Below are 71251 nucleotides of genomic sequence, written 5' to 3' on the forward strand. Positions count from 1 at the left end.
AATCCAAATAAACACAATATTTTTTAAAATTATAAATTTAAAATTCTCGACCTCAAATTCTCCAATCCAAATATTTGTCAATTGGTACCATACTATTTCCAAATGGAGTATGTCTATTGTGAGACGGTTTCACGAATATTTATCTGTGAGACGGATCAACCTTACCGATATTCACAATAAAAAATAATACTTTTTCATGAATGACCCAAATAAGAGATCCGTCTCACAAAATACGACCCTGTAAGACCGTCTCACACAAGTTTTTTCTTTCCAAACGTCGGTTATGGGAATATTATTAATTAGGAAATCTTGGGATTAAAGAAGATTAGTTAAAATAGTGGGCACGTGGACGTAGATGGTAGAACATTATAAAAAGCTAGTGTTGTTTGTCTCGTGATCGACTCTCCTTTAATCTTACCTAATGACAACGTGACAGAGCGAGCATATTCACAAACTTGCATAATCCATTCCCGTTCCCATTTCAATTTCCAATTGCCATACCACAAAATAGTCTTACCATGAAAACTTAACGTACTCGATTTGATTTTTTTAGAGAAAACAACAAAAAAAATTAGGTTTATAACATATAAATGCAATTAACTCCTCTTACAAATAAAGATTTATGTGACTTACTGTGTTATAAGAGAAATATTACATTTGTCATAGTGATGGTAAATACAACATTTGAGTTAATATGGGTAAAAACCATTTCTCTTGATACAATAATTAGAGTTAATTTATTCGACTTTAACATCTCATTAAAGTGCTATACTTAATAGGCCGGATTTATTGGATTCCCCTGGCATGCTTGCTTACAATCCTCGGCCAAATGGCGTTCAGATTCATGCTTTGTTCAAATATTATGTCACAGATATTATAATATTTGTTTTGGAATTATTTTAATCTGGAAAGTATTATATTATAAACTATATTTTACATGTCAAAGTATTTTTAAATTTGGAAACGTCAATTTGATTATACCGAAGCAATCGATCGAGTAAGAAATGTGTATTTATATATTATTGACAGAATGTGTAAGTATATACGCACTGTTTATGTCTATATGTTATTAATATTATTATTTTGAAAAATAATATAAAGTAATTATTATTTGGTATATTGGTTGTTTTTTCATATTAAAAATATAATTCTTTATATACGTGAGCTTAGAAGGCTTTTCTTAACAATTTAGGTTAGTAAATCATCGACGAATTACTTAAAAAAAAAACTAATATTTCCTGTTTCCCAATTACAATATATAGAAATTTCAAACATATTAAATTTCTAAAAAATATGTATTTAGATCAAGGAAAAAGAGAATTCCTCCTAACTTATTTTATTAAAAACATTTATTTCTTTTTTTATTATTAAAAACATTTATGTACTACATATATATTGCATGTGACAAGATTATTAGTTTAAATCCCTATTAAATTTTCTTTCCAATTTTTATTTTATTTTATTTTATTTTATTTTATTTTATATTATATATAAATCTTTACCTTTCCACCTTCCTCCCTGGTTATGTTGACTGTCCGTGTTCAACTCGCGTTTTATTTTTTTATTCAGACAATGGGAGACGAATCAAAACAAAATTAGTACAAATTTAGTGAGTGTGAGAGAGAAGCAAAAACACAATAAAATATATATTATGAGCGGAAAAATAGAGGAAAAAAAACGAACAACTCTATAACCCAGTTTGAAGAGAGAGTAAAGGGTCTTCTGTTGTGATTTTGATTTCAAACATTCGAAATTTCTTTTCGCATATATCGGCCGTTATATTCAAAGATCCTCGTTTTGGCAGCTGGGTTTTGTGTGTTTCTTATATTGGAGCGGAATTTTCGGTTTTCTCTGTGGATTCTTGATCGAATATTGAAAAAAGTTGAATTTTTGTGAGGGATGAAGGATGCTGATTTCCAGAAGAGTTTTTCTCTGACGTAGTATGGCATTGCTGTCGTCTGAAACTCACAGAGAAGATGTCGTTTTATTACATAGGTCGCGAGGCTTCAAAGGTTGGACCTTTTTTCCTTGCACTTTTGGTTAATATATGCTCTTTCTGTTTCAGTTGAATGATTTCTGATTTTCCTTTTTCTTCTTTTTTACTTTAATTTTCATGCTAGTCTTAGAGACTCTTCTTATTGATTTGTGTTTTTGTATTTCTGATGTGAAGTTATGGAAAAGAATTTGTGCCGAAACCACAACAGAAATCAAGCTTCTTGCAGAAAATTGGAAGTACATTTTAGGGGGCATCATCTGCCAGGTTTGTGCTTCTTTAAATTTCGACGGATCAGTCTCTGCTTGATTCTGGTGTTGGGTATTTGCTGGTGAGATAGAATCAGAGCCATATTCCGAGAAAGATACCGATTTTAATGGACAACATGTATTGTAAAAATCTGAGAACTCGATGTTTAATCCTTTCTGATTTTTTAGCTATTCTCGAATTAATCAACAACTATTGTGTAGATGATAGAAATTTTTGTTATGATATCTGTGGCTACAACTTTTGGGTGGTCAATGGTCAATGCATAGAAGCTTACTTCTGTAGGATTTTTTATAGAAGTCAACAAAAGCATGAAACAGGCATGTTTTGAAGATGGGATTGAAGAAACAAACGTGTTTAAAAAATGGATGCCAAAGAAGAACCCATGTTTCAAATTACTTTTTACTTCTAATGGCTACCTTTTGATGAAACTTTTTTGGGTTATTTAGAGGCATACTCGGATAAACTGATTGGTAGGAGAAATGAATATCAGATGTGTGTGTTGAAATGGTGAATTTGTAAATTTACTGGGAGCCTAGGTATAACTTATAAGACAAACCTGCCACTTATAGTAAGTTTTTTCTCTAGAACTAGTACGAGTTTCTTGTTATTCATTCCAATATTTTGGCCAATGGTTCAAGTTTTTTGGGAAGTTTGTTTTTATAAACGTGATATTTACAAGATATTTGTCATTCTTTGGGCATTAAATTCGTTTTTCGGAAGGATGGTTGCTTCTCTCTAGCACCTTTAATTGTCATTAGGTTTCCTTGGATGGAAATTGGCTATGTGCTCTCCTGTTTGTAATTTATGATCTTTGTCTTTGTCGACTTTTACCAGTACATCCATGGGCTGGCAGCTCGAGGAGTCCATTACTTTCATCGACCAGGACCAATACTTCAGGATGTTGGCTTCTATCTTCTTCCAGTAAGCTTAAAATATTCTTCTAATGCTGTTGCTTAACACTATTGGTGCCATTTTTTTCAGTTCTGGAGATTTTCACTCGTGGTTTCATTTTCCTGTACTGTAGGAGCTCGGGCAAGACAGAGCTTACATTAGTGAATTTGTTTTTACATTTGTTTTTTTCTCTTTTGTGTTGGTGAGTTTTCCTTCTATGCTTCAGTCTTTTCAATGTCTCTGGGAAGACCAATGCACTAAATATCCACGATGCTTCCTGCAGTGGACTTTCCATCCTTTCATTACAAAAAGCAAGAAGATCTACACTGTCTTAATATGGTGCAGGGTATTGGCATGCTTAATTGTAAGTGAGAGTTTTGACGGTCTTTTAATAAAGTCTTCGTGCACTAAGTTTGTAATTACGTTGTTTTATAACAACCAATGAATGAACCTTGTCAATTGTCAAATCTCAATAGAAAATGTATCTTTGGCCGTGGACACTATGGTCTATTTTATAGCATTCCCGAAGAATCGATGATAATGATTTTGTAGCTAATTCCCTTTGTTGCAGGCTTCTCAAATTCTTCGAATCGTAACTTTCTACTCTACACAACTACCCGGTCCAAACTATCATTGTCGGGAGGTAAAAATGGCACGAATTATTTTTTCCACAATGGATATCTTGAGCTTTCACTTTCGGCTGAAGATGTTTGCCATCGTTTCATGTTTCCTTCACAATTTATAAATGGATATATTATAATTTATTGAAAATTTTTATGAATGATTTAGGGATCAAAATTTGCCACGCTGCCTCGTCCTGATAATATTTTGGAAGTTCTATTAATAGGTAACAATCGCCATGATTTATTTCTGCTGTTCTGAATAGTTTTTTAAAAATCCTTTTGTTCATTGGAATAGTTATGGTTGTGCAGTTCCTAGCGGAGTGCTTTTTGGTTGTGGTGATTTGATATTTTCATCTCACATGATATTCTCCCTAGTCTTTGTTCGGACATATCATAAGTACGGTACTCGAAGGTAAATATCATAGGCTATCTCATGATATACTTTTTAATTGAACAGATACATGTATTAAATATTTGATAAGCGGTCTTTGTTTGTAACATAAGGAAAAAAGGGTCCATTATGAGAGGGAGGGATTTTATTTATTTTTAAACCCCAAAAATGCCCTCATTTAACCTCGGTTCTCTAAAGTTTTTGTTTATTGGTGAGGTGTTCCAGGTTTCTGAAGCAGTGTGCTTGGTTAACCGTCGTAATCCAGAGCTTGTTGATTATTGCAGCGCGTAAACATTATACAGTCGATATAGTTGTTGCATGGTAAATATATGCTTACTTAAAGATTCCTTCTTTAAATTCAAAATTATGATGTAATAGATTTTCAACGCCTGATTTTGTTCCAGGTACACTGTTAATCTAGTCGTGTTCTTTATCGACAAAAAAATGCCAGGTTGGTGTTTATTTTTCTTCAAAGCACTTATCTGTTTTATAATCTATTTATCTTATCAGAACCCCATTTTTTCTAAATCTTGAGCCTTAACTTGAAAATTGTTTCCGCAGAACTTCCAGATCGTTCTGGAGCCGCAGGGCTCTTGATCCCGTTGAGCAAGGATAGCAAGACTAAGGAAGAGATTAATCACAAATTCTTGAATGGAAGCACTGGAGATTCTGTTGACTGGGTACAAAAATTATATTTTACCTTTCTTTTACCTGCTTGACGAATTTGACGAGTTGCATTTAAAATTGCTTGTTTTATCTTCAGAGGTCAAGAACTCAAATTAATGGCAAGATTATTGAAGAAGGAAATATTGTACATGTTGAGGCAATTATCAATGGTTTATGATGAAGAAACTAAACACGCGTGCTGTTGCTGAAACTAATACATTGTTGTTGGTCATTTGACTTCATGATTCTCCGCACAATCAGTATACATCAATTGTATTCAATATCATGCAAGTCGGGTGATTTCTTTCAAACTTTTGTATGTGTCATAAAAAAATATTCCATAATGTATCTTGGAATTCCATATTTTCTTATTCCTTGAATCATTATTTATCTTCATCCTTAATCTATTTTCCATTCTTAAAAATATCTGGGAATCTTTAAATGGTACCAAGAAAACAATCTTCTCTTCTGGTAGATCATATAAGGCAATACAGATGGATATTGAAACTCAATGTATTTGGTTGTGGTGGGAGGAAACACTCGGTTTTCTAATAGATATAATTTAACATGAATTTTTCTTTTTATGTTGGATAAATGCCCATACACCCAGCTCTTTTGGTCAGTCCTGAGTAGAGGTACAAGTCGAGCTAAGCCGGTTCGTGACTCTATTGAGTTTGAGCTATTTCGAACTCGTAACAAGTTCGAACGGATGGAATTTCTTAAGCTCGTATACAAGGCTCATGAGCAAACGTTCCTTGTGGTCTGCCCTAAGAACTGTCAGCCGCTAAAACGTAATGAGCTTTTCTCAGTCCATTTTCGTTTATCCTACTTTCCCAGTTATCATGATCGCCATACCCGTATGTTTGGATAGTTTTTTGGTGGTGAAATGGATATATCTGTGGGGAAACACATACTTGCCCTAAATCTCGACAGAGGAGAAAATTTTCCCTGCTACTCAAGAACCTTTCAATATTGGAAACATGTCCTTGTCTTATATCCAATTGAATCTTGAATCACATGTCTTGCAGAGGCTACCCCCCACTATGTCTACCCTTGAAAGGATACATTTCTTGATTTAGAGATGAAAAATTGGCCTAATTCCATGTGCTAGTAGGATCCCATCTGTTGAATTTTTCCTCTCTGTCGAAAATTTCTAGGACCATGTCCAAACTTGGAATATACTACACTTTGTTGTGTTTGGGCCCCCATGAATTTCCCTTTTATCTGCAATACAATGGTTACAAAATTTATGCTGTGTCCTTGTCTGGATCTATCTTTAGTTCTGCGTCACGCGTACATTTCCATAAGCAAATTAAAGTTTGTAGAGTAAATGAAGCAAACATAAAATAAGGTGTTGTAGCTGGCATGTTATAAAATTACATGTTTTGTGTGTATTAATGTTCTTTCCCACACCAATAAGTTAAGTACGAGGTTTTATGTAGGTTGAGCTGAAGTTGATTTGGGTCCAAATTTGTATGAGGCTTAGATTGGTCCATTTTGATTGTAAAATGAGTCCATGTCACTGCACGACAATCTCTCCTAATTCTTGATTTGGATTTGATCCAAAAAGTGTCGTGCCTTTGCTCTTTGGGAAATTCTTTATAAAATTTAGTTCCAAATGGAAACGACATATGATCGAAAATTCGAAATGATAACTTTTTCGAACATGTTCCTTTTAAGCACACATGAGTGTTGGATGAACACTGACATCACATGTAAGCCATTAATTGAAATCTTTAAGAATTAATATTAAATCATCAAGATGTTTAAAATTATCCGTAGTCGAAAGAAAACATTGATGTATATTGTGTCAAATTCTCATGTTATGTGTATAAAAATTTGGGCAATTACCATTTAGCGCCTATGTGAAAACGCAAAAAACTCATAATATATTATAAGAATTAATGAATTTTAAAAACAATGAAATTTCTTGTGGTAAGATCTTTTCTTCTGGAAATGTTAAAATAATTATTTTAAGAATATTAACCCAAGTGGTGTCAATATCGATGATCTACAAGAAAAATGAGATATTAAGGAAATTTTCTTCGAATAATCCAAAATCATAGTCAAGTCGAAATCCAAATCCAATTTCTTTTCGATTAATGTAAATTATCCGTAAGATTAAAAATAAAATAAAAAATGTTGGAGTAGACTCTTGACTCGTTCATGATACAAGAATCGTCTATTTAAATTTGGAATTGAGACCGAGTCCAAATTCTAACCATTTGAACCGCGTTTTTAGCCTCTTGTAGATTCCAACAAAATAAGTCATTCCCCTGTGGATGTGGTATACATAGTGCTCTAAAAGGTGTTGTTATATGGACGTCGGATGATCGTCCACCACCTCGATTTTTAGAAAGTTGATGTCACTAGGGTTGTTAAAAAAATCGAACACCCAGACTATCTAGTCATTGTCTAAGTGATCGTCTAATTTAATATATAATTTTTTTTATTTTACTTTTTTTAAAAAATATTGTTAGACATATTTTTCAATAACTTTGTATCAGATAAAGATGAAAAATTTTCCATTGATTTTGAGTTTCAATCCGATATAAAAGAATTATTGGAGAAATATAAAATTGAACTAGAAAAATTAAATATTTAGGTATAAAAGAAAAATAATCTAGATGCTACCTAGGAAGTGGTATGCTACCCGTCGACGGTTTTTTAAACATTGGATATACACATGTTGATTGCAATTTCACCAAATTATTCTATCACCCATAATTATCGAGTATTATATTATTAAGACAATATTCTTTATTAGGGTTAACACATCATGATCACCTGTTTGCATTTAGAATACACTTTTCTTATATGGTAACTTTTTATGTAAAATAAGTATATTTTAAATTAGTTTTCTCTGTTTTTTATTTAGTTGAGTGTAATGGTTTTTATTATAACTTTAATTTTTTGATAAATTTTATTTTATTCTTGTTTTGTATTTCTAATTTTTTTGTTAAGATAAAATTTTTGGTTTGACAAGGACAATTTTTTAAAAATTAGTAAATCCTAAACGGACCTCACAATTTTTTTAATCTTGAAAACTCGTAGCTGTTATTTTTGGTGTATTTTGGGTAAACTCAGTAATCTGTAAACCACGTTAACCAGATAAATAACACTTGATAAGCCTTGTATTGTAACCTCACAGTTGGGATGACAGAGGCAGAGAAGATTAAACCTCTGACTTTTTTGTAGATGTTCGTCATACCCTACCATCTAAGATACCCCTCGAGAACTATATGAACCTCACGCTTGTTCATCATGGGTATGGGATTTATTATTATTTGTTTTTCAGTCAGTGAAAGGAAAGATTATTATAATTATAATTGAGTCTCGAACTTGAGACATCATCTTATATGTAAATTGTACTATATGAGGTACGAGTCATCGGTGGTATGAGAGTTATTGTTACGAGCATGAGATAACAACTTTTATATGAAATATAAACATGGATAAAAACAAATACGCTAGTACAAAATATGCATATTATCGAAAATATTGTTAATATTTTCCTACGAATCAAGTTGAAATGTAATAACTTGTTCATGTTTAAAGTTCCAACCTTCTCAAATAATTCATTTTATACTTCAAATTAACATTTTACAATAGAAGAATTACCATCCAAAACAAAACTAGTGATCATATACTAAAATCGTATCAATTTTATGATATTGCAAAAACTGCCTTGGAATTGGTCTCCTTCGTTTAATGAACAAGAACTGCGTAACAAGCAATCTGCTATTAGAATACCCAGAAAAAGACAGGACATAAATTAAAAATTATTATATCGTTCTTTAGCAATTAACGAGTCTTATGTATAATCATAGAATTAATTATCAAAGCATTTTAAAAATAAAATAATAATTAATTTGTGAGAGAAGTTTGCATAACTGAGGATTTGGTCGACGTCACAGGATATTTTGACTCTGACTTCTATTTTTCTATTCAAACCATTCTTATTCTCTCTTGCCGGCTATCCACGTACCAAATTTTTTTTTTTTTTTTTTTGAAAATCAATTATTATTATAGAAACTTTTTAAATTGTAATTATAAGACATTTACATTTTTAAGGCTCATTGTGGCTGCGTGTACATCTCTGGCAGCCTTTGAGCGAGTGCCCAGTTAAAATACACAAAATATCAATTTTAATGTGAGAACCCGAATAAATAATTTCAGCATATAGTAAATTCAGCCGACAAAATTCTATAGTAGCAACAATTTCAGTTGATAGTAAGTTCAACAGTCATCAGGCGAAAATTCAGTTGTCGAAATCCAGCATATTATATCAATAGTCAGCTGCTGATTCTGATCCAAATTATCATGCCAAATAATGACATTGATTGGGAGGCTAACAATAAGATTTTTGCCTATATATAGCACACGAATTTCTGAATTGGTTTACACAAATTCTGAGTAAATTACTCGAAACTTAAAAGCAATATTTTGAGCTAAGATAGGGCATTTTCAAGCGGTAGTACATTAGCATTTTCGAGCAGCAATACATAGCAAGAAAATAAACCACGTCCAAGTGTCGGACGAAATTATTTTAGCAAATTAATGTAAGTGTGCTTTATGTTTTAACTCTTGATAATCGTTTTAAAACCAACCAGCATATATGTATGTATGAGTTTTGAAATATGTATTTCTGAAGCACTGAAAATTGTGAATTAATGGTAAAATGTATATTCCGAACATGTGTGATTCATGTTATTCCTGATTTCTGTCTCACCTTTTAGATGCTTAAAATATAAGAAACTGATATAAGTTAGTGCATACAATGATACATGTTATTCCGAATATATGTTGTTTTTGTTTTGAATATATGTATACAAGTTTTATGTTGAAATTATCTAAAAGGATATAAGGATTCACACAATTTTCTGAGTGACAATCATATAATTCATCCTCGCAAAGCCCTCTCAGATAAGAATTTAGAAGAGATGTCAACTTCTGGGGCTGGTGAAGATGATTCAATAACGACTGCTTTTTAGTTTCTGATTTTGTTTATTTGCTACATTTGTTAAACATTAAGTTATTTTGATGTATATGTTGTTTTACATTTCCGTCGTTGTAAAACAATATTTGAAATTATATAAAATGAATGTTCAGTATTATTAATATATATACTGGTTTTGAAGTTCTCAAAACCATATTTGTAAAACAATATTTGAAGTTATATCTTCTGAGACTTGTTGTTCTCAAATATACGTTTGAGAACAACGCCAGTGTCAGCTGCCGCTCGATTCTTGGGAGTGACATTAACCATATATTTATAAAGTTGTAACATTTTTATTATTATATTTTTTTGTTGAATTACTAATAGCCTACTAATTATGTTTTAACCATCAGTCTTGGTCATCCTTACGAAATCACTTAATTAAATGACTAATATCATTGTCATGTTTTAATAATTACGTAGTTGAAATTTTTTATGGTGGCATGCACATATGCTTAACAATGTAATTATAAAAATTTAACAATGATATTAACAATTTAATTATATATTTTTCAAGAAAGAAACCAAAAATGGTAATGGAAACATAATTGCACGACTAAAAATGTCACACATCAACACATTTCATATTAAAATAGACATTTTGCTTTACAAGAATCAAATTTTCAAACCTATCAGTTTGTTTCATTTTTTGAATATTTTATTTTCAAAAATTACATCGTATTTTTTTGAATAACTTTAAGTGTGATTGTGCTAATGTGCTTCGTTTACGTGTGTGTATAACAAGAGATTTGAACTGAATTTTAATTATACAAAATGACAAACTTACTAAATAAATTTCATTTGAATTGTAGTGAGATATTAAAATAGACGGCATAAAGTGATAGGCGTACAAAAACAATTCCTCACGTATCCGTTCTATCCATGTTGATTCGAGGCTAGTAACTTTTTGAGAACCCGTATTCTAACTAAGGGGAAGTTGGGAGAATGATGAACGAAGATGGGATCGGGGATCATGTTGAAGAAGTCGAAAAATCAAGAAAGGCAGCAGAAAGCACAAACCAGGAAAAAAAGGATTTTTTGTTTTTATTTATTTGTAATTTTTTCAAACACAAACGTATTGATATACAACTGTTCAGAATGACACAGTAATCCCATTATTTGCATATATATAACGCATGCTATTCAAACATAAAAAAGTTCATAGCTGATTTGAGCACAGAACCTATTTAATATCTCAACAGAGGTGACCATTGAATGGGTGCACGCTGCTCAAAGTTTCCCTTCTGCTACCGGTATTCTCGCCGCAAGCTCTATGTTCTTCAATCCTCCGATCAGAGTTAGTTTATTCACGCCTTAATCACAGTCTTGACCAGTTTTTTGTTCGTGGGTTTGTGTAAAAATTGTCTTTTTGGCTTTATATTATGGGTTTCAGAGAACGGGGAGAAAAATTTGGTGCCACGCTTCAGAGAGTTCAGTTGGGAGGAGCTGAAAGCTGCAACAAACGGGTTTTCTCTAGAAAACATTGTTTCGGAGCCTGGAGAGAAGGCTCCTAATGTAGTTTACAAAGGCTTGCTCGAAAATAAACGCTGGATTGCTGTTAAGCGCTTTAACAAGTCTGCTTGGCCTGATTCTCGCCAATTCCTTGTCAGTTCACTGTTTTGTGTCTGAATTAAGTTCATTTTAATGCATGTAATTTGTATGCATAACAACTTTTGTCTAGTTATAAGACCAGCGTAAATGAATTCTCAATCTATTTCCAACATCCAGTCGATTTCATGTTGCTTAAACGGTCCGGAGAAAAGGCAGTGTTTGTACTCTTGCTGTGTTCTAATCAAGAATCAAACTAAGATTTCTGAGTTTGAGAAATAGGATAAATAGTGTTGTTTCCTTATTTTTTTGTTGGATTATTGAAGGATGAAGCTAAAGCAGTTGGAAATCTAAGAAGTGGGAGATTGGCAAATCTGATTGGATGTTGCATCGAAGGTGAGGAGAGACTGCTGGTGGCTGAGTTCATGCTCAATGACACTCTTGCTAAGCACTTATTTCACTGTGAGTTTCCTAATCTAATTCTCGTGAGTCTCGGAATTGAAGATTTGATTGTAGTCTTCTCTAGCCGTAATCTCTGTATTTAAAATGTTTCAACTTCTTGTGGATTAGTATTTTAACGTATGAGAGCGGCTGAACTGTCATAGGGGAGAACCAGCCGATGAAATGGGTAATGAGATTGAGGGTGGCCTTTTACTTGGCACAAGCTATAGAGTACTGCAGTAGCAGAGGAAGAGCGTTGTATCACGATCTAAATGCTTATAGAGTCTTGTTTGATCAGGTGAACTGTGTTTTGCTAAGATCACCTCATCGGTTTCAAGGATTTAAGTGTTGGCTCGTCTTATGTTTGGCTGCGTGGTGGTGTAGGAAGGGAATCCCAGGCTATCTTGCTTTGGCCTAATGAGGAACAGTAAAGATGGCCAAAGTTACAGTACAAACTTAGCTTTCACTCCGCCCGAATACTTGAGAATCGGTAAGCATGCAGACTTCAACTGTCCGTATGGCACAATGACAGAAACATATATAGCTTGTGGGTTTAGTTTCCAGTAAAACTGAATGGCTCTTACTCCTACAATGAGTTATACTTTTGGTCATAAAATCTATGCAGGGAAAGTGACTCCAGAGAGTGCGGTTTTCAGCTTTGGAACCATGCTGATTGATCTTCTAAGTGGGAAGCACATACCTCCAATCCATGTATTTTTTTTGCTGATTTAGGATAAATAGAATGCAGTATGTCCTAGGTTCAACGAGTCCTGACGTTATTTTTCGACTATTGTCCTCTTAAAGGCTCTGGACCTCATCCGGACAAAAAACTTTCCGATGCTCATGGATTCGTGTTTGGAGGGTCATATTTCTACTCACGAGGGAATTGAGTTGGTACGGTTGGCCACCCGATGTTTGCAGTATGAAGCACAAGAAAGGCCGAGTGCTAAGTCTCTCGTCACTTCCCTCTCGTCTCTTCAGAAAGAAACTGAGGTATGATAAAAACATGTTTGCCACTTTCTCCAGCAGTTGCAAATTTTCCCGAATTCGGACAGTTTTCATCACTCTGTTATATCTAGTGAAGTTTCAAGATTTTGGTGAATTACATAATTGTGGTAGCTTAATGATGATACCAGTAAGTTTCTCCAAGAGTACCAGTTGCAACGTTTACAATCCATTTTCATTTTGCTAAACAGTACAAGTGGCATATCGATCACCACGTGATCTTATAATTGCAGTAAAATTTTAAGATTCGAGTGATGTCATTGCTATTAGCTCCGACTCTAATAAATTTATGACCATACAAATCTGTAATGGTGGATTGACATAGATCTTGTCCATTATACCGCTATATAATTTTTATTTTTTTAAAGTATGAAGCTTTGTATGAAGGATATTGTTTATGTGGGCTTCCTTTCTGGCTTACTCTGTACACCTGATGGAAGAATTTCAAAAGTATTTGAACTGACAACATAAATTTTCCTGTAAATGATTCAAGTGTCACGACCATGTATCAGGTTCCTTCTTATGTCTTACTCGGTGTTCGGCAAGGAAACACCTTATCTACTCAACCATCGCTGTTGACACCCATGGGTGAAGCATGTCTGAGAATGGATCTCACAGCCATACATGAAATATTGGATAAAGCTGGAGACAAAAATGACGAGGGAGTTGCAGACGAGGTCTCCATTTTCGACCTCCCAAATCATATCACAATTTCTATTCATCAAAATCTGATCTGGGTTATTTCTTTCGCAGTTATCTTTCCAAATGTGGACAATTCAAATGCAGGAGACGTTGGATGCCAAGCAGCAGGGAGATTCTGCTTTTAGAGCCAAGGATTTCACTACTGCAATCGATTGCTACACACAAGTAAGTCTATGAGACTATTTGTCGTAGGGAATAATGGATTTCATAAGAATTCGATATGATGTCATATATCCACGAGGTGACACCAAATTAAAGTAATTGGTTGGGTGGAAGAGTCTCTTAACATTATAAACGACTATGTAATCTCTCGTGCCATGGCAATGTGGGACAGCAGTATCACCTATAGTTTGAGAAGCTGACACCAACAACAATCAATTTGTATGATTTCCACTCAAATATCCTTAATTCAGCTTATGATAAAAACATGAATCACGATATCTATATTGGTTCGTTAGTAGCTCTTCCCAACATCGTCCCTTAATGTTAATGAAGTCTAAGATGAGAGCCTAAAGCCGAAAAACTAGTCTATTAGGTGGCGAAATATGTCAATCTTATCAGACTCCACAATTTTTTGTAGGGGTAACGTGTGATCGCCTAATTTTAGGGTTGGTGAAAGTTAACAGGGGTGTTTCATAAGCTGCAACAAAGATTTTTCAGTTACACCTAAAGATAACCCTTGATTTCTACAACTGCTTCATAAAAGGCCTGAAACGATTTATTTGTATTTCTTTGAGTAGTTCATCGATGGTGGGACGATGCTATTTCCAACTGTCTATTCACGACGCTGCTTATCTTATTTGATGTCTGAGATGCCAAATGAAGCTCTAGGAGATGCCATGCAAGCTTTGGTTCTATCTCCAGACTGGCCAACTGCACTTTACCTTCAGGCAATTTCACTTTTCAAGCTCAAAATGGACAACGATGCACAGGAATCACTGAACGAAGCAACATATATGGAAGCCAAAAGAAACAGAAACTAAAATCTTGTACAGTTTTCTCCCTTTTCATGGATTTGGTTCTCACTTTTCTTGGTTCCTTTGTCAAACACCAGATTAGTATTTGAAATTGATAGCTAATTTACATTTTCTGGGTTTCTGGACAACCCACCAAGAAAACGACAATCTTTATCCAAAGCAACGCAATGCATGGATGAGATGCTACCAATTCAAAATTCGTCTTTAGGGCATTTTGACGAATACGAATGTAAGAGAGAAATAGAGCGCGCGTACCTGATAGCAGATGGATTGTTATTTTCCAAAACACAGACGTTATTTTGGAACTAACAATTAAAAAAAAAATTCTGAGATTCTGGAAAATTCAATTAACACCAAATGTAACTAACTGGTCGATTCTTAAGCAAAAAATATCGATCCACAAATTTAATCGAGAGAGAGCGATAATATATTTCTAAACAAACTCTAAAAAATTCAAAAATTACACGTAAAATATGAAAAATGTTCATTCAGGTGGCTGGCTGATCTTCATCACTCCAATTGGGCTCGCCCCGGTCGACAACAATGGGAACGAGCAACTCGCATTTCCAAGTTTGGTAAAATCCTCGTCAAGAGTTAATACTATACAAGACTTATGATGGGATATTGAAGTGGAAAAGCCAAGATATGACAAAAGCAAATACCATACAAGCAAGAAGAAGATTCAAAAACCGGTGACTGTTCAGGCAGCTTCTAGTTTCTGAGGCGGAAGGCGACACAGCTGAGGTAGTAGCTGTCACTGCGGCGCTATTGTCGCTTGTTTGTTGTTGCAAAGCCTCGAGATCATTAGGCCCGACTATGTTTCGCGCTATCGAATTACAAATCTCACAAGTCCTGACAATGAGAGTCGCGGTGAGAGATCAGATCGAAGATAAAACGATAATGGTTCAAACATTTCGAAATGCAATTGGGAAACTAAAAACTATTTTCATCTTATACTAGTTTGTTGGGTTCAGACTCATTGAGTAGATGAAGCAAGGCTTCAACTTTTCCAAGGCTTTTGTAGCAGAAAATTTTCAAAAATCGAATGAGTTCAAGAATTCCCACATACGGAGAGCTCGTGATCATTGGATCACTAAATCGACGAAACCGATGGAATCCGAAGATGGGTAACAAAATAAGCAAACAATCATGGAAAAAAATTAGGCTATCAAACAGGGATCAAACCTCCACTTTAGAAAAGAAGAGAATCTGGGCAAAAAATTTTAGCAACCACTCCAATTTTTTCTCTTTTGCTTTACTTTTCGCCCTTATCATGTCGCTGATAATCACATTCTTCTTTATTGATTTCACAATACTAAATCAGCGTAGTCTGTCAGCTAAGCGTACAAAACGTAATTTACCAAATTCTCACAAATTGTACTCGGAGACTGAGCAAAACAAGGCCAAATTTCATGTGTTATCTAAAACCCTCTCCCGATGTACATCATAAATTGTCCTAGGCACGCAAAAAAAACGACGAAAAGGACAAAATTTGTCGGCGGCAAATTATAACTCACAGTAAAAACGAGTAATTTGTCGATTATCGAATGCATTTACGAAAAATTATTTCTACAAAAATCACATTCCAATGGCAATTAAAATGTATTTTGATTTTGGGTTAGAAAAAATTCAGAATTGTTCATCCCTTCCAAGAGGAACATTGTAGAGAATCAGCAAAATTCACAAAATTCGAGAAAGATGAGCAACAATAAACTAACAAAAACACAGAAAAAAGGATAAGTTAAAATGGTTTAAAGTCACCAACTTGTTTCCTTTGATCTTGAACCAAGTTTCGGCACAATGCTTATGAGCAGCAGCCAGATCATCCTTACAAGAACACCCCAACTCGATAGCCACACCAAGACCAGGGCTTCTGCTCACCAAACTCAGATGACAAATCCTGCAATCCTTCTCAATTCTACTTATGTCCACCCTCTTTTCACCACTTTCTACATCAATGTCAACTGAACAATCAGAAGAATCCGCCATTGATGAAGCTTTCCTAGATTCCAAAGCCCCGGCTTCCAAAATCTCATCATAAGAGGTCTCACCATCATCCGTGGAGTAGGCGTCTGAGAAGCAAACGCTGCCCTCTTCCTCCTCCTCCTCCTCCTCCTCACTGGCGACGCCTCCCCCACATTCTAAATCTACGTGGGACATTTTTACAGTAACCGTGTTGAAGGACTAGAAGTTAAGAACCTTTAAATGCATAAAATATTACACAGTAACCCTCAAGATTGGATTTTTAAAGAACCCATTAATGGAATTCAGCAAGCTAACGCCTCTGTCTCTACGCAGAACTGCTCATTAAGGCATTCAAAGACAAATCTTTAAAGACCCATGTGTTGAATTCATATTATTACAACATTTTGGGACGAAAAAAAAAGTGAGGATTGAGAAAGAGGATATTGGATTAGGTGACCCTTCCAAGTTTCCATTACTGTACTTTAACTGCAGTTGATTATTGCTTATACCCCACATAAATTTCAACAAAGAGCAAGCAATTAAAATGTTTAGCATGTACGTAATGTGATTTGGAAATGGCGAGATATGAGGTGGATTAGGAACCAAAGAAACAAAGATTTGAGAAGGTAAAGACACTGATATATGTACAAATAACAAATGGGCAGGCTGATTTGACAAAGTTTAAGTGAGAAGTATTTAATTCAGAGTTTTGATGACTATTTTTTTTAATGAATTTGATAGATTTTTATTGACTTTTACAGAATCTCACATAATTATAAACAGATTTACGTGGATTCATGTAGAATTTTTTGCAAGATTTTTATAGAGTTTTGTTAATTTTTTTTATATAATTTTATAAAATTTGTACTTAATTATAACATATTATTTTTTTATTAATTTCTTTGAACCAATAATTAATTGACAAACATAACATTTTCAGTTTGAAATAGTTTTTCAATATTTATATTAATAAATAAATTTACGTATTTAAAAGTTAAATTTTTTAATCCTTACATGTGTATATATGTAGGTTTGTATGCATGTTTGTAAATTTTTTAAAATACATCAATTAATTAATCTGTAACTTTGTTTTTGAATTGATAATATAAATGTGAAAAGAATATTATTTAGTATTGTGTGGATATAATTTTGTATAAAAATATCATAGCTTACATATTAATTGAAAATACTAAAAAGAATTTAAAAAATCATGGTTGTTGCTATGCTATTCAAATAAAAAATTTGAAAAATAAAGATGAAAATATATATAGAGATACATTTCGAAAATTTGAGAGAGTGATAGAGATAGATGAGAGGAGAGAAGATAAGAAGAGATGTGACGTGAAGCGACATAGAGAGAAATAAATAGCTTGTATATGAGTTAGAAGTTTTAAAAATCAATCCAAATCTTTGGGTTGAACCAAATACAATTTTTGACAATTTATAGTTGTACCTTAGGATTTAATGTTTGTATGTTAATAAATTTCATGAAGTTATTAAAAGTCTATTGAAAATTTGAATACCTCTAGACTTTTATAGAGTTTTTAAAAGTCAATGTTGAATACTATTTGACTTTTTAAAACTCTATGAAAATCTATTTTGAATATCACTAAACTTTTATAGAGTATGTAAAAGTCTTAATTGAATACATCTAGACTTTTAAAATCTACAAAAGTCAATAAATCTCTTACATCAAATACACCCCGTAAGAGCATTAAGTAATAGAATAACTTTATAAAATTATACTGAGATTAATATTTTTTTCTTGTTAGAGTTGCTTTGTTATTCTATTTTCTAATTGCTATTTATTAGATTTTTAATAATTAACAGAATAATCATACACGAATTTTTTTTTTGTTTTATATTGTTACAATACATGATCATATACATTTAACAAACCAAAATAGATAATAATTAGATTCAACACCCATATGTGAAAAAGCATATGGAAGAGAGTTTAAAGAAAGTTGTAAGTTGTAAGTTGTAAGTTGTCATAGTATTTTGCCTGACGCCAATTTAACAATCTTAGAAAGTAATTTTAAATAGAGAACACTATACAAATTGTGTAAAAACATCAAATAATATATAATTATTTGAACCCAAAAAAAAAATCGTAATCAACACTTAAAAAAGGTGCCACCATTATGGTCTACCCTAGGAATATATATATATATATATATATATATATATGATAAATATATGATAAATATAACAAAAAGTATACTACGTGAGGTGACGTGACATGATGGCAATAATTTTCTGGATAAAATTTTAAAAAGTATATATATATATATATATATATATATTATGAAAATAGTATGTAACATCTACTACGAAAATAATACTAAATTTTTTGTTTGAAACTAATTTCGAAAATACTTATACATATGCATGCGAATAAAAACAATCCACAGTGCGTATTAAAAATTTATTCGATCACTGAATAAAAATAACTGAAGTTAAAAAATTCCAAATTAATATCAACTCTTAGCCTATTGTTTTGAAAGGAATTCAAAGCCATGCACAAAAGTCTGTCAAATCCACAACGTATAAAAAGATGCAAAACGCGTAAAAACAATGTTCGTCCATGACCCATAAACATAATATACGGAAAAACGTAAAGTTCTCGGGTTATCGTACGCACTCCCAGTTCCGCCTACTCAGTTTTCGGCGCCTCCAATTTCTACCTCATCATGCTCATCTGCATCAATCACACCAAGTGAGTTTAAAGACTCAACACACTTGTACCGATATAACAATTACATATACACAACATGCAACAATGAAAAGTATTGTAATTAAAATAAACTTCATGATCTTAAAAGTATGAATTTAAATATATCGTAACATAAACATATTCAAATGTATCTCATCATTTAATCATATATGTGTTCATTTTCTTTTATTGAATTCAGATCATTAGTGGTGACTTTCGTATCAGCTCTAATTCGATGGATCCGTCCACGTATAACTGCGGTGCACCGCGACAAGGATGTCAGCGACAATTTTACCCATCCACTAAGCCTTGGCCTTACATGTTCGTGTTCGTGTTCGTCACAACCGACTCACCTCCTTCAAAAACATGTCATCGTATTCACCATTGTAAAATTAATGCATATACGTACATTTTCTTAAAACCAAGCATGCAACGTATTTTATCATATTTTCATAAAGTTCACATTAAAAAATAAACATATACATTTTAAACATGCAATCTGGTGATTAGGGCACTGCCAGGACTGCTAACTCGACCTGGGTGCAAAATGACTATTTTGCCCCCTGTAAACTCTAATCAAACATTTTACTCTTGGACCTCAAAATTTCGACCCGAAGCCAACAAAACTTATTAAAACACCTCAAAACATAGACATAAACTCAAGCTCATTCAGTAACTTTTACGATTCGTTTTAAAACTTGGACCGATATCCCGATTTTAACCCGAATCAACACGAAACTTAACCAAATTTTTTCAAATTTAAACCATGACTTATTCATACCCTACCAGCCCCTAAACAACAAAATCCCAGCCATTTAGAACCCTCTAAACTTGGCTGCACCTTGCTGGAATTTAGTGCACCCCTAAACCCTAACCCTAGTTGCGCTCTTGGTACCATAATCGGTCCTAGTCCAAAAACCAACATGACCAGCCCTTAACCAACTATCCTAAAACCAATACCAAGCCGTGGACTCACTCCTGGACCAAGCATACCCATGCCTACATCCCCATGCACGCGGATCACTCGGTTCCTCAAGGAAGTGCCCTAAGCCTCACTACCAACCGACCAAAGACCATCCCAAGCCCTAAGACGGACCACTCATGACCTAAACCAGCGCCTGAAACGAGCCATGCATGGCTGCTCTTCCCTTTTTACCCGATCTAGCCGATATGTACACCACACAACCCAAACGATCGTCCCCATCACCTAGACGTGATCCGATTTGATCTACCCCTTAGAGATCCTCGAAAATTGCTGTAAAATGATTCTTAAATGTCAAGGATCCAACAGCCCTTCAACCATAAAAAAATTCGTGAGGTTACAAAAAGAACAGTGGAGTGTTTTTCATGAAATTTCGGTCCATATGCACATAAAATGGTAGATCTAATATTTTTCATGTATAAACACACAAATAGACATATAATGATGTGAATGATGAGAAAAACGAAGTATAGGGCATGCCTTTGAATATTTACGCTCAAAAACCTTGATACGATCGCGTAGAACGAGTACCGAAGGGATGGAGAAGAGTTCCTTTGAAAAAATTGAGAAAAGTTCGAGTATGGAGCTGCTGAAACTTTTGAAAATTTGTTGTTGGAGGTGGAGAGGGGCGGCCGAGAATGAGGTAAGGTGATTAGGGTTTTGGGAGGTAGGGTTAGATATAATACTTAATATGTAATGAGCCCTTAATTAAAAATAACGAGGTTGTAAAGGATTTTAGGCCAATTATATATTAAAGTAGTCCCATTTTCGAAAATTCCTACTAATTACATCATATATTAAATAATTAAAAATAATTATTTAATAAAAACATTTTTCCTTAACTGTCTCCGATCTCCGTTCCTCGTTCGAACGTGAAATACTGTTAAAAGCCCTATATCATGCAATATTAATGAAACAAGAATTAAAAACACATATTCATGTTAAAATCATGCATTTGATGCATTAAAAATAATAAACACTCNAAAACAAGCTTAAGTTTCGTTATAACTTTTGCGTCGTATCAAATCAAACTTATCAAAAGATTTATCTTTTGTGGCGTTTGTCAATCGAATATCACGAGGGTTGCCAAGGACGCNATAAGTTTGATTTGATACGACGCAAAAGTTATAACGAAACTTAAGCTTGTTTTGAGAGAATTCTCAAAGAAAAGTTTTATAAACTCAATAATAATCTGAATTAATGTTTTACAATCCCAAAATTCGTCCATATATTGATTACAAATCAAAAAGATACTCAAAATCAAGTTACCAAGATAATTAAAACTCTAAAATAGGAACTAAAGATTTTCTCGCGATCGGCCGGCGCTCGGGCGCAAGTTTCTACCGCTCGAGCGCGAGCTCTTCTGGACAGGTCGCGCTCGGGCGGTAAAATGTTACCGCTCGGGCGCCGATGCTTCTGGAGTTCACGTTCTGGACAGTGAGTGTGGCGCTCGGGCGGTAATGTCTGGCCGCTCGGGCGCCGAAGCTGCTGGCCTCCTCTTCATTTATCACTTGAATAATGTTCCTTTGGCTCCCAAACTTATTCCCATGCATCATGAACCTTTCAGCACTTTGCACCTTGCTTGTAAGTCCTTCTTCCTTGCTCATAAGCCCATGTAACGCCTCTTTAAACTTCGTCAGTCGTCCCCTCGTGATTGGTCCCGCTGGTAACTCTAAGGGATCTCATGCTTTCCTTAGGACGTCCGCATCCGTGTTCGCATCATCCTCCCCTTCTTGAAAAGGATTTGTCCTCAAATCCAGCTCGTAGCCTACATCAAACAACGACAAGTCACTAACATTGAAAGTAGAACTCACGTGATACTCACCTGGTAGATCGAGTTTGTAGGCATTGTCATTGATCATTTCAAGTACTTGGAATGGTCCCTCACCCCTAGGTAATAGTTTAGAACGTCTCTTCTCGGGCAACCTTTCCTTCCTCAAGTGTAGCCACACTCAATCACCTTTCTCACATATCACCTTCTTCTTTCCCTTGTTGGCTTGCTTTGTGTATCGTTCATTCTTCTTTTCAATATTAGCTTTGACCTTCTCATGCAAACTCCTAACAAATTCCGCATTCTTTTTCCCATCCATGTTTAACCTTTCACTCGCAGGTAAAGATATCAAATCTAACGGAGTCAAAGGGTTAAAACCATAAACAATTTCAAATGGCGAATAGTTCTTAGTAAAATGCACGCAACGATTATAAGCAAACTCAACAAATGGCAAACAATTTTCCCAATTCTTTAAGTTCTTTTTAAGAATAGCACGCAAAAGTGTTCCTAATGTCCTATTAACAACTTCAGTTTGCCCATCCGTTTGAGGATGCCAAGTAGTAGAAAACAACAATTTTGTGCCAAGTTTAGCCCATAAAGTCTTCCAAAAGTAACTCAAGAATTTAACATCACGGTCAGAAACAATAGTCCTAGGCATGCCATGCAACCTAACGACTTCTCTAAAGAACAAATCCGCAATGTGAGACGCATCATCAGTTCTGTGACAAGCAATGAAATGTGCCATATTAGAGAATCTATCAACAACAACAAATATTGAATCCCTCCCCTTCTTAGTCCTAGGCAACCCCAAAACAAAGTCCATAGAAATGTCAACCTAAGGCTCACTAGGAACAGAAAGTGGTGTATACAATCCATGTGGTTGTGTCCTAGACTTAGCTTGTCTACAAGTTATGCACTTATCGCAAACACGCTCAACGTCACGCTTCATGTGTGGCCAATAGAAATGTTCATGCAATGCACTTAAAGTTTTTGACACACCAAAGTGTTATCGCAAACACGCTCAACGTCACGCTTCAACAAGTAATTCACGAACGGATGATCTAGGGATGCACAACCTATCTTTTCTAAACAAGAAACCATTATGCAAATAGAATTTATCATGTGGACCATGCATACAAGTTTCAAACACATTCTTAAAATCGTCAACTAGCACATACAACTCCTTGACATGCTCAAACCCCAATATTTTAGACTCCAAGGTAGAGAAAAGTAAGTACATTCGTGATAGTGCGTCAGCCACTATATTTTTCTTACCTTGTTTGTACTTTATTATGTAGGGGAATGTCTCTATGAATGCCACCCACTTGGCATGCCGCTTGTTCAGCTTTGTTGCCCCTTAAGGTGCTTTAGAGACTCATGATCCGTATGAATCACAAACTCCTTAGGCCTCAAGTAGTGCTGCCACGTCTCTAGAGTCCTCACAAGTGCGTAGAACTCCTTATCATACGTGGGATAGTTCAGGACGGCTCCATTGAGTTTCTCGCTAAAGTACGCCACGGGCCGTCCCCCTTGCATTAAAACTCCGCCGATACCTACGCCTGAAGCATCACATTCAATTTCAAACGTATTAGCAAAGTCAGGCAAAACAAGTAAAGGAGCATTAATTAATTTTTGCTTAATAGTATTAAAAGACTTCTCTTGCTCCTCGCCCCAATGGAATGGAACGTTCTTCTTGATCACCGCTGTCATGGGTGCTGCCAATGTGCTAAAATCCTTTACAAACCTCCTATAGAAGCTTGCAAGTCCATGAAAACTTCGGACTTGACCAACAGTAGTAGGCGATGGCCAATCTCGAATAGCACTTACCTTGTCCTCATCCACTTGTATCCCCTGTGAGCTTACCACAAAACCAAGGAAGACAAGTTTGCTTGTACAAAAATCACATTTCTTTAGGTTAGCATATAGATTTTCAGCCCTTAGTGTGATTAGCACAAGTTTCAAGTGATCAACATGCTCATCCAAGTCTTTGCTATATACTAGGATATCATCAAAGTAAACAACAACAAATTTCCCTATGTATGCACGCAAGACATGGTTCATTAACCTCATAAAGGTGCTAGGAGCGTTAGTTAAGCCAAATGGCATCACCATCCACTCATACAACCCGTACTTGGTTTTAAAAGCAGTTTTCCACTCATCACCTTCCCTCATCCTAATTTGGTGATAACCACTTTTCAAATCAATTTTGCTAAAGATACAAGCACCATGCAATTCATCTAACATATCATCTAGTCTAGGTATGGGATGCCTATACTTAATGGTGATGTTATTGATTGCCCTACAATCCACACACATACGCCATGAACCATCTTTCTTAGGAACTAACAAAACAGGCACAACACAAGGGGACATGGATTCACGCACAAAACCCATATCTAACAACTCACTTACCTGTCGTTGAAGCTCCTTAGCCTCCTCTGGATTGCTCCTATAAGCCGGACGATTTGGTAATGCACTCCCGGGCACCAAATCAATTTGGTGCTCAATCCCCCTCAATGGTGGTAGCCCTTGAGGTAGCTCCTCCGGAAATATATCATCAAATTCCTGCAAAAGTGAAACAACAATGCTCGGAAGGGACCCGGCTATATCACTTGTGGTAAAGAGGATCTCTTTATAAAGAATCAACACAAGTGGTTCACGTGTGTGCATCAATTGCTTCAACTGACTCTTTCGGGCCATGTATGTCTTCTTTTTGGCCTCTTTCCTCTCATCTTCTTTTCTCTCATTTTCTTTCCCCTCCTTTTTCTTTTGTATGGCTATCTCACTTTTTTTGTCACTCTTTTTTTCAGCCATTTCATTTTTATCTTCAAAGGCTATCTCACTTTTTAATTCACTCTTTTTTTTGGCCTCATCTCTCCTCTTTTTTTTTTCAATTGGTCCTCCAACACTTGCTTTGGGGACGAATGAAGTAAAACAATGGACTCCTTTTTCAACACAAATGAGTACTTGTTCTTGAACCCATCATGTGTCACTCGCCTATCATATTGCCAAGGTCTCCCCAACAAGATATGGCAAGCATGCATAGGTACCACATCACACAAGACCTCATCCACATACTTCCCAATAGAAAAAGGCACTAGCACTTGCTTGTTAACTTTCACTTCCGCACAATCATTCAACCATTGAAGCCTATATGGTTGAGGGTGCTTTAGTGTAGGCAAACCCAATTTCTCTACCATCTCACAACTAGCCACATTAGTACAACTCCCCCCATCTATGATTAAATTGCAAACCTTTTGATTTACAAAACATCTAGTATGGAATAAGTTTTCCCTTTGGTTAGTCTCCTCCTCCTTGACTTGGGCACTCATGATACGCCTAGTCACTAGTGCTTCTCCAACAACCGCCTCATAACCCTCGTCAGGATCCTCTAATGCAGGCATCTCATCATCATCATCACCCTCACTATGAGATTCATACTCACCATAGTCATTCAAGATCATCACCCTCTTATTAGGACATTCACTAGAAATATGACCCAACCCTTGACACCTAAAACATTTAGTATCTCTAGATCGATTAGAAGGAGTTTCAGATTTACCTTGCACTCCTTGCTTAGGTGCTTCCTGTTTGGTCTCAAATTTGGGCTTGCTCACCACCTTGTTCTCCTCACGCTTCACCACATTTGATCGCCATGAAGATGATGAACCTCCGGTTTGATTGGTGCGGCCAACTCCACGCCTTTTGAGTTGTTGCTCCACTTTATGGCCATTTGCACCATTTCGTCTAGATCCAAGTAGTGTCTGAGCTCTACTTGGTCTTGAATTTCCCTGTTCAAACCACACAAAAATCGAGCCATAGTAGCCTCACAATCCTCCTCAATGTTTGCTCTAATCATGACTACTTCCAACTCTTTAAAGTAGTCCTCTACACTCTTCACCCCTTGCCTTAAAGTTTGTAGCCTCTTAAACATCTCCCTATAGTAGTGGTTGGGCACAAACCTTTTTCTCATCACTCTCTTCATCTCATCCCAAGTTTCTATGGGCCTCTCATTGTACCTCCTCCTAGTGGTCACTAATTGATCCCACCAAATGAGAGCATAGTCTAAAAATTCAACCACCGCCAACCTCACCTTCTTTTGTTCGGAATAGTGGTGACACTCAAACACAAACTCTACCCTCTTTTCCCACTCTAAATATGCCTCCGGATCAGATTTACCATGGAACGAAGGGATTTTCATCTTAATACTACCCATATTACCATCTTCCCTATTCCCATCATATCTACCCCGAACGGCTTCTCTTCTACCTCTACCAATTCCTTTACCTCTTCCATTCCTACCCCAATTATCATTTTGGCTCTCCTCTTCTCCTCCAAAATCAAACTCTTCCTCTTCTTCTTCTCTACCCATATTTTTAGGATTTGATTTTTTTCCACCCGTACTAACCTCAAGCCTATCCAACCGCTCATGTAATGGCTCCATCTCAACCTTCAACATCCTACTAAAATGCCCAAATAACGCCTCCATTTGTACTTTAGATAACCCCGGGTTCGAACTATCTCCTACCTCCCTTTCCATTTAATTTCAGTTTGTACCTGCAACAAAACGTTAGTAGAAAACAATATGTTCCTCACCCAAATGCTCACGGTCACTCCAAAGAAATTCACTCGCACTCGTCTTTTTTCCTCACCTCAAAACCTCACAAATCACTCCAATGAAAATTCGCTCCACTCAAATATTTTCACTCTAAGTGAGAATTCTCAAGGGGCACTTAAGTCTAGTGGCTTCCACGTATCAAACTTAAGAGATCAATCCTGTGACGCTTGAAATTCGACTCACTTAGATCACACAAGAAGAAACAACTTTGGAAATTGACTAAAATACGACTAAATGACAAGGACAAACTTAACGCTGAAATATAAGCGTTAAAATTCAACAAACACCCTATTCATTTTTTTTCGAATGAACAGTAACTCCGGCGAATGAACAGNTCCCGATCTTTGAAACAAGTAATTGATAGGTGTGATAATCGCCTCTAGATCACGCGGCCTAGCAACAATTAATCAACGATAGGAACAATCGCGTTCAAGAGAACCTCCAAAGAACTCGTCCTTGGCAACCCTCGTGATATTCGATTGACAAACGCCACAAAAGATAAATCTTTTGATAAGTTTGATTTGATACGACGCAAAAGTTATAACGAAACTTAAGCTTGTTTTGAGAGAATTCTCAAACAAAAGTTTTATAAACTCAATAATAATCTGAATTAATGTTTTACAATCCCAAAATTCGTCCATATATTGATTACAAATCAAAAAGATACTCAAAATCAAGTTACCAAGATAATTAAAACTCTAAAATAGGAACTAAAGATTTTCTCGCGATCGGCCGGCGCTCGGGCGCAAGTTTCTACCGCTCGAGCGCGAGCTCTTCTGGACAGGTCGCGCTCGGGCGGTAAAATGTTACCGCTCGGGCGCCGATGCTTCTGGAGTTCACGTTCTGGACAGGGAGTGTGGCGCTCGGGCGGTAATGTCTGGCCGCCCGGGCGCCGAAGCTGCTGGCCTCCTCTTCATTTATCACTTGAATAATGTTCCTTTGGCTCCCAAACTTATTCACATGCATTATGAACCCTTCATCACTTTGCACCTTGCTTGTAAGTCCTTCTTCCTTGCTCATAAGCCCATGTAACGCCTCTTTAAACTTCGTCAGTCGTCCCCTCGTGATTGGTCCCGCTGGTAACTCTAAAGGATCCAATGCTTTCCTTGGGACGTGCACATCCGTGTTCGCATCATATGTCTCACCAAAATTTTTATATAACGAGAAAATGAATGTCCCCTTCATCTCCAAAGGGTATACCGTATACGTGCTCCGTTGCCTGAAACAAAAAACTTGCAGTTTTCTACCCAATTGAATAACCGATTTCATTATTCTAATTTACAAGATTAATCGGCTTCGAGTAAAAAAAAAACATAAAACCAAAAAAACCCGACCCGAAAAACCTTACATGTATCCACCACTACCCTGAAATACTTGTCGTTTTGCAGCCACACACACTTTATATTATAAAATGAATAATTTTTTAATTTGCCTGTTGTATTAATTTTGTGTTTTATGTATTGCAATTGATGGCGTCATTCACCGTCGGAACCAGTAAACCTAGTGGCCGTGACATAATCGACTATCCTTGGTCGGACCACTTAAAATTTGATGACAAAATCATTAGGTTTTATTAGAAAAAAATAAAATAAAATAAATCATGTTAAATAGTATTTTATTGGATAGGATTCCATTCAAAAAAGGGTTTCAACATTAATTTCATTTTATCATATTAATAATATATTAAAAACAATATAAAGTTAACATGCGATTATAATAAAGTAGCAACCATGAAACATGGGATTAGGGAACATTTTCCGACCTCTTTTACACGTCAAAAGTTTTAACGATGACTAAGAAAGAACCGATAATTATGCTTTTTCAAACTTTAATTTTAAGTCATATAATTACAATAATAAAAAAAAAACTCAAAATGTCATACCATATGTTATTAAAAATCTAGAGATAATAATAATTTTATAAGAATTGACTACAAGATAATTTTATATAGTCTTGTTTAATTTGATTATTATATGATATCAAATAACTTTCCAATAAAATTACACCATTTATAGATGTAGTGTGGACTTTATTGAATAATATTTAATATATGACGACAAATACTAGAGATCTAATTTAATTGGCAAGTCTAGTTGGGGCAGTTGGCCAAACAAATCCCCCACAACCATCAAGCCCCGTTCCCAAAAATGTGGGTTTGGTATATAGTATTTGACTAAAATCCCAACAACTTGGCTTGAATGATCTACTACTTCTGAAGGCCTAGTAACCTAAACTTCATCTATGTTTGAATCTTTCTGGGTGCAATCAAATCGAGATCTATTTAACTTATCGAATTCGACCCCAAATCACAAGTGTTCGAAGCCAAACTTTTGCTTCATTAATATTGTTAGATATTTTGTTAATATAATATTATTTTTCAAGCAATAATTTGAATACTCACAAACATTTTCTAATATTTCGAGCAGAAATTGAATTTGACCTGTAATTTAAGAGAAAATTTCGTAGATTCAATTATATATGCTATTTACATTTAATATTCCATGTTTTTTTTATAAAAAATTTAACACTAGAAATTTTGAAATTTGTTCCAAGTAAAAAAGCGATGACTCCTTTCCATCCCAGGTTGGTTCGGTACGTGGGATGTAGCCGCCTTAGTTCACCTTGTATAAACACCAATCGAGTCTTAAAAATTATTCATAGATGTCAAACGGACTGGCCCGACCATATTCACCTTGCATAACCACATCATTCGAGTCTTAGGATTATTCAAAGCTGTCAAAAGGTGTTGGGCCGGCCCGTCAAAAACCCGCTTTCTGACGGGCTGAGAATTCTTCAATCCAACTCAACCTAAAAGAGGATTATTGGTTAAGTGGGTCATCCCACTGTGGGTTGGCCCGCCTAGGCCGACGACCCGCACGGGCTTGCCTCTTGACACCTGACATTAAATGGTTTGAGATTTCTCCAACCCAACCCAACCCACTTAATTTTTTGGCGAGGTTAAACCAGCATATCCAACCCGTATTGACAGCTCTAAGAATTAACATGGAGTTATTCTCAGTCCGAGTCGATGGAATAAGAAATATTTCACAGCTACAGATGTCAATAGGGTGACTTCGGAGCGGGTTTGGCCAAACACGAGACCCGACCTGCCTATCATTGGATTCGTCTCGTGAACTCGATGCCAATCTAGATTGGACCCGTTAAATTTATTTATTTTATATTTTTTCAAATACAAAATTAAAATTTTAAGTATTAACTAATCATTAAAGTTTTTTTTGAAATTTATATTAATAATATATAGTTGCAAAAAAATATTATCACAAGTTAAAATCTATCAATTTTGATTAATTAAAAATTAATTATCAATTTTTATTCAATTAATAATTAACTAAAATTGTGTAATTATAGTTTCCTATTAGATATATTTATTTCAATTTTAAAATATTATAAAATAAAATAATGATTACAAAATTTACATATATATCAGTTTTGATATCCTACACACCCATGTGAGCACCGATGAGGTGNTATATACGGGTCGGGTCGGCTTGAGGCCTGGTTAAGCATGGTCTAAACCCACCCCAACAGAGGCGGGCTTATTACGAGATACCCGAAAATTTATCCGGCCCATTGCCATAACTATTCACAGCATGCTGATCTAGGTTAATGGCATGCTTTATTGCATTCTCAAAATAATTGGGATCCCACAAGACTGAGTGGGCACTCGAATGTCTGATAAAAAAATGAAAACAAAAACAAATTAAAGGCGGTTCGATCAATATGTTTCAAATGACTACAAGTTAAGGGAAAAGAGACGACCTTCGCAGTAGAAAGGTGACCGCATATTGCAGCTGAACCAATACTCAAAGCCATGTCTCGGTTTCATCAGATGATATCCTACGGTGTTCGCACAAGCAACAGCCCATTTGTTTCTGATCTTACTTGTTGGGAGTGTCGCAATTCAACTATTTTGACTTGAAATTTTTCATTCGAAACAAAAACAAATCTTGATATTAAAATAAGCAAAGTTCTTATTCTGTTCTGAATTCAAGATTTTTTTATAAATTAAGTTTGGTCTAATTTGTCAATAGTCTAGTGACCCAACTTTAAAAATAAAACTCACTCCAACCCAACCCATTAAAAAGGAAATGACTTAAACATTGAACAAACAACAAAATAAAATCTGAAGCAAAAAACCAGCAACAAATCTATCAAAGATGGGATATGGGTGAAAGGTATTGGCAAATTCGAATACAACGAGAAGAGTCGATCCACAATAGGTTTTTTCCTTTCATTTTTCCACTATTATTTCATGTCTCTGTTGCTAAATTTTAGTTGTAAATTGTTACGGATTTTTACCCTTTTTCTTTCTTGTTTTGTTTCTGTTCTAAATTTCAATATGTAAATTGTTATGAGTTTTTTTCCCACTTTAGTTATGGTTTTTTTTTTTGTTTCGTTTCCGTTTTTGTTGCTTCACAATTTTGTGAGATTTTTATATCAATTTATATTTGGTTTTCCACGCCTTTAATACAAAAAATTGACAAAAAGATACCCAAAAAAAAGGTACGTAAATCATCAACGAGCTGTAATATGTCTTGATATTTATCAAATCAAATCTTATTTGATGGAATATCGCAAAAATTTGATAATCAAAAGCCAATACAAGGCAAATATTTTAAAATTATCCTTCGTTCCTCCAAAGAATATGGATACTGGCCTTTAAAACTCCACTCCATTGAATCCTTGGAATTACTTAAAAAATGAAGGGGCGGGAGCACCCGCCACGGGGCCCGCAGCCACCACCGCTGCTCATAAGCTCCAGCATGGCACGGTGAGGACTGAACTTCTGTTTCTCATATAGAGATGGCAGAAACACCCATGCACAATATTAATTAACATGCACGTTAAATATTATCACCTAAGTTTCCTAGAAATATAATATCAAAATTGGTTACCTTCACCAGCTGCAAGATTAAAATAAAGGTCCACAATATTAGGACAGTTCTGGTAACAAGCCGGAGAGCGAAGGTTGGCAGCGAATTCCGGCATGAAGAAGGCGTCAGAGGATATTCCTACGAATCCACGGTCAACACCACAGGCACTCACGCACTGATCAGTTTCGATATATCCGGCCAGTCTCTTTACCACCACATCTGATGTCTTACATGTGTAATCAGGATTCCCTTCTCCATTCACGTAGTTCTCTAACACGCACCTCTTCCCCGACGATGCAATGGCGAAGGAACAAAGGTTCGCCGGCAAATTCTCGCAGGTAACCTCCGGTATAACATATATATCGAGAAAATGTAAATGGGTTTACAACATAATTATTCAAATCAGAATTATTACTTACTAATTTCAATATATCAATATTATTTCCTTTCAAAAACGTTTTACATGTTAAATATGACTAAATTAAATTCTTGAGAATTTTCAGTTGTATATATTAACTTTGACCCTTGAGTTAGGGTTTTAAAGTTGAACATTGACATTATGCATAGAGATGTCAATGAGGTGGGTATGGCTAAACCCAAGACCCGTCCCATGAAGAAAACTTTGACCCATTACCCGTCTCACCTCGGTTAAATATTCTTTGGACCCAGCTCACCCCAAATACGAAATGGGGCCGGGTAGACCCACGAGACCCATGAGACCCAAATTTTTTTAAATGAAAACAGTAATCTTCTTATCACATGACTGAATTATGAAACAAACAAACCTCTAAATACAACACAATAGAAAACTAATTCATGTATTCAACCACACTTAATAATAACAAACAAAGTATTTTCACGACGTAATGAATTACATAAAAAAAAAAGAGTTACTAGCTCTCCAAAAAAAAGTCTTGACATCACCAAAAATAACTCATCAGAAATTAAACAAATCAATGTAAAATCAGCGAGTAAGTAATATTTCAGACACATTCTTCAGGATCATCTTCCTCTTCATCAAGAATGGTGGGACAAGTTGGTATATTATTTGAAAAATTACCTACAAAATTAAATAGAGAAAATACATTGAAAAAATAAAACTGTAATTTAAAACCGTAAAAAAATGTAATTTAAAGAGAGAAAATACAGTAACAAAATTAAAACGAAAGTACAATAACAAAATAAAACTGTGATTTATTTACCTTCCACCTCACCCCGCAACCATCTTCGCGAGCACATCAATTTATATCCACATATATGGGGCGGGTATGGTACATGTATTATATGACCCATGACCCGCTCCATACCCATATGGGTCTGAAAAATTAGACCCGAGACCCACCCCATGACCCATTTAATATGTCCAAACTCGTCCCAGACGGGACAGGTCCATTGTTTACCCAGACCCATTGACATCCCTAATTATATGTAACAAAACGACAAGCCATTGTTAAAGGTTTGGCCGGATCCATCTATCGAATAAACTGGGCTTAGTCATAGTCCGTTTATATGGGCCAAGATTCATTCGGCCCACCAAGATTCGCATTTTCATCTTTAAAACCAATGCATGCGCAGAAAATATAGTCTGGAGATAAGAAGTCCTTGCCAACCTTACAAATTACAATCCAATCATCTTCCTAAATCCCACATAAATGAAGGAAAATTTCTGAAAATGCAGTCAAATCTTTTCATATTCAACAAGAAAATATAAAATAAGGAGCAGCCATGGCCGTCACAGCGTCATCCCATCTTCTCTTCTCCAGTACCTCACAGTCAATCACTCGTCTCTCATCTTTCCGAACGCTCTCGACATGCTCAAACAACGGCGGCAGCTTTTTTTGGCGGACGCCTCCGAGCGTCGGCGTTGGAGTGAAGTGTATGGCGGTGACGGCGGAGAAGGAGACGAAGAAGAAGAGTGGTTACGAGCTTTACACGCTGACTAACTGGTTGTTGAAGCAAGAGCAGGTGGGGGCTATTGATGCGGAGCTTACCATAGTTCTTTCGAGCATTTCAATGGCTTGCAAGCAAATAGCTTCACTGGTTCAGAGGGCCAGCATTTCTAATCTGACTGGTGTTCAGGGCGCCGTTAATGTTCAGGGGGAGGATCAGAAGAAGCTTGACGTTGTCTCCAATGAGGTTCACCTTTTTTTTTTGGCCCTTCTAAAAGGAAAATTAATTAAGCGTACATTCATTATTTTAAAAGATTTTAGTTGAACACGAGAGACCCTTTTACGATAAGAAAATGTTCGCTAGCATCATTAAGATTATTTGAATTTTGCGTGCATTCGTATACTTTTTCCATTGGAAGCGCAATTTACAGCTTTTGTAGGGATCTGTGCGTTCTTGTTTAAGGGACGTTCTGATATGACAGCTCCAACTCTTTGTTGTTAAGAAGAAGAGTGTACGGCGTACAGTTAGGTGATAAAGATTCTGATTTGTGTTGAAACAGGTGTTTTCTAATTGTTTGAGGTCAAGTGGGAGAACCGGGATAATTGCATCGGAGGAAGAGGACGTTCCAGTGGCTGTGGAGGAGAGTTATTCCGGCAACTACATTGTCGTGTTCGACCCTCTTGATGGATCTTCCAACATTGATGCAGCTGTGTCCACGGGATCCATTTTCGGGATCTACAGCCCGAATGATGAGTGCCTTGCAGATATCGAAGATGATGCCACGGTAAATTGCAATGAACTTCTTGCAGGCCTATATTTAGTTTGATTTAATCCATTTCCACTGGTCGAGTATAGGATTTAAAGATGGAAAGCAAATGAAAAGTGAAGGAAAAATAGATACTAACTCCGGTTTTGAACTCTAGCATAAAGGCTTTGGTTCGTATTGCAAGTTACAAGTAATCTGACGGTAGAATGGTACCAAAACATTCCACACGATTCAGATGCTACAAGAATATGTAGGGTAGAGCATTTTGGGGTGGAAAAATGTGAAACTTGTTCTTATTTTCTGAAAATGTTGTATACAAATTCGATGTCCGTTCCTTATTAGATATAAACTCCCACTCTTCTATAAGAGCCATGTGTCGTATCAAATATGGATGGGGGTCATAAGCCAGACCCATATAGTCCAACATATATAGATTAATGACTGGTTCACTTCTTAAGTATTGTTGTCTTTTTATTCAGATACTGCAAACATAGATTATCAAACCAACCGATTAGTTGTCACTTATGAGCATTCTCATAACGTCTTGCTGAATCCAAGCTTGTCAAAAATCACTTATTGCTTGGGAAATGTATTTTTCGCAGCTTGACAACGTGGAACAAAGATGTGTCGTGAACGTCTGCCAACCTGGAAACAACCTTCTTGCAGCAGGATACTGCATGTACTCAAGCTCGATAATATTTGTGATCACCTTAGGCAATGGAGTGTTTGCCTTCACCTTGGATCCCATGTTTGGCGAATTCGTTCTCACCCAAGAAAACATCCAAATTCCAAAAAAGGGGAAGATTTACGCCTTCAACGAAGGGAACTACCTATTGTGGGACGATAAGTTGAAGAAATACATAGATGATCTGAAGGATCCTGGCCCGAGTGGTAAGCCTTATTCGGCTCGATATATCGGTAGTTTGGTTGGTGATTTCCATAGAACTCTTCTGTATGGTGGGATTTATGGTTATCCTAGAGATAAGAAGAGCAAAAATGGGAAGCTGAGGCTTTTGTATGAGTGTGCACCAATGAGCTTTATAGTGGAACAAGCTGGTGGGAAAGGTTCTGATGGACAGCAGAGAGTTCTTGATATACAGCCAACAGAGGTGAGTAATGATATGATCTAACTAATTAAGTATAATGAATTTGTATGTTTAAAATGTTTCTTCCCCTAAAAACTCACCAAATCCTGTCATGCATCGAATTTGAGCTCGAAATAGGGATCAAGCTTAGTTTAAATTGAAATTTATGTATAGAATTTCATAAATATACTAAACTTTGCGTGTCATCAAACAAATATATAAAACTTAGAACTTGAAATAATACTCGTTGGGTTGATCCGATTCGGCTGTATGGCTAGCATGAAGCATGCTCCCTACATCATGTTTTAAGGTTTTGGATAGGATTCTAATCTGTGCTGTTATTTCTTGTGCAGATTCATCAGAGAATTCCATTGTACATTGGAAGTGTGGAAGAGGTCGACAAATTAGAGAAATATTTAGCTTAAAAAGAAGTGTTATTGTGGAAGAAGTTTACCATTTTACATGAAAGTATACAATTGTTGTGCTTTGCTAAAGAAGTGAATTTTAGTAGAATATGCGTAAAAAGAATTTGAGATNACAGTGTACGACATTTGATTTACAGTTTATCTAACGAACTGCATGTTTTCAAAATGATACATGCAAATTATCAATTATTATTATTATTGCAAAACAATAAGCGAGAGGAACTATATTAATAAAAAAATTATCCATTATCATTATGTAATAATAACTGAGATGAACTATAATAATCATAATGACTATGAATAATTTGAAATGAATTTACTATAATTTATTAAATAATTTTATAATAAAAATATCATAAAAAATACTTTATTTAACGTAGATATATTGTATTTGTTCTCTATTTATTTTAATTAAAAAATTGTCCCCTTATTAAAATTTTCTAACTCCGTCCTTGCTGATACTGAGAGATCAATATCTCAATATTGTTTCCTTTTATATAAAAAAAAAATTCAATTTTGTTAGGGTTAGTTAAATTTAACTTATTCTCTACATAACGAGGAGCTTAACTTGAAATCAATTGAGCAAAATCATTCAGGCACTGTTTAGTAAAGAATTAAATATTAGTTAATTTCAAACTTTTATTTTTAAATGAACAAGTTGATAAATCTCTACTTCTGAGTCTTATCCAACAAACTAAATACTGCGTTAACAATATTGTAAGCCCTTGTCCAAGAGGTAGGCTGGATCCAAGAAACTGGGCTGTCGTAGCGTTGATCTTGAGCCTAGAATATTCATTTGGCCTGCTAACACTAAGATCCTCATTTTCATCTTTAATGAGTGCATGGATACAAGAAAACAAGTATTTTTTCGTTATCCATTCAGTACATAACACATATAATAATCGAACAAATAATGACCACTCATCAACGTCGAGGTTAGATGAACGAAACTATAGCGAGTCTTTTATGTGGTCTGAAGATAAGAAATCCTCGTCAACCTCGTATTCCAATCATCTTCTCAAATCCCAAATTGATGAAGGGATGTGATCAAATCTTTCTATATTTATCGACACAAAAAAAAAAGAGCAAAGCAGAGCAGACATGGCCGCGCCTGTATCCCATGATCCCATCTTCTCTTCTCCAGTACCTCACATCAATTACTCGTCTCTACTCTTTCAGAATGCTCTCGACATGCTCAAACAACGGCGACAGCTTCTTCCGGCAGACTCCTCCGCCGCCTCCGAGCGTCGTTGGAGACGTGAAGTGCTTGGCGGTGACGGCGGAGAAAGAGACGAAGAAGAAGAAGAGTGTTCACGAGATTTACACGCTAACTAACTGGTTGTTCAAGCATGAACAGTTGGGGGCAGTTGATGCTGGCTCACTGTAGTTCTTTCGAGCATTTCAATGGCTTGCAAGCAAATAGCTTCACTTGCTTAGGGAGAGGATCAAAAGAAGCTTGACGCTGTCCCCAACGAGGTTCAACTCTTCTTCTGCCCTTCTAAAGGGATAACTATTTAGTATAATTTTGCCATCGGAAGCGCGATTTACAACTTTTCTAGGAATCGGTGCATTCTTGTTTGAGGGACGTCCCTAATATGACAGCTCCAACCATGCTTCGCCGGCGCGCGGCAGTGGAGAACGTCTCGAAGTCTACTGTTTCAGTTCCATTGAAATTTTGCGGAACAGCGGCAGTTATCGTGGTCAGTATTTTTATAACAAAAGTAAAAATAATTATATAATTTGAAAAAAATTAAATTGAAAAGAAAAAATAAAAATTACGCAAAATGTTCCATAGCAGTCTCGTCGTTCTCTTCAATGATAACTAGAGATGACAATTTTCTCTGGTTTGAAAACCCACGGAAAATCCCGAAACGGGGACGAGGATCCCCGATTTTTTCGGATTTGGTTTCAGAGAATTTTTTTTTTTAGGACCAATGGAATCCGGATATCTCCACACTGGTATGATATTGTCCACTTTGGGTTTTAACCCTCATGGTTTTGCTTTTGGAACCATCCAAAAGACCTCATACCAATGGAGATATCATTCCATCTTTATTAACCCATGATCTTTCTCTAGATCTTCCAATGTGGGACTTTGGTTGCATCTCAACAATCCTCCCCTCAAACGAAGTTCCACTATTCTTCTCATGGTCCGAGCCTCCCCTCAAGCCTTATTCGTCCGCCAATCGAGGTTACTCCACTTCACTGCGTTGGAGCACACGCCTTACACGAATACTGGGAGCATAACCCACATCTAGAGTTTAATCAAAGATTTTTACAGGGAGCCCTCATCTCCTTCTTTTAGGTATCGAGGATTCTACCCACACGGCTCGATCTAGACCATGGCTCTGATACCACTGTCTAGGGGCCTATTTTAGGCCATAGAGTGCCTTATTCAGAGAGCATACCAGTGTTTGTTAACCCTTATCTTCAAACATTTGTGGCTGTTGCATATATATGTTCATCAAGATCGCCATGAAGGAAGGCTGTCTTGACATCAAGTTGTTTAAGCTCCAAATTTTCTTTTGCAACAATTGATAGGATTGTTCTAATTGATCTATGTTTGACCACTGGTGAGAACACTTCATGAAAGTTCGATCAAAAACGATCTACGTCCACGGGAGGAACTCTCATTAGATATTCGAATAGAATTCAGTATACAACACAAGCAATAATCTTACGAATATACCGCACACTTCACATGAACACTCTTGTTCTTCTCCTATACATTTCAAAAGAACTCTCTTGTTTATCTTTGAAGATAGCTCTATATTCTCTCGGCTCACTTTTCTTATGCATCAGAATTTTATTCTCGGTTCTTGTATATATCCTATCTAGCCAAGAAAATATCAGTATAATTTTATACTAATCCAATCCTCGTGCTAACTTCTGGATCCAACGGTTATGCATCTCCTGAAGTTCTTGGCCATTGATTTGTTTCCAATCAGTTGACAGCAACTGTCAGCTAACCAATTTCTCTTCTTGATTTCATGTGAATGCTTTATTCTATTGCCCCACCAATTGTTGACACTTCACTAACATTTTTAGATCCTTGAAATAATTGAAAGGGTATGATGATATTATTCTTATCCTCGAACGCATCTCGAAAATAATATTAATAACATTATTAGTATAAACAATATAATAATAATATTAGTTTTTAAAATATTAATAATATTATTAATATTAGTATTGATATTAATATTTTCATTAATAATAAGAGATAAAAATAAGTTTTGGTTCGGAGAATTCTCATACTCGCCCCCGTCTTGTTCCGTTAATATTTTTGAAATAGAGATAGAGACGGGGATGAGGATTTGATCCCCGCGATTTCCGATTCGAGGAAAACAGGGATCGGGAAGGATATTGAGATAGGAATGAATTCGAGGACTGACAAACCCACCCCCGCCTGTCCCGTCCAGAAAAAAAAAAAACAGTTTTATAGTTATACAACCGTTTTAGCCTGAAACTTTGTCGTGATAGCTATCATTCTCGTTCCACTACTGCGACGACGAATCATGGCTCCAACCTTAAGTTCCACTGATTTTTTTTTTTTTGTACTACACTAAGAGTATTATTTTCGATGTATTGTATACAAGATATTCGTTTTAACATTTGAATTCAAAACAAAAAAAATAAAGATGGTCCCATATTTTTTGTTTTCGCCAAATTTTATATGTATATAAATGATAAGATAGTGTTATTCTCAGTGTAGCATAGAACGAGGATTCACGTTAAATTGTGGAAAATGTCTATAAATAAGATAAATATTTAGCTTAAAATGAAATGTAATTTTGGAAAAAGTTAACTATTTGTACATGAAAAATGTACAATTCTTGTGTTTCACTATTCATCCAAGAAGTGAGTTTTATTATAATTTATGTGTAGAAAGGATTTGAGATATTGAGGAAAAGCCAGTGTCTAAATGCTCTGTTTTTTTTCTCAAAATTTTCAAATCTTACAACAATATAAAAAAAAATTTCAACATGGAAACCTTGATTGGACTCTATCAATGAATTAATTTAAATTGCTTTTACTATGATTTATTTAAATAATTTTACAATAAAAGTTAATTAAAAACACTATACTATAGAGATATTATTTTTGTTCGCTCTTTATTTTATATTAAAATGTTTGACAGAATACTGCAATTATCAACCAAAGAAATAACCTTCACACAAGTGTCCGTTCTTGCGGATATAAGCAAGCCCCAATTCTCGAGCATACACACATCGAGGAAGATGCCTGAAGCAGTCATGAGGCTCCTAACATGGAACAGCCTAGGCTCACCCTCTTCTTCCATCTCTTGCCTCTGTTCTCTCCATCTCCGCCAACTACCACACAGCAGCAGCAAACAGTCATTCTCTACCTACAGTTTCAGACGCGGAATAACCTGCAAAGCCGTCCAGCTAGAATCAGCAGCCTCCGCTGCCACGGCTACAGCCGCGGCACCAATGAGGAGTAGCAGATATGACATCGAGAACTTAACGACATGGCTTTTGAAGCAAGAACAGGCCGGCCACATAGATACAGAACTCGCAATTGTTCTTTCCAGCATTTCTTTAGCATGCAAGAAAATCGCGTCATTGCTTCAAAGATCTAATATCATCAACCTCACCGGAGCTCAGGGAACCATGAACATCCAGGCGAAGATCAGAAGAAACTTGATGTTGTTGCCAACGAGGTTCATTGGTTTCGATTTTCCATTTATCTGCATTTCAACCCACAGATAAAACCCGCCATGAATTAAATTGAATTAAGCTACTACGGATGTTTCAGTTGTTCTGCAGCAGTCTGAGATCCAGTGGGCGGACAGGAGTTATAGTATCGGAGGAAGAAGACGCGCCAGTTGCAGTTGAAGAGACGTATTCTGGAAATTACATTGTGGTTTTCGACCCCATTGACGGCTCTGCTAATATTGACACTAGCTTGACGACTGGCTCCGTTTTCGGGATATACGCTCCTGATAAGCAACGCCTAGTCGACATAGACGATGATTCTAAGGTAAATTCTTGAGAAATATGATTTCAGAAGCATTCTTCATTTGTAGTTTATCTAACTCCACGCTGTTGATTTTTCGGTTTGATTCTTATTTCTTTCTGGTTCAAGATTTTCCAAGGGAATCCAGTTTTTAGTGATAGATTATGTGTACAAGAAAAAAAAACGTGCGTGCTTATAGAAATTTTGATGTTGGGGATCTTTAACACTTCTCTAACGTACGAAGATTTTTGCCAATTTCAACTTTATTGGGATAATATTATCCCATAATCTTCTAACACTACATCGTTTGCATTGTGCGTGCAAAGGTCCAATGAGTTCTTGGTGGGCCTCGGAATTTATATTTGTAAGACAAGTAATGCATAAAATTTGTTGGGAATTAAACTATCAAAGATCAAACTAATTTGAGAGAAAAATCAATCTATTCAATTCATAGATTTAATTTACAGAAAGAAATAAAAACTCTCAGATCCTCACAGCACTCTCAAGGCTCTCCTCTACTTGGGATTAGGATTCCTCAACTAGGAATGAGATGATTTGAACAACGACCTGAAGCCTCTATTTATAGAAGATATTCTGCACATGTTAATGGGTGTGAATGGAAGATGACAGCCATTGGAGAATCAACAATAGCTGCACCTACCGTTGAAGAAGTGGACCTTCTAGATGGTGGCTGGAGATTTCCAATTTGAGTTCTTCAATTCTCCCCCTCCAGCCATATCCAAACAAGCATTCCAGCTATGTCTCTGCATAGCTCTAACTTTTCTCTAGTTACCACTTTTGTCAACATATCTGCTGGATTCTCCTTCGTATGAATCTTAACTAGTCTCAACAGTTGTCGATCCATAACTTCACGTATCCAATGATATCAAATATCAATATGCTTTGTACGGGAATGGTACATGGAGTTCTTGCTTAAGTCGAGAGCACTTTGACTGTCACAATGTACCTTGTACTCTTTCTGCTTGATTCCAAGTTCTTGAAGATATCGCTTTAGCCACAATATTTCTTTCCCAGCTTCAGCGACAACAATATACTCTGCTTCTGTTGTGGATAAAGCAACACACTTCTGCATTCGTGACTGCCATGAGACAGCTCCCTCCGCGAAAGTGTAGATATATCCTGAAGTAGATTTGCTACTATCAATATCTCCGGCCATATCTGCATCCGTATAGCCCTCCAATATTGGATCAGCTCCCCCCGTAACAAAGACATAATTTAGTAGTACCCTTTAGATACCTGAAAATCCACTTTACTGCCTCACAATGCTGCTTCCTAGGGTTGGAGAGAAAACGACTCACCTTTCCCACTGCATGAGCAATATCTGGCCTTGTGCATACCATTGCATACATCAAACTTCCAACAGCTGAAGAATATGGTATTGATGACATTTCCCCGATCTCTTTCTTTGATAAAGGACATACACTCTTGCTCATCTTGAAATGATTGGCAAGTGGAATGCTGACTGGTTTGGCGTTGTTCATGTTGAACCTCTTGAGCACACATTCAATGTACTTCTCCTGAGATAACCATAATCGTTGGTTGTTTCTGTCTCGAACAATCTGCATTCCCAAAATCTGTTGAGTTGGTCCTAAGTCTTTCATTTCAAAAAACTTAGAGAGTTCATTCTTCAACTGACTAATCTTCGTTGCATCCTTTCCCACGATCATAATATCGTCTACATAAAGTAGAAGAGCAACGAAACTCCCGTCTGAAAATTTCTGAATGTAAACGCACTCATCTGCAACAGTTTTCTTATAGCCTTGACTTGCCATGCATGAGTCAAACTTCTTGTACCACTGCCTTGGTGCCTGCTTTAGACCGTACAAGCTTTTCTTAAGCTTGCAAACGAGGTTATCACCTGAAACCTCAAAACCTTCTGGCTGCTCCATATAGATTTCTTCTTTTAAATCTCCATGAAGAAAAGCTGTCTTCACGTCCATCTGTTCAAGCTCCAAGTTCATACTTGCTACCAAGCCAAGTATAACTCGGATTGAAGTCATCTTGACTACTGGTGAAAATATCTCATCAAAGTCAATTCTTTTTTTCTGTTGGAATCCTTTGACTACCAATCGTGCTTTGTATTTCACCACTTGTCCGCTGCCGTCTTTCTTCATCTTGAACACCCATTTGTTTCTTAGTGCCTTCTTCCCTTTTGGAAGTTCTACGATCTCATTAGAATGATTCTTCTGCAGAGATTCCATCTCATCTTGCATTGCTGACAACCATGTTTCTTTGTCATTATGAGATAGTGCTTCTTGGAAACTCTCTGGTTCTCCATCTTCAGTAAGCAGAAGATACTCGGATTCCGTATATCTTCTCTGGTTCTCCATCTTCAGTAAGTAGAAGATACTCGGATTCCGTATATCTTCTAGATGGAATCCGTCCTCGTTCAGACCTACGAACTTCTGGAATAGTCTGAGAAGATTCACCATCATCTGGGCCTTGTGATGGTCCTGGAACATCTGGTGGAGTGGGTTGTGGCTCCCCCTGCTCAACACCCCCTTCTTCCTCAGCTTCTGCTTCTGGCATGTATTCTGTCACTATTTCGAACGGGTTTAGTGCTGATGACGTGGCACTGAGTGGACGATTACGTTGCAATGACGTGGCGCTGACTGGACGCTTACATTGCAATGACGTTGCGGGCACTGTTCATCATCTTCTTCGTAAATAACTTTTGAAAAATCACAGAAAATTCGTTTGATGTCCGATTTTCGATCTGAAAATACCGGTAGACTCGTTGCAACGAGAGCTACGTTGTGGTATAATCAAAACAAGATTTCAGACACTTTCACGAAATTGAATTTTTCACAGAGAGCTCTCCTTTGATGGCTAATACATCTAACCAGGCTCTGATAGCACTTGTTGGGAATTAAACTATCAAAGATCAAACTAATTTGAGAGAAAAATCAATCTATTCAATTCATAGATTTAATTTACAGAAAGAAATAAAAACTCTCAGATCCTCACAGCACTCTCAAGGCTCTCATCTACTTGGGATTAGGATTCCTCAAATGGGAATGAGATGATTTGAACAACGAGCTGAAGCCTCTATTTATAGAGGATATTCTGCACATGTTAATGGGTCTGAATGGAAGATGGCAGCCATTGGAGAATCAACAATAGCTGAACCTACCGTTGAAGAAGTGGACCTTCTAGATGGTGGCTGGAGATTTCCAATTTGAGTTCTTCAAAATTGAAAATTTGATGCGTCTAACAACTTCATTGGATCCAAAAAGCTTGCTCAAGAACAAGAGAAGTGCGCGATGAGCGTTTGTCAGCCGGGAAGTAACTTGCTAGCTGCAGGTTACTGCCTTTACTCGAGCTCAATGGTCTTCACCCTCTCAATAGGCAGAGGCGTGCTTGCCTTCACGCTCGATCCAGCCTATGGCGAATTCGTTTTAACTCATGAAAACATCAGGATCCCGAGTACCGGAAAAATTTACTCCTTCAATGAAGGAAACTATGACCTTTTCGATGAAAAGTTGCAGAAATACCTAGATGACTTAAGAAAACCGGGCTCCAATGGCAGGCCATATTCAGGTCGGTACATGGGTTGCCTTGTTGGTGAGATTCATAGGATGTTACTGGTTGGTGGAATCTATGGGAACCCGAAAAACAAGAAGAGCAAAAACGGCAATCTGCGGCTCTTGTACGAGTGTGCACCAATGAGCTATTTGGTTGAACAGGCAGGGGGAAAAGCAACAGATGGATGCCAGAGAATTCTTGATATTAGGCCAGATCAGGTACAAATATTAACTTAAATGGATTCTCCCAACTAATAAACTTTGATTTTTGTCTCATCTTATTTCATTTTTTTTTCAGGTTCATCAACGTACACCGATATTTATTGGCAGTCCAGACGAAGTTGAGAAACTGGAGAAGTATTTACATTGAAGAAAATTCTGCAAATAGGAGTTGGTATGTTTAACATTTAGATTGAGAACACAAGTAATTCTGGGAAATTAAATTTGCTCATGCATTTACACACTGCAGCAAGATTCGATAAATTCTTGAAATCTAAATCAGTTATTGCTACTAAATTGTGTTCATTTATTAATTTTCTAGATTTTCTCTGTTTCCCTTGTCATTCCAATAAGTTTATCAGCATAGGATTTCAGTATTAGTTCATGTCTCAGTCTAAAGAGAACGATTACTGTTGCCGGGAGTTTTAATTTCCATTGAATAGTTTTTATATGTTAATATCAATCTCAGAGTTTGGATGTTTGGCTAGAAATTGAAGTATTTTTTTTGTTTAATTTCGGATAGGTTTTAATTTGAGTTGATTCACTCGACATTTGATCTAAATTATTAATATCTATTAATTAAGCAAGTACTTTGAATTAGCGTTTGAGCTTCTTAATTAATACATAAAAGTTATACTCAATATGTCTCTGTCGAGCATTATGAGGAAAAAAATGTGAATTTGAGCAAGAATAAATCTTATCGTTTTCGGACAAAATCTACTTCAAATAACGTGTTTTCACCTCTATTTTATTCTTTTTGTTTTACTATTGTCCTCTCACATAAGTAAAAATGAAAATTTTCANAATAGTAATTAGTTGTAATATACTTATACTGGAAATTATAGTAAAAATTATATTTTGTATATGATGTAGATAAAGAAAATGACCACTTCCTATTTTTTAAATAGGAAAGAATAATAATTGTTTGTGTATTACAATGTAGAAGAACAATTATCGTCTAACATATAAAAATAAATATATGATTGTAAGGATAAAAAAAGAGAGACAATATTCGAAACAATTAGAACAATGTTAAGGCTTTTTAATTAGGAAATTGATTGAGTATTATTTGAAAGTTACAAAGATTAAAATAAAAATAATTTTTTTTTAGGTTTTCAAACTTAAAATTTGTAACGATAAAACTTCAAAATAATAGAGTCAAATCATTATATATGTTTATATTAATTTAGGCCAAAAATATTATCAAAACATGGAAAAAATATTTATTGATCGAATTATTTAAATTTATTTTTTCATTAAATATGTTTAAATTTATTTTTATTTTTTTCAGTTTCTCCAACTTATTTATTGATTTAATATTGAGTTTCTTATATATAGAATAATAAATTACAAAATATTTCTTTTTATCTTTTTAATTAGTTAAAATAATAAAAAAAATAATTATAAATGTGTTTAAATTTTGAGAAGAAATAAATTTAAGGCTTATCCACCGAATCAAAAGTTCAAAACCCAATCTTTCATCGCTCCACACTGCTTAACCCAGAAAGCAATCAGGTAATCAACGAATAGCCATTCACAGAATTCCACAGGAAAACGGTTGAAGAACTAGTAAGATGAAGCAGGGGCTTCTTCCATGGAATCCTTGCACATTCCCAGGCCCTACTTCTCTCTTTCTGCATCCCGCCACCACTTTCAAGCCCAAATTCCACAGCCCCAATATCAGAGCTGTCGCTGTCGCTATGAATTCAGTGGACGAAAGCCCGTCGACGGCTCGACAGAGAAGACAGGTGAGGAAAGAGAAGAGGGAGAGCAAGTCTGCTTATAATTGGAGAGAAGAGGTGGAGGATAGGCTTCTCAAGAAACCCAAGAAACGATACGCTTCTTGGATGGAAGAGCTGAATTTGGATAACCTCGCATTGCTCGGGCCCCAGTGGTGGATTGTCAGAGTTTCCAGAGTTTCGGGCCAAGACACTGCTGAAAGGATGGCTCGCTCAATGGCCCGGAACTTTCCTAGTTCGGATTTTAAGGTAATTCGAGCTCGAACTAACTTTCTTATCTGGCATGAAATTGGGTTTGGATTTGGTTTTGCTCTTGAAAGTTGAATGAGAACCTAACAGTACCTTAGCTCATCAGCTCAAGATGTTTCCCTTATTCTAATATTGTCATAATCTACCTGCGAATTTTGAGTTACTTGGGTTGTAGCATGTTAACAATTACCTATGATGTACATCCTGCAATAAATACATCAGCTTTTAAGTTGATTTGAGGTGAAGGTATCTGTTGGTATTTCTTGCATACCCGCTGACTGATTTTACTAGTTAGGTCCAAATCAGGCGAGATGAATTATAGGATCCTGGATGAGAAAGCTGACTTACCGACTTACCTGAGATTGTTTTATGTGAGTTAAATGTCTCATTGAATTCATTTTTGTCCTCTTGATTGTTCGGACTGGAAGTAATTTTGCCTTGTTCAATTGATTATCTTCCGGGAACAGATTATTCTAACTTGTTTGTTAAAGTAGCAAGATTGCCAGATTCTTACCAAAATTTGTCGCATTCTTTGGTAAGTATCTTCCGGCGTCTCAAAATAAAGCTCATACAAATCTAAGAATGTGCGAATGAACTCAAGCAATTAATAGTGTTGAAGTATTTGGAATTGGTGGCTATTACTCAATGATGATGTGCAGGTCTACGTTCCTTCAGTCCAAATCAAAACAAAATTGAAGAATGGATCAATCTCTACTAAACCAAAATCACTCTTCCCTGGATGCGTGTTTTTGAGATGTGTAATGAACAAGGAGTTGCATGACTTCATAAGAGAATGTAATGGAGTTGGAGGGTTTGTTGGATCCAAGGTCGGAAATACGTAAGAAACCTCAGTTTCTCCTATCATTTTTTGTCTTGGGGTTATTTGCTTCTTGATGAATTTTGTATGTCTATGGTATCTCTAGTTGTTACTCCAGGCATAGGATGTACAAGGCACACGTGTCCCGGAGAATAGGCTTCAGGTGCAAGTTGTAACTCACATCTCATTGAATTTCAGGACACAGAGTAACATTATTTTAAAATTTAGATGGGTGACGAAAACTGTCATATAGCATATAATATGTAATTTACAAACGATTTGGGGAAGAAAGAAAATATTATTTGTAGTACAAGCAGAATAAGAATGACTTTGGCATCGGATTGTAACTATATGCATAATACCTCCAGTTGGGGACGAGTGCTTTGATTTATCTCTAGGTGTTCTTGTTGTGCTTTGAGATCATGTCCATGTCTTGTGGGTGTCTAATAATCACGGTTTCACGTACTATATGATATCTTATATCTTCTTAACTAGGGATAAATGTTAATAACAAGGAAATTACCTATCAAAAATTTATACTACCTTAAAGTGTAACCCGAGCTAATACATGTTCAAGTTGATAAATCTTGAGAAATTTTGAACAAACTTTTCCAGTTTTCGGGCTTGTTAGTTAATCAGAACCTGAATCTCTAGGACTTATTTTTTTATTTTTATTTCTATCATATTTCATATTCTAAAAAATTCTTTATCATGCAGAAAGCGCCAGATCAATAAACCTAGGCCAGTAGAAGCAGATGATATGGAAAAAATATTTAAACAGGCAAAGGCAGAACAAGAGAAAGCTGATCAAGCTTTTGAAGAACAGCAGCAAAGTGAGGGAACTCAGGATTCCAAGAGAATCGATGTAATGTTTCCTTCGGTCTCCAAAGATGATGCTGAATCAAATACCATGATGACTGCAAGAGGCAGAGGTAAAAAAGCGGCAAAACAGTCAATTGTCGGAAAAGCTACTCCCTTGGCACCTGGTTCAACTGTCCAAGTTGCATCAGGGTCTTTTGCTGGATTTTCAGGCACACTTAAGAAGATAAATGAAACTGGGCTGGTATATCCTCTTGCTGTTATTAGGACGATGTAGAATATTTACTTCCATCCTGCTTGAAAATGATTATGTGAAAACATTAAACTAATTGTTTTGTGGATGAAAACAAAACAGAGGAAAGGACGGGACATCCCACGATAATCCCTTTACTATTTACCTGTCTGGTAGAAGTGAGGTCTTAGTTCCACAAAAGCTTGACTTTCCCTTATCCCTCATTCAAGACAGAGCTTTTAAGATCGAGTGTATGTCTTTGTATTAAACTTTATAGCTAATAGCTAACATAGCAACTCAAAGTCTTTTGAACCATATGGTAATTCTATCGCCATGTTTTGATCGACATTCTCTACATAAATAGTCACAAAATACACAATATAGAAAGGGCAATTATTGATCCAAAGCAGCACTTCACTCTTCCGGACTTCCCCCTCTAACTTTTAAGAAATTAGTCTTCGTTTCTGAAATCCAGATATGTTTTACGAACTGTGATACAAGTATATCTTCACGGCTTCACCTTGCATAATGCTTGCACTAGGATAAAATCTCATCGCCTGCTTGAGTAAATTTTAGTTTATGAAACACGTTAAGTATTACTCCTCAGTTCATAATGAAGCAAGCATTTGTACCTAGATGACTGGATGTGAATCATTCTTAACAGAGAATAAGGAATTGTCAGGGTTGAGATTTGACTTGGTTGAATCCTTGTGTTTTTTTTTCCTGCAGGCAACCATTGGCTTTATGCTATTCGGGAAGGAAACTTTAGCAGATATCGATATAAGCGAAATTGTCACGGAGACAACTTGACAAATAGCAAATGCAGATTTGTCGGATTGTATTGCCACAGCACTGCAACAAAATATACTTCTCGAAAGAGTGGTTTGGCCCTACAAACTAGGTGAAAGAATTTGCTGAATGCAACAAGTGCATATAGATTCACGTTTGCTGGGTGATATAGCTCATAAGGAGTGAGTATTCGAATAAACACTGCCATTAACATCACAGATTTGACGATAGGCTAGTTCCAATTTTCTTGTTTGTTGCATTCTTTCTACCACCTCCTGGAATTTTCCCTGTTGTGATGTCTTTTGGTGTGGTTAAGGTAAAACATGAATTCGATTAAAGCTTAAATTTGACTTAATTCGAGTTGATCTTAAAACGAATTGCTCACGAGGTATCTCAGAAACTTTGTTTGAAGCAATAGTAATTGGGTAAAGGGGGGAGGGGGACCAAGTTTCCACTTCTATTAAAAAGTATCATATGCACACTATTAAATGCTTGTGGCAATGGAATTATTATTATCATCATAATCTAGTTTACCAATGAGCACATAACACAAAGGATAAAATGATTCTTTATTTATGTTTATGAACGAAACCGAAATCTGTAATTTTTACAAACATAGACAAAGCATAATATATAGCAATAATTCTATGACTATCTTTATTATGTTACTCGGATATATAATCCGGTTGGAGGGTGGTGGTGAAACTTAGACATATAATCCGGTTCAAATATTTTTTTAAATTTATATTTTGTTTATTTTTGACATTTTTTATTCTTTGCAAAAAGTATAAATCTACATACGATTCAATACTTAAATATTGAGTAGATTAGTTTTGCTATGTTGAACTTAAAGTATGCAGCATAACAAAATTGTTGGGTAGATAATTGGACATACAGCTCTCAAAAATTATGTATTAAAATAACAGTAAAATAAAAGCTAATTTGGTAAAATTTACTTGTCGGAAATTTGGTAAAATTTACTTGTCCGAGGTCATCCCTATTTTATAAACAAATTGTTGCTAGTTTATAAACATAAATTGTTCAATCACGCTTTATCTGACTGATTGACCAGTTTATGACGCTATAATCCAAATTTAGACGCCAAAATATTCTTTATTTTAAAGAAATAAAGAATCACGCCAAATCTTAATATTAGTATTTTGACTTTGACCCCTACAGTAGTCCTTCCCGCACATTATCAAGAAAACCAAAGGGTTTCTTTTTTATAAAAATATCCCCGAGTTGCCCTCTTCCACACACAGGTCCACACATCATGCTGTCATCTCTATCTGTATCCATACCCGCTGCTTTTCTGTCTGTATGTTCTGTAAGCATATGGTCATATACATACAAATCAAGTGTATGTACAAATCGGACACTGGACTATTGTATGTATGAGTCAACAAACCAAATGGACACGCGGGCATTAATTATCCTTCTCCTTTTCCTCTTTCATTTCCGCTACACGATAGTAAGTTTTGAGAATATTGTTTTAAGCAAAATAGGTTGGGGAGTGATCTCAAATATTAGTGCACAATGTAAAGTTGTAGAGCAGAGGAATCTTTTTTTCCATTTCATATGGGAGGCAACTTTATTCGTATGACTCAAATTATAAAGCTGACAAGTTTCATATTACACAGAAGAAGATAATAAATGATGCTAATATTATTATCTGACGGGGCCAAGCTACGGACCAATACTGTGAACAAAAGGAGATCATCCTAGTTATGTTATGTTGCTTTGTTCGGGTTTTTTCTGTAAAGAGAGAGAGAGAGAGGACATAAACAAAGCAAAACTCAGTTAATTTTCACATCCTCCGAGTTCAATTTATACTTTACCCATTTCCCCAAGATTTTCTGCAGTTTACACGTCTCTCTGCGCTCAGAACTCGAAAAAAGTTGAAGTAAAATTGATCTTATCATATTTCACGAGTTCTTCGTTCTCAAGAAACCATTGTGATTCCAGGATATAGGACGGGAAAAGCTCGACCTATAGGCTGTAGCTGAAGAACATAGTCAGATCCAGAATGGCTTCGTTCTCATCGTCAAGAGACTTGATGGCTTTCTTGTTGCTGTTCTTTTTCTTGAAAGCCTGGTCTGCAGATTCGAATGGATCGTTTTATTTCAAGAATTTCGGTAAAGATTCGAACTTTACTTCACAGCTTGTTCTGTATGGTGATGCTAAGGTTGATAATGGTAGTTCGTCAGTTCAGATTTCTGGTTCAGGGGTTATTGGTGCGGGGAGGATTGTACTAAAGAATCCCATTAATCTTGTAGATGTGGGTTTGAGGAAGAAGGTATCTTTTTCAATGCATTTTGTGTTTTCTATGTCTAGGGAAAATGGGGATGGATTGGCTTTTTATATGGTTCCTAGTGGATTTCTTTTGAATCCTTTTGATGAGAGAAAACTTCAGTTTCTTGCTATAGAATTTGATACGTTTAAGGATGAGAAGTACGGCGATGTGAATGGTAATCATGTCGGGGTTGATGTTGATAGCCTGGTGTCGGTTAAGGTAAGTAATGTTTCATCGATTCATTTGGAGCTGACTAGTGGAGAAAAGTTACAAGCTTGGATTGATTATGAAGCCAGTTCTGAAAGATTCGAAATTAGGTTGAGTAAATTGGGTTCCGATAGGCCTGTCGAACCATTGCTCTTTTACTCCATAGACTTGTCAACAATGTGGGAAGGGATGGATGTTTCTGTAGGATTAAGCTCTTTAAAGGGGAATTCATCTCAGACATGTAACATTTATTCTTTACGTTTTGAGTCGAGAACTGTGCCGCATTGGATGCATTCGGAACCAGTGGATCCAAACAAATTCATGCACAAGGGGGACGAGGTGAGAGCTTCCAGAAGAAACAATTGTGCCTTAAAGATACTTACTGCCCTAATTCTTGGCACTGGATTTGGAGCGCTCGGTGCTTTCTTTGTTTTGTCTGTGTGGACTATTCTTGGGAAAAGGCGGCCTGTGGTGCCGGAGGAGTACGATGTCCAACTCGAGGAATCCGATTACAAAAAGTTGAGTGTTTCTGCAGACAAACCTGTAGAGGATGGTATAAAGTAAGTGCTTAACTTGCAGATTTGTTGGTTGCTTTTTGTTTGTATATTTTCCTTGTTTTTTGTGCTTGGAATATGTTGGTTTAGTTTTGTGTTGTAATTTAATGATCAATCATTATGTGGTAAATTTTAACTATGTTGTGATCATTAGAATACAGCTTCAACTTCGTAAATGAATGGATGGTTTTTAACGTATTCTCAAGTACAAGCTTGTCAGATTTCTCCAGTAACATTATGAAAATTGCTTATTCTTCCATTTATTATTGTCCCTTTTATGTTGATTCTTCTTTGCTAAGAAAATCTAACAACAGTAATCTATAAAATCTTGTGGAAGAAGTATAAGAAAGAATAATTCATTTACGTTCTGTAAATCTGAACCAAGAAATAAAAAAATCTGTACATTGCAGCAAGAATATAGTGTTTCTGCTCTGCGGTGTGTTTTCCTAAGTCTAACCACTTTTCAAGCTCTTAAAACCTTGATACTTCATCAATTGTACGACACTAGGACCAATTTTCACCTGTACCTTTTTGATCCCATTTCTGCTAATTTTCTCAAGGCTGGTGGACATCCAGTTTCTTGCCACACCTGTATGCATCTCTTCGTGTACTTTACAGTTTTTGGTGTCAAAAAAATGCTAGCAAATGGAGAAAAGCCTAAAGTTGAGAAGCAACTCTTAGGCCAGGTCTTCGATCAAATTGCTGATGTTTAATCTGCTCCTGAGTTTTGTTACAAACGCAACCAGGAAAAGGATTCGCATAAAAGTTCTCTTCTAGTCTAGGCAATTCTCCTGGTTTTCTTTCGTATGGCGCTCCAACTCTGTTGGTGTGCAAGTTTTTGACCTCAGATGCAAAATCCTCCCAAGAAATTGAGCCCCTATCCAATAAATCTATCAATCTAACAAAATTTAACCTGCAGAGCAAAAGATGCAAGAGCTCAGGTTCAATTCAGCACATAAATACAAAGAGGACAGTCTAAGATCGAACGGCTTTCGTTATGTCAAAAGTTATCGCTATTAGTGACGTTAAGACTCAAAATTTGAATCATACGAGATTCCAAACATCTTGGTTAGATAATTGAATCATATGACCTGTAAGTTTAACTACTCACATCAATGAGCGCATTTGTTGCTTTTACGTATCCCCCATTCCAATAATTTATAGAAATCAAATATGTGCTTTTAGTTTTAGTACTAATTATCAGGCTGAGTATTTATTGTCCCGAAAGTTATAGCTACGGTACAACTAAAATAAATTAGGCTGGACAACAATCTAAACGTTATTGTTTATGCAGTCCTATAGGTGAATAATAGAAATTGCTGTAAACCGACAAAGAGATACGGAATTCACAGTTGATTACCTGTCGGGATTTATCGTCCTCCTAAACCCTTCAAATCTCCTGTGCCCCTGCACAGCCTTTGCCATATTCCCATCATATGTGTAAAAAAAAACATCGCTTTCTAAGGCTATAATGTAGTCTAGGGCAGCAAGGCGATTCTGATAGTTGATAAAGGGCCCCAACTCTTGTTCTGTTGCAAGAGTGGAGTGAAAGAAAACATTTGGATATTCTTCCCGAAGTGCATCCATGCTGTTGTTACCATAGATTTCTCCAGCCACGATGTATATTCTGGTTGAAGAAGGATACCCCATTGCCTTGAGAAACAGCGCAGCTTCCCTTGGAGACATAGGGCACCCCCCTTGAAGTCTCTTTTCTTTGGGGTCGATTTCTTTCTCTTTCCAATGTTTCACATTGTACCTCATTATACGAAGCTCCTCAGCCTCAGATGCAGTCAAATTGTTGCTGCAACCTGTGAATGCTAACATATCTTTCTCATATCTGAGAAAAATAGAGATACATATAAGTTCAGTTGAGTTCAAGAAAATTATTCAATTTCTGCTGGAAAAATTGGTGAAATTGTCACCTCAGGTGAAGAGCAATAAAGGGTTCACCCTCATCTCCAAGTCTATCCACGAGTTTCTTTCCAAGAGCCTCGATCTCAGGTGTGTAGCGAAGGGCCTCGTAGTTTGCTCGACACCTTAGCCTCTGGATAGACGAGGCAAGGCCATTATTTGCAAGCCGTGAGTCTGTGTGTGTAAATTTGATCACCTTGTGTTTCTTTAGCAGAGGAAGAATGTCTTTTCTGTAGTAACTAGCCTGTATATATGTCAACCCTCCACGTTAGATTGAACTCGACGAAAGTTTATAATCATCTGTACTGGTTTTCTCTGTTCTTTAAGTCATATGTACCTTAGACCAAGAAATAGGTGCTTTGTTGACAGGATTCACTCTAGCAAATCGTTCTGGCAACTTTTCAACTATCTCAATATCGTCACTTAGGACATCGATGAACCGTCTCCAATAAAAAATATCCTTAAAACCACTGTGGAGATAACATAAGCTTAGAACAAATGAAATAAACAAAAAATCTTCGGCTCTAAAGAATCATACCTAGGATCTGTCCAAAAGCTTTCATGATCAAGGGAAGGTAAGACAAGTGTGGCATTCATTATCTTTGCCACTGCAACCATATCACATATCTGTGGTGAAAAATTTGCGAATTCATACTGTAAAAATTCGATTTAAGAAGGCCCATGGGCTAAAAGGTATGTAAGATTGAAGTTAAGACTTACTCCTGTCCTCATTTGATTCAATCCCCCATTGGCATGAACCAAAATGTAGCCGTTCGTGGCAGCTCCCGTCTCTGCAAGGATTTATAGCATAATGATCATCAGAAGAAAAAATGGTTTGCTGCATGAGTTGACTAATTTTTTAATAGGGGAGATTCGACATACTCATACGATTTCGTGGTCGCGAAACGCATTGATAAAAGTTGTCACTGTTCGGTTTCGTCCATATTTCTGGGACCTGTCATAAAAGAAAATGTAAGCATAAGCGGAGGAGAACAAGTTCTTTTTTTCATTTCTTATATATATATATGTGTGTGTGTGTGTGTGTAACGTAATCAAAATCCAACCCATACTTCTAAAATCGCCTTTCCGGAGAAAAAAATACAAAATGACCGCAACACATTCCAATTTAGTGTCTTTTGAAAGTTCATTTTTCAAAAAGACGTGGCACACTAACATGGTACTAGAAAAGATGGCACAACTCCGCAAGGAAAAAAAATGTATTAGGAAAAAAAAGGGGTAGAAATGCCCAGCGGTCATTAATGTACCATTTTTATAAGATATGAAAGGAATATAATTGTGGTCAAAGAAAAAATGAGGAGAATTCCAACGCAGTTGCCACCCATTAACTTCTCGTGGGTCAAAAAACAACTGATAATATTCCAAACATTCGTTGAATTTAAGGTAATCTGTGGAATTAGCTCATTCAAAATTTAATGCTAAATATTATTCACAAATAACAGCCATGTAACTCACCGGAAACTCCTTCATCTTCCGTTTCTGCCCGACAGAACTCGATGACTCCGACCCAAAGATTTCCCTCTGAGCATTATATGAATATTCATTCCTGAAATTCGGCCGCATGAAATTTCTGGCGATGTCCGACGCCGTACCGCCGCCGACGACCATCAGGAAAGAAAACTTCAGGAACGCTGACACCACCGCCATCATCAAAAGCAACACAAAAACAACACGGCCCAAATGCTTCCTCTTCGTCAAAGAATTCAAAGCTCCCCCCACAGAAACAACACATTCTTCCACGCGCAAAACCCATTTCTCCGGCAGGCTCTTACGTGCCAAGAAGTACCTAACAGACGGGTGGTGATGATGCAAACTGTTGTACGGGTACATAACACCGCCATTGTTACAATTGAACAATTCTGTATCTAAGTCGCTCTTCGAATGCTCTAAGGATATCTGCACCGCGTCGGAGGGCTTGTCCTTCTCCTGCTCATTCATCGAATCAGGAACGCGGCGTCGGTGGTGGGTAACGGTGGCTCCGCCGTGAATTGGGCTGCTGGCGGTGGACGAATTAATGGTTGCTCCGCCGCTTGGCATTTCGCGGAGAAATGGAACAAACCTCAATAGGAAGGAAGATCATGGAAGGAAGGAAAACGCGGGGTGGAAGAACAATGAATCCTCGGTTTGTTTAGTTGCTGTAAATATGTATGATGGGGAGAGATTTAAGGAGACAACTCAGAGGGATTCATGTGAATGGGGCTTTGATTTGTCGTCGTTTAAACTTCGTAGAGTCGACGTATGAGCGTATCTGTTTATATAAACTTGGTCAACTAATGTTTCAAAATCATTCCCAATACTTTTTTTCCATATAGTCGTCGCTTTTATATATATATATATATAACACAAAAACTCCTATGAGATTGTGTCGCATGTTAATTTTATAAGATATATCTCTTATTAGGTTATCCATGAAACAATATTATTATTTATACAAAAAATATTATTTTTTAAATTGTAAATATGAACATTGTTGACCATTTTATCGTATAAAATATGTTAGTTAATTTGATTACCCAGTGATAAGTTATAATTACCCTATTTCATATTCTATATATCCAAATTCTAAAATTACTACAATATTATTTATCATTTTATATACTTTTAAATTATAAAATTATAAGATAAAATATATAATTAATTTATTATTAATAACTTGAAGAATCATACAAGACAATTAATTAGATTGAAAAAATCTATACATACCAATTATCATGTGCATAAATTACTATAATTATTATAATGTTATATTATATTATATTTACTTCTTATTTTGTTTTCCTTGTTCTTTCTAAAATATCGTGTTTAAAAGATATTTATTATATTGGTCAGATTGTTTTTCAATATTCTAAATTCCTTCTTTCCTCTAATAATATTTATTAACCACAATAATTTATAGCATTTGACGAATATGTCCAAAACTGGAATATTAATGAGAAAATAAAGGTACATTGTACCTTACATATTTTTGTAAATAATTTTAAATTACTTAATAGTAATTAGAAAACTAATTTTTATTATAATAATATTTTAATATATTGATGTAATTTTTCCTATTTTAAAATGATACTTGTTTTAATTACTATATGCGAAAGTCGAAACCCATGTGCAATAGTACTAATTTATTTGAGTGATGCTACATGTACATCTATATTTGTACATCAATTTGTACAACACAAAAATTTCAATGCAAAAATTCAATTTGTCAAAATTTCACTATATATGGAATACAAAATTTCGCGATATAACAATAAAATCTCGCGATATAATGGTTGTAAATATCGCTGTAACGATATATTGGTTGTACTTTTAGCATTATTCAATTTATTTTAGGTCCATGAAGTTCATATCGCCTCTTTCTAATTATTTTAGCATATATATCTAATTTATTATTGAGAGTAAGGGCAGACAATTACTATTTTTCTGTATAAATAAGGTCATGTTTGTTATGTTTAGCAGTTAACTTGATATAATATAATGTTAATTATTTGTATGGATTATTTAGCAATGGTTGATTGTACATAAGAAGTTAAAATGTTTATAAATTCAACGCTAATGAACAAATATTTAATTTACTATAAGAAAAAACAAAAGTAGCAAACATAAGATTTATTTATTCACTTGATTAAGAAGGCAAGAGTGGAATCCATTAGTTCGACCTTACATTTAGATATTAACAATCCAAAGGATCGATTGAACGATCTATTGATTTCAAATGTATTTTTGTTGTTTTAGAAGATATTTTATGTTAATTAACATTAATTTCAAATTCATTTAATAATAATGTCATTTGAAATTAATTTTTTTTGTAATTAACATGTAAATACGTAAATCATGAATTTAAGATTTAATCAATTATTTTATTGATATTAATAAAACCATAATTAAAATACATGAATTCCAAATACATTTTCTCAAGTCAACCCTGGAAAATGCGATTCATATAAAATATTTCATATTATAATCCATGTGAAAAATACATATTCGAGGCTCTTTTACAAATCATTGGATCAAACCGGTTGATTCCATCTTACATGTAGGGGCACTATCCCTATGATAGAATCAATGACTCAAATTTAAACACACATACATAGAATCTACTAATTTTTTTAAAATCACATATGTGAATCTTGTTATCTAAACCATGTGGAGCACCATCGAACATGATCAAACCTGTGGGCTCGAATAAATCGGGTGGAAGTCAAAGAACAGCTATTTGCCGCGTGGAGAGTTGTACTTGGAAGGGATACAGAAGCTTAATTGGACAGATCGTTGCCGGTGGTGATACCAAGACAAAGCTTCCTTTGTCGGCTCCTGAATTTTCATTTCATTTTTTTTTTCTATTTTTCTTTTCAATATCTATGGTTGACTGCAATTTAGGGTTACCGCGTATGAAAATATTTTATTGAATATTGTTTATTTATGAAACTTTTCTTAGACCTAGTCTTAAAACGGCGAATGTCATGTTTAATTTATGAACTAAGATAAGAATTTTTTAGTAAATTATTTCTTGCTAATTATCGCTTGATATGATCTGTTTATTTTATTCCACAGTCCGGAATAGATAAAATGTAATTCGTAACCAATCTGATCCGTTCAGGCGACATTGCTACCTCTGTGTTTGTTCATTTGGTGTTATAAACACTCCGTTCACACATTCTACGTGCGTGTTCGAACATTTATATATACGCAAAATGGTGATTATATTTAAATATGAATCCATTATATAGTAATTTGAAAAATTTAATTCTGTCAATCTTGTGGTTTGTTAAGATTGCTGTTTGTATTTTGATTTCAATCATTTAATTATTTGAGAACCAATTTTTTAGGATGAAAACTTATTTTAATTAGTCGTTATATGTTGATAATATCGATCGAGCGTCGATTAGAATGATGAAAATGTAAAAATATTTGATTTGCAAAATAATTTAATTGTGATTAAAGTTCTTAGAAGTATAATATATTTAGGTCATCAGGTGTTCAAAAGATTACTTCTACGAAATTGTTATATGAGAACATACTATAACAATCGTTAACAAATCCTTCCCAACATTCCTGTTTGCAAAATCAATGATATTTTTGTTATGATTGTGCCACCTCGAAATATCTGACTTGTAGTCATAATTCATTGATCACAAAAACTTTTATTAGTCGGATATCCAACTCAACTTATAAAAAATCATTATCTTTCACGTCAAAAGTATCACTTTTCACTATAGGTTTGAATCATATCATCCATGCATATGACTATAGTATGTGAAACTGTCTCATAAAAACATAATTTTCATTGATAACAAACAAATATATTTAATTAATTTTCAGTTTTCATTATTACTATATATATATATATATATTTCAATTTTGATCAGATATATTATCAAATTTCAATCTTAGTCGTTTCAATTTTTTTACAATTGTTTTCATTTTCAACGAGAATGGTGATATGACACGTCACCACTGCACGTGTCATCACCACATTGACACCAAATTAATGTTCTATCAGTATGATATCAATGACACATAAAAAATAATTAAAATTAAAAAAAACCAAATATAACAGTTTAAAACTGAAATTTTATAACATAGATGACCAAAATCACTTAATGGTAAATATACATGAGCAAAAATACAATTTTCCCTAAACTCATTAACAAATAACATCAAGTTTTCTTTCATATAATAAAGTTTAAATAGCTTAATTATTCAATCATATTATGCTGCACGTAAAACCATTATCATCATGTCATCAACTCCAGGAGAAACTTGATTAATTTATTATATATTTATTTTGTTTTAATTCAATATTAACTCTATTATATCTAAGGCATGTTTTATATTATAATCAAATTATAAATTTTGGTTTGCAAATAATCATATTTATTTCTTGTATTTTGTTTTCGTTACATTATTTTGGCTAATATACATTTAATTATTATTTTAACAGTTAATTATTAGTTTTTATAAATGAAATTAATGATAATGGATCTGGAGAGAATATTGTTAAAAGAAATAAATAGAAGTCGTATTCATGTTCCAACTTATATTGTATTATGATTCAATAATCTTATAAATTAATTGAAAAGAAAATCTTGATCTATCATTTGAGAATTTTGCGCTTGAATTTCAGGATTTCAAAATTTTAGATTGTCAAGTTAAACAATTTCATAGTAATTGTGGTAGATTTAAAATATAAACAAGATGTATGTCATTTGAAATTCAATCCTCGATCAAATCCTTAAACAAATCAAATCTTTTCACCCAAATTAAATTCTTCAACTCAAGGGCATGTTACACTTGGATGAAATAATTTGATTTGGAGGAAGAGATTTAACAAATTAATTTGAAATGACACTCATCTTCCGTAAATTCATTCGAGCAAATAAATGAATTTAAAATTCATGATTTCAAATCCCTCGATTCAAACACATATTTGAATTTGTCAAATCCTTTGAGATATTGTATACTTTGAATTAGTAATCTAATTATTAATAAAACACCAACTCTACCATCACACAACGCTAATATAATGTTTTTTGACGGGTAAACTCTTGTAATTTATTGATTATAAGAAAGGTTAAAAGTCCAACATATTATGGTTTCTTAACACAAGTTTTTGATAATATATTTTGCTTGAATTGATTATTGTAGGTTGTGATAAATAATCGATATTTGCATTTATTTATTGTTTAAAAGAAAACTTATTTATCCAAATTAATTCATAGAAGTCATGTATAATTAATTCTACCTCTAGAAACTATGATAATTAAAGAATTGACCTTTTAATCACGTTAATATTTAATTGTCTCAAGTAAAATCAACTGGGCCAAATATATTATTAGCAGTCAGTCCATTATTATCATATATATTATTTCAGTAATGATTTGTGCATACTGTTCATCCATGTTGTTTAGTGTGTTAAATTTTTAATAATTTGTATAAACGATACTTATTTGAACAAAATGTAGCACCATTTGAGACATTAAATATAAAAGAGGATTTCGTCCATGAAAATAAATCTCTCTAGCCACAATAGTCGTGTCTTCATCCATTGTTCAAAACAAATATTAATTCTCCTTAATTTATTTTGATCCAACATATCCGTAAACTCTTTCGAAGTTCAATGCCGGAAATTGAGATTAAGGATTGATGACACCAACTATGACATCTGTCGAAACTTTGAATCTGAAAGATGTATAAAAGATGTCATGTATTACGCCAAGCTTATACGTAGCTGTGTGGGGGTTCGGTGAATGTCGAAACTCCCTCGGGTGGTGGTGTGTTTGTCACCTCACCGCAATCATTTATCATCACCGATGATTTGAAAGTTTTCCCGGATTTACCACAAGATGGCCTACGAATTCTCCGGGACGCCTGTGGTGTCAAGAGCATGAATGTTCTGCGGGAGAGAACAGTCTCTTTTGGATACTTAGAGGTGAATTAGCCTCCCTTTTTTCCTTTTTGACTTTATACTGACCAGATTTTTTAAGTGCTGCTAATTAATTTAATCTGTGTTGTACGAGCCAGATGATGAAATTGCTCAAGTGCTCATTAATTTCGAAGACTCCGCTTACCATTTTTAACGAAAGAACAATGATCTCGGCCAATGTTGACATAGTACCTGCTCCATTTGTGCCTCGGATGGTTAAATACTTCAGGAAATTATTTATGTCTAAAAAGATGAGAGTTACCGGTTACGGCCTTTGTCCAGAAATCAACAAACAGGATCCTTTCAGTTCAAGCACAAGAAGACTTCGTTGATTTCCTTTTCAGTTTGCTCACCATCCCGTTGGGAAAAGCAGAGTTTCTCTTGCATGGCGATACTGTCTCGGCAGTGTGGATAATTTGTGTAGATGCATACCAAGTCTGAATGTCTGGAAGTGCATAAATACCGAGAATCACTCAATCAACTCGTTATTGAATCCTACAATCCCTCAAAATTATGTTTCGGTGAATCACCAAAGGAATCTTGAAATACTGCTTTACGTGATAATGATCATTATGAGTTGAAAGGTCTGAAACCCAATGCCTATATGGTAACGGATGATTTACTCAGTTTCCTGACACTACCTCTCAGGACCATAGTGCGACTCCTTGTCCGGCACTACGGAAACAAGGCCGCGGTTCTTGGAAGCCTTAGCTATCTGTATAAAGGCTGCAGCAACCCAGAAATTTGTTGGGATATCAGGGAAATAAATGAGGTAACATTGTAGCGCAATATCGTAAGTGATATCAACAATGAATAAGATGAACACCAATATTTATAGTGGTTCACCCCAAGATTGGGCTACGTCCATTCTAAACCTTTCAAGGAGATCACTTCTTTATTAATAACAAAGAATACAAGAGAATTGAAAATACAAAGTATTTCACACAGAACACTCTTATTTTAACACTCACTTTCTCTCTACTAATCCTATTCTTTCCAAGGATAAACACTCCTTAAGAAATCTCATACTAAATATTTTGTCTCACTTCTACTCTTGTGATTGTAGATGAGAGAATTTTGTGTTTTGGTGTGATTTTGAAATGAAGAATGTATGAGTATTTATAGGTGAAGTTTAAGGAAGAAAAAAAAATTAAAACATCATTGCTTACATAATCAAACCAACCATTTTTTACTAACTCAAACCATGTGTTAATTGTGTTATTGAATTCCAAAATGGTTGCTTGAATATTAGCAATTCTCCCCCTCAAGCACATTTTGTGAATTTGATCAGGCCTGCAACTGTTCTGCAGTATTCTAACTTCCATTTCGGCAATGTCTTGGTCTTCTTATTAGATCCGTTTTCATCTGTGCGAATCTTCTCAAGCTTTAAGAATTTCTTCTCCAACACATCCCATATCCAATGATAGCGTACAACAATATGCTTTGATATTAAATGCATTGAATGATTCTTTCCAAGATGAATCGCACTCTGACTGTCACCGAACAACTTGTGTTGATCTTGCACAAAACTTAACTCCTCCAAAAACCCTTTCATCCATAACAGTTCCTTGCATGCCTCAGTTGCTGCAATGAACTCCACTTCAGTGGTTGACAATGTTTCACATTTTTACAACTTTGACTGTCATGACACAGCTCCCCTTGCAAATGTAATCAGGTAACCTGATGTGGATTTTCGAGAGTCAATATCTCATGTAGATATCTGAATAACCATTTTACTGCAATCCAATGTTCCTTTCCTGGTTTTGAAAGGAATCTGCTCACTACTCCTATAGAATGAGCTAAATCTGGCCGAATACATACTATGACATACATCAGACTTCCAACAGTTGAAGCATATGGAACACTTTTAATTTCTTATTCCTCATCCTCTGTAATAAGACTCTACTTTGAATTCAACTTGAAGTAGTTGGCAAGAGGACATCCAACCGCTTTGGCCTGGTCCATGTTGAACCTCCGAAGTACCTTCTCAATATACTTCTCCTTCGACAACTAGGTCTTCTTGGCATACCTGTCTCGATTGATTTCTATGCCAATAATTCTTTTTGTTGGCTCCAAGTCTTTCATAGAAAAAATCTTGCTTAGTTGCGTCTTTAAGCCTTTGATTTCAGAAACATATTTTCCAACAATCTACATGTCATCTACATAAAGCAGAAGCACTATCAAATCATCATCAAATGTATTTTTGACAAACACACAATAGTTTGCAGTGGTTTTCTTGAATCCCTGTAGAGTTATCACCGATTCAAAATTCTTGTACCACTATCTTGGTGCTTGCTTGAGACCGTACAAACTTTTCTTTAATCTGCACATGAGGTCTTCTTTCCACTTCTTTGCAAACCCCTCTGCTTGCTCCATGTAGATTTCTTCCTCAAAATCCTCATGAAGAAATGCGGTGTTGACATCCATTTGTTCCACCTCCAGATCAAGCTCAGCTGCTAACCCTAGCACAATTCGGATGGATGTCATCTTCACCAAAGGTGAAAAAATTTCGTCAAATGTCTCATTCTCATACAATGATTGTATTTCATCTCGCATAGCCTCTATCCACTTATCCTTATGTTCACTGGTAATAGCTTCCTCGAAGCTCTCTGGTTCTCCCCCATCAGTTAGCATGATATATTCATTTGAGGAATATCTGGTTGAGGGTTGCACTTCTCTTCCAGAACGTGTGGTCATTTTACCACGAGAACTTTTTGCTGGTGGTTCACTGTGAACACGGATCTCATCATCATCCTCATGATCGTTCTGCAATTCTTCATCTTCAACCGGTTGTGGATTTATCGTTGAAGGCCACCATTCCAGATCTTGTTCAGATCCAGAATTCTCTTTTCTCACATTCTCCAAAAATTCATTCTCCTGAAATACGGCATCACGACTTCTTATAGGCTTTTTGAGATTTGTATTGTAAAACATGTAACAAAGTTGATCCTCGCCATAGCCTATAAATATGCACTTTCTTGTTTTGACATACAACTTCTGTCTTTCATCCTTTGGTATATGAACATAAGCAACACAACCAAATACCCGCAAATGATTAAAGGAAACTTCTTTGTCTTGCCACGCCTGCTCCGGGACATCATAATTGAGAAGAACACAAGGTGAACGATTCAATATATATGCAGCAGAAACGACGGCCTTACCCCAAAATTCCTTAGTCAGCTTTGCATGTGAAAGCATGATTCTGACTCTTTCTGCCAAAGTTCTATTCATCTTCTCAGCTAATCCATTGAGTTGTGGTGTCTTTGGTGTTGTTGTTTGATGCCTGATTTCGTTCCTTTTGCTTATCTCATCAAAGATTCCAATGTATTCTCATCCATAATCCGTTCGAATACATTTGAGTTTAATGCATGTTTGTCGTTCAACCAAGTTTAGAAAATTATTGAATGTTTCCGCAACTTGGCCCTTGGTTTTGAGTGTCCACACCCAGTACCTCGCTTCTCCGAGCGACAACGACATCGGACCACATAGATATGAGTGCGCCAGATCTAATATTTTTATCGGCTCTGCTAGGAGGTGAACTTTTGAATGATATCCTGTTATGTTTTCCGGCTAAGCAATTTGTTCATTTTTTCATATGAACCTGCTTTATATCGGGCACAACTTGCTTGCTCACAAGGCGTGTAAGATTCTTTTCACTTATGTGACCAAGACGTCGGTGTCACAACTCTGTTGAGTTTTCTTCCCCTGTGTAGTTCAAACCTTCAGAATTATTTCCCTGAACTACATACAGCTTTGACATCTTTTATCCTTTAGCCACCACAAATGATTTTTTTGAAATCTTACATATCCCATTTCAGAAGGTTGTGCAGAAACCTTCTTCATCGAGTGTTTCGATCAATATCAGACTCAGGCGCATATCTGGAACATGCCTGACGTCTTTCAGGATCGGTGTAGAGCTATCCACGGTAGTCAAGCTCACATCTCCTTTTCCTACGATTCTGGATAAGTCGTTATTCCCCATCCTCACCACACCAAAGTCCCTTTGTGTGTAGGATGTAAAGAATTCTCTTCGAGATATGACGTGGACTATTGCTCCACTATCGATCACCCAACTAATTACTTGAGTTGCCAAATTTAAGGACTTCTGATCTAGCTCGTGAACAACATTGAATTAGTCAATGGCGTTTGTTTGTTAATTGTCGGTTTCATGTTTCTTTTTCGGTTGCCGACAATATTTTTTTAATATGTCTGTTTTCTCCATAGCGATAACACTTTATGCTGTCATATCTCCCTGAGGACTTGCTTCTTCTTGGCTTTTGATTTGTGTTTTTCTTGATCTTGCTTCTCCCCCTTGACTCAGCAGCAAAAACATCTGACTGTTAGGTAGAGGATCCTTGAGATATCCGTCTCATCTCTTTATTCAAGATGCCACTCTTGATGAAGTCCATACTCACGACTCATCCTGGTGCTGTGTTCGTAAGTGATACCTTCAGAGTCTCCCAAAACTCTGGCAATGAAGCTAACACAATCAGAGCTATCACATCGTCATCAAGTTTTATGCTCATACTTGATAACTGCTTCACAAATCTTTGAATCTCGTTCAGATGATCTGCGACCAGAGTTCCTTCTTTGTATCGAACCTGGACAAGCTTTCTCAAATAGAATAATTTGTTGTTGCCACTTTTGGAGGCATATAGTGTCTCCAACTTTTTCCAAAGCATACGAGCATGTGCCTCGTTAGATATGTGATTATAGATGTTGTCATCGACAAATTGTCGGATGTACCCGCAGACTTGCTCGTGCTCGAAGTTCCATTCGACATCTGATTTATCATCTGGTTAAGACTCGCTGAACACTGGTAGGTGCATCTTGGTGACGAATAGAAGATCTTTCATTTTACTTTTCCAAAGTTGATAATTAGAGCCATTAAGGGTAATCATCTTGCTTGTGCATACCTCCATCTTTTGTAACTGCTGCCTACGAATTAATCATCAAAGCCTGAACACAAAAGAATCACTTCCCTAATACTGTCTAGAAAGCCTTTTTGATGTGAAAGTTCAGACTAAGATGCAACCACAGAGCATACGAAGACTTCCTATAGTATTTGAGAACCTCGCTCTGATACCAGTTGTTGGGAAGAATCATGAAGAACCCACTTACTTTAGACTTAGAAGAAACGTGAAGAATTCGAGAATAATTAAAGAATCATGCAACCGACCCTTCGAAAACGCAGCAACACATCGATCGAAAAATCAGCCGCTTTGTAAAATTCTTTGCGCCTTGATGAACCGTTGGATCGGGCTTAAACTTTAACAGTACGTTCATAAGTACATCAAATAAATTATGAACGGCGGAGATCTGGTTTGAAAGTTTTTTTGGCCTGCTTATGGACGAAAAACCGTAGGTATGCTGTTCCCGCATAAAATTTGAGCAGTTTTCTTGCGAAGGCTATTAACAAAAAACTAACCGTTGGATTTTTTATGAAACTTGGATATTTGTTTAAAACATATGAAAGCATATTCTTAATGGTGGAGATCGGATTGTGAGCACCTGAGCGAGAGAAATGAATTTTTGAATTGGACAAAATTTTGATGTCTCGTGCAGAATTTTTGGGAGAAAATTTCGAAAATTGAGAGCAAAAACTCGAAAATTGAAGTGTGAAATTTGAATGGGGGAGTCCTCTTATTTATAGGGGTGGGATGAAAATCTTACCATAATTCGATTGATATTCTTTCCAAAATTTGGAGATACTCCTTCCATAAATTTTGAGATACTTCTTTCATAATTATTGATACGCTTCCTTGTTGAGAAAAGATGTCTTTTATGTAATATTTCTTTCCAATTAGGTGGATATCCAGCCTTAATTTACTGTGTATCTTGCACTCAAATACCATGTATTATTTATATTTTCGAATTTATTATAACTTGAAAATAAATTCTTATACATGTCTATATTTAATTAATTACGTGCCCAAAAATTTGGGTTCTCACATGCCGTATTCACCAGAATCTGAGCTACAAATGCTCCGTTACTCTGATGTTGAATACACGGATGGGCTCATGGAAAGAACAATGATTTTTGAATACTCTAAAGTGAGGCCTCCCTTTTTCATTTCGATTTTCTACTAAAACAGATTTTGAAGTGTTGGTTATAATCTGTATTGTGCCAGATGATGATATTGCTAAAGTGTTTCTTGGTTTCGAACACTCCGCTGACAGACATCATTCTTAACGAAAGAGAAATGATCTCTTCCCAATACATTCCATTTGTGCCTTATAAGCACAACTTGAAATCAAAGTCTAAAAAGATGAGCGTAACGGTATTTGTCCAAAAATCGACAAACAAGATTCTCGTAGTTCATGCACATGAAGACTTTGTTCATTTCGTTTTCAGTTTGCTCACCATTCCATTAGGGAAAGTGTTGTTTCTTTTGGACGGTAACTCTGGTCTTGGCAGAATGGATAATTTGTATAGATCTGTTCCTAATTTGATAGGAGGGAAGCGCATAAATACTCAAGATCATTCAATCAATTCGATATTGAATCCTCAACTCCCTCCAAAGTATGTTTCCTAGTTCAACCAGATTCTTTCTCTCACCGAACAAAGTTCCCACATGTTATTTTACAACAATGATTGTTTAACAGAGAGACACCGCTGCTATAAAATGTCTACTTCACATTTTGTTCCTGATTATAGTTTGGCTTACTCGAGAACAATTAATCCGAAAGTCTGAAAACCAACAGCTTCTTGGTAACTGATGATTTAGAAGTTACAATAGCATTTGGCTCTAGTCTATCCAGGCTTCAACAAACGGGCATCCCATTAAATGATGTAGAGAAACACGTTCGTGATGTGGGAACGGAAGAGACAACAATCAAGTCATAAGTAGTCTTGTTCAGAGAAACATTAAATTTCCTATTCTCATCATATCGGTTTTGCAAGCTGTGAACATATTGAAGGCATATCTCTCTTCATCTTATGCTTTGACAAATGGCCTCCAACAATGTTTACTCAGGCAGTTGAGCTAGAAAAGTGAAGTGTCAAACATTTCAAGGTATAGACACACACACACACACACACACACATATAATGTTATTTGTTAGGATCGTAGGTTTTATAGTCGAGAAAGAAGCTAAATTTGTGATACCCCTTGTCCCACATCTTAAAAACTAAAAATTTAAAATGAGTTTATAATGGGCTTACAATGGACTTCTACAGCAACTTAGGTTAATCATTTTCGTAAAACGAGGACAAATACGAAGTAGTTGCTATAGGGGCTCATTGTGCAGTCACGCAGGCGTGGTCCGGGTTCGGAGCATGACAGAACGATATCAGAGCCGGTCACGGACAAGGAACACCGAGAAATATGTGATATGCGGGGAAAAGTGCTACGTGCATGGAGCCACCTCTTGAATCTGCAGGCAAAATGCTACTTGACGGAAGCCACCTCTGGTAGATTAGGGGTGAGGCCGCGACGAGGACGTCGCGTTATGAAGGAGAGGTGATTGTAATATCCATTGTCCCATATCTTAAAAATTAAAGATTTAAAATGAGTTTATAATGGGCTTACAATGGACTTCTATAACAACTTGGGTTAATCATTTCGTAAAGTGAGGACGAATACGAAGTAGTTGCTATAAGGGCCCATTCTGCAGTCACGCAAGCGTGGGTCGAGTTCGGGGCATGACAGAAAGGTATTAGAGCCGGTCACATCGAAATAAGTGCTACGCGGAGTAAACTGCTACGTGCAATGAGAGCCACCTCTTGAACCTGTGGGGCAAAGTACTACATGACGGGAGCCACCTCTTGAACTTGTAGAAGACACCTCTAGATTTTAGGCACTGGTGGATCGAAGGGTCAGGCCGCGACGAGGACGTCGCGTTCTGAATGAGGGGTGATTGTGATACCCCTTGTCCCACATCTTAAAAATTAAATATTTAAAATAAGTTTATAATGAGCTTACAATGGACTTCTATAGCAACTTGGGTTATCATTTTCGTAAAACGAGAAGGAATACGAAGTAGTTGCTATAGGAGCCCATTATGCAGCCACGCAGGCGTGGCCCGGGTTCAGGGCATGACATAATGGTATCAGAGCTGGTCACGGGCAAGGAACACTGGGAAATAAGTGTTATACGGGGCAAAGTGTTACGTGTATAGGAGCCACTTCTTGAATCTGCGGGGAAAATTGCTACATGACAGAAGTCACCTCTTGAACCTGTAGAAGTCACCTCTAGATTTTCGGCACTGGTGGATCGAGGGGTCAGGCCGCGACGAGGACGTCGCATTTTGAAGGAGGGGTGATTGTAATACCCATTGTCCCACATCTTAAAAATTTAAAATTTAAAATGAGTTTATAATGGGCTTACAATGGACTTCTATAACAACTTGAGTTAATCATTTTCGTAAAGCGAGGACGAATATGAATTAGTTGCTATAGGGGCCTACTGTGTAGTCATGCAAGAGTGGGCCCGAGTTCGGGGCATGACAGAAAGGTATCAAAGCCGGTCACCGACAAGGAACACTAGGAAATAAGTGCTACGTGCATGGAATATACCTCTTGAACCTACGGGGCAAAGTGCTACATGACGGGAGCCACCTCTAGTTTCTAGGCGCTGGTGGATCGAAGGATCAGGCCGAGACGAGGACGTCGCGTTCTGAAGGAAAGGTGATTGTAATACCCCTTGTCCCATATCTTAAAAATTAAAGATTTAAAATGAGTTTATAATGGGCTTACAATGGATTTCTATAGCAACTTGGGTTAATCATTTTCGTAAAGCGATGACGAATACGAATTAGTTACTATAGTGACACATTGTGCAGTCATGCAGGCATGGGCTCAGGTTTGGGGCATGACAACATTCCCTTCTTATTGCAGGGCTCTCAGGTGGTGTTAAGGTGTTTTACACATGCAAATAATGAGGCAAAATATAATCTTAAAGCTGTGTGTTCTAGCTTCTTCAGCACTTACCTTCTAATGCTATGTTGCCTATTCTGATGACAAAAACACAGACTAAATTGACGTCTTGTGCATTGTAGCAGAAACGAAATCCTCTAAAGGTTGAGAATGAAAATATGGTAACTTTTTGGACAAGCATTAATTTCGTACATTGTAGGAACAATAAGCTTCTGAAAACACACTGCATCACTAACAGAATTAGCTGCTAGAATGAAAAAGATGTATTTCACTTGTGCCAAACTTGGCAGGCCATTGTTGTTAATCTTGGATTATCGTTTAGAAACCTAGCTTTGCCTTCTTGTTGAAGATTCCATTCATTTCTGCACATGTTTGTCTCTTGGATTTTTTTGGGCAAATAGATACTGTGAAAGTTTTGAAAACTAGTTTTATATTCATGTTTCTTGAGTTACATTCATTTCTGCACGTGTTAAAGTTCATTATTTCGTCTATGAAAAGGTAAAAAAACATCAAGAGTGAGTTTGGATTTAATTTCATTTTGCTTATAGAAGTATTTTTTTAAGTTGGCTGTTAAAACTACTTTTAATTAAATGTTTTAATAGTTGTGTTTGGATAAATAGATGAAAAATATATTTTTTAATATGAGTTATTTAGAAAATCACATAAAAGGTATAAATTTGGGTTTTTGAAAAAAATACTTATTTTAGCTTAATTAAGTTCTTTTAAAAGCACTATAAACACCTATCCAAACGCATATTAAACTATAAAACACAGTTTTTTTTATAAAAAAAACACATACTTTTAAGAAAAAAGCTACGAAAGCCAAACACACTCTAAGTCTACGATGTTAGGTGGGCAATGACCAACGAGGTTGACACTTCTGATACAAAAAATAAAAAGTTAAAAACTTACTTTCCCCTAACAAAAAAGTTTAAAGGCATTTTCTAAAGGAATGACAT

At 35.8% G+C, this 71251-nt stretch overlaps 7 protein-coding genes and 1 pseudogene across 7 annotated transcripts; 6 read left to right on the forward strand and 2 right to left on the reverse strand.

Annotated features, from left to right (window-relative positions):
* Positions 1-1552: 1552 nt before the first annotated feature.
* On the forward strand, positions 1553-5237 carry LOC140986639 (phosphatidylinositol:ceramide inositolphosphotransferase 2-like). The gene is made up of 12 exons (XM_073454949.1): positions 1553-2012; positions 2171-2260; positions 3098-3184; positions 3288-3356; positions 3438-3518; positions 3726-3797; positions 3944-4001; positions 4087-4189; positions 4394-4489; positions 4573-4619; positions 4730-4848; positions 4932-5237. Exons 1-12 carry the CDS (start codon positions 1977-1979, stop codon positions 5010-5012), a joined length of 939 nt encoding a protein of 312 aa, XP_073311050.1. The 5' UTR covers positions 1553-1976; the 3' UTR covers positions 5013-5237.
* A 5412-nt stretch (positions 5238-10649) lies between these two features.
* Positions 10650-14771, forward strand: LOC140986649 (serine/threonine-protein kinase BSK6-like). Its single transcript, XM_073454959.1, has 10 exons — positions 10650-11130; positions 11227-11438; positions 11708-11843; positions 11987-12120; positions 12207-12312; positions 12448-12533; positions 12627-12815; positions 13340-13504; positions 13581-13694; positions 14270-14771. The coding sequence occupies exons 1-10, from the start codon at positions 11049-11051 to the stop codon at positions 14510-14512; spliced, it is 1467 nt and encodes a 488-aa protein (XP_073311060.1). The 5' UTR covers positions 10650-11048; the 3' UTR covers positions 14513-14771.
* A 159-nt stretch (positions 14772-14930) lies between these two features.
* On the reverse strand, positions 14931-17066 carry LOC140986658 (uncharacterized). The gene is made up of 2 exons (XM_073454971.1): positions 16272-17066; positions 14931-15358 (listed from the first exon to the last, which is right to left on the reverse strand). Exons 1-2 carry the CDS (start codon positions 16664-16666, stop codon positions 15118-15120), a joined length of 636 nt encoding a protein of 211 aa, XP_073311072.1. The 5' UTR covers positions 16667-17066; the 3' UTR covers positions 14931-15117.
* A 15983-nt stretch (positions 17067-33049) lies between these two features.
* On the forward strand, positions 33050-35622 carry LOC140986667 (fructose-1,6-bisphosphatase 1, chloroplastic-like). The gene is made up of 4 exons (XM_073454982.1): positions 33050-33589; positions 33903-34127; positions 34712-35218; positions 35548-35622. The coding sequence occupies exons 1-4, from the start codon at positions 33179-33181 to the stop codon at positions 35617-35619; spliced, it is 1215 nt and encodes a 404-aa protein (XP_073311083.1). The 5' UTR covers positions 33050-33178; the 3' UTR covers positions 35620-35622.
* A 946-nt stretch (positions 35623-36568) lies between these two features.
* On the forward strand, positions 36569-44818 carry LOC140986685 (fructose-1,6-bisphosphatase, chloroplastic-like; annotated as a pseudogene).
* Positions 44819-45818: 1000 nt separating this feature from the next.
* On the forward strand, positions 45819-49356 carry LOC140986695 (uncharacterized). The gene is made up of 4 exons (XM_073455014.1): positions 45819-46351; positions 47011-47189; positions 47886-48231; positions 48949-49356. The coding sequence occupies exons 1-4, from the start codon at positions 45938-45940 to the stop codon at positions 49027-49029; spliced, it is 1020 nt and encodes a 339-aa protein (XP_073311115.1). The 5' UTR covers positions 45819-45937; the 3' UTR covers positions 49030-49356.
* Positions 49357-50528: 1172 nt separating this feature from the next.
* LOC140986710 (agglutinin-2-like) lies at positions 50529-52267 on the forward strand. The gene has a single exon (XM_073455039.1). The coding sequence runs from the start codon at positions 51035-51037 to the stop codon at positions 52070-52072; it is 1038 nt and encodes a 345-aa protein (XP_073311140.1). The 5' UTR covers positions 50529-51034; the 3' UTR covers positions 52073-52267.
* Positions 52268-52402: 135 nt separating this feature from the next.
* LOC140986701 (O-fucosyltransferase 19-like) lies at positions 52403-56213 on the reverse strand. The gene is made up of 8 exons (XM_073455026.1): positions 55447-56213; positions 54856-54928; positions 54694-54764; positions 54512-54600; positions 54311-54443; positions 53985-54217; positions 53423-53899; positions 52403-52975 (listed from the first exon to the last, which is right to left on the reverse strand). The coding sequence occupies exons 1-8, from the start codon at positions 56026-56028 to the stop codon at positions 52720-52722; spliced, it is 1914 nt and encodes a 637-aa protein (XP_073311127.1). The 5' UTR covers positions 56029-56213; the 3' UTR covers positions 52403-52719.
* Positions 56214-71251: the final 15038 nt, after the last annotated feature.

The sequence above is a fragment of the Primulina huaijiensis genome, chromosome 1 (genome assembly GCF_012295235.1).
Source record: "Primulina huaijiensis isolate GDHJ02 chromosome 1, ASM1229523v2, whole genome shotgun sequence".
NCBI classification, from domain to species: domain Eukaryota; kingdom Viridiplantae; phylum Streptophyta; class Magnoliopsida; order Lamiales; family Gesneriaceae; genus Primulina; species Primulina huaijiensis.

What these genes read in the sequence shown, in the direction of transcription:
- LOC140986639 (XM_073454949.1), top strand. Translation starts at nt 1,977, where the DNA reads ATGTCGTTTTATTACATAGGTCGCGAGGCTTCAAAG. An exon ending in TTTTTTTCTCTTTTGTGTTG is followed by an intron (nt 3,357 to 3,437) that starts GTGAGTTTTCCT and finishes TGCTTCCTGCAG; the next exon opens with TGGACTTTCCATCCTTTCAT. An exon ending in TATCGACAAAAAAATGCCAG is followed by an intron (nt 4,620 to 4,729) that starts GTTGGTGTTTAT and finishes TTGTTTCCGCAG; the next exon opens with AACTTCCAGATCGTTCTGGA.
- LOC140986649 (XM_073454959.1), top strand. Translation starts at nt 11,049, where the DNA reads ATGGGTGCACGCTGCTCAAAGTTTCCCTTCTGCTACCGGTATTCTCGC. An exon ending in CTGATTCTCGCCAATTCCTT is followed by an intron (nt 11,439 to 11,707) that starts GTCAGTTCACTG and finishes GGATTATTGAAG; the next exon opens with GATGAAGCTAAAGCAGTTGG. An exon ending in ACGAGGGAGTTGCAGACGAG is followed by an intron (nt 13,505 to 13,580) that starts GTCTCCATTTTC and finishes TTTCTTTCGCAG; the next exon opens with TTATCTTTCCAAATGTGGAC.
- LOC140986658 (XM_073454971.1), bottom strand. Translation starts at nt 16,666, where the DNA reads ATGTCCCACGTAGATTTAGAATGTGGGGGAGGCGTCGCCAGTGAGGAG. An exon ending in TTCAAGATCAAAGGAAACAA is followed by an intron (nt 15,359 to 16,271) that starts GTTGGTGACTTT and finishes TCTCATTGTCAG; the next exon opens with GACTTGTGAGATTTGTAATT.
- LOC140986667 (XM_073454982.1), top strand. Translation starts at nt 33,179, where the DNA reads ATGGCCGTCACAGCGTCATCCCATCTTCTCTTCTCCAGTACCTCACAG. An exon ending in TTGACGTTGTCTCCAATGAG is followed by an intron (nt 33,590 to 33,902) that starts GTTCACCTTTTT and finishes GTGTTGAAACAG; the next exon opens with GTGTTTTCTAATTGTTTGAG. An exon ending in ATATCGAAGATGATGCCACG is followed by an intron (nt 34,128 to 34,711) that starts GTAAATTGCAAT and finishes TATTTTTCGCAG; the next exon opens with CTTGACAACGTGGAACAAAG.
- LOC140986695 (XM_073455014.1), top strand. Translation starts at nt 45,938, where the DNA reads ATGAAGCAGGGGCTTCTTCCATGGAATCCTTGCACATTCCCAGGCCCT. An exon ending in TTCCTAGTTCGGATTTTAAG is followed by an intron (nt 46,352 to 47,010) that starts GTAATTCGAGCT and finishes GATGATGTGCAG; the next exon opens with GTCTACGTTCCTTCAGTCCA. An exon ending in GGATCCAAGGTCGGAAATAC is followed by an intron (nt 47,190 to 47,885) that starts GTAAGAAACCTC and finishes TTTATCATGCAG; the next exon opens with AAAGCGCCAGATCAATAAAC.
- LOC140986710 (XM_073455039.1), top strand. Translation starts at nt 51,035, where the DNA reads ATGGCTTCGTTCTCATCGTCAAGAGACTTGATGGCTTTCTTGTTGCTG.
- LOC140986701 (XM_073455026.1), bottom strand. Translation starts at nt 56,028, where the DNA reads ATGCCAAGCGGCGGAGCAACCATTAATTCGTCCACCGCCAGCAGCCCA. An exon ending in AGCTTTTGGACAGATCCTAG is followed by an intron (nt 54,444 to 54,511) that starts GTATGATTCTTT and finishes TTATCTCCACAG; the next exon opens with TGGTTTTAAGGATATTTTTT. An exon ending in TTTATTGCTCTTCACCTGAG is followed by an intron (nt 53,900 to 53,984) that starts GTGACAATTTCA and finishes TATTTTTCTCAG; the next exon opens with ATATGAGAAAGATATGTTAG.